This window comes from Diabrotica virgifera, chromosome 5 (genome assembly GCF_917563875.1).
Source record: "Diabrotica virgifera virgifera chromosome 5, PGI_DIABVI_V3a".
Classification (NCBI taxonomy): Eukaryota; Metazoa; Arthropoda; class Insecta; order Coleoptera; family Chrysomelidae; genus Diabrotica; species Diabrotica virgifera.
In genome coordinates this window covers 178,421,579-178,493,667 of record NC_065447.1, presented here as the reverse complement: position 1 = coordinate 178,493,667, position 72,089 = coordinate 178,421,579, and positions in this window count along the sequence as shown.

Here is a 72,089-nt window from a genome sequence, read left to right as displayed (position 1 = left end):
TACCGAGGATTTTAATATTAAATTTAAATCACCTAAATCTGACACGTGCCACATATGTGATTCAATCTATGTTAGTATGAAAGAGGCTACGATACAAAGAAATAAGGAACAAATCCAAGTGCTAAAATTGAAGCAAGAACTGCATCACAAGAAGGCTAAAGCTGGACAAGACGCTATAAAAAACGCAACAAAAACAGCACAAGAGAACAACGAAACATATGCAGTAACATTTGATCTTCAATAAGCACTTCCAACCCCCAAATTGTCTACTGGTCCTACATTTTATAAAAAGAAACTTTTTTCTTACAATCTCGGTATACACTCATTGTATCCCTCACAGGGATACTTTTATTTATGGGACGAGTCAACCGCTGCTAGAGGCGCAGACGAGATCGGAAGCTGTCTGCTTAAACATTTCCAAATGCACAATATTAAAGGACATACGTTAATAGCTATTTCTGATAACTGCATCGGCCAAAATAAAAACTGGTCTTTGGTTGAAGTGTGGCTTCGTTTACTAGCTTTGGGAAATTTTAAGGAAATAATACATATTTTTCCACAGGTTGGACACACAATGTTACCGTCAGACAGAGATTTTGCTGTTGTAGAAAAATACGTACAAGCTCATTGTCAACATGTATATTCTCCAGCTGAGTGGGAAAACATACTGAGAACATGCCAAAGGAAAAATCCATTCATCGTTTACAAGATGACTCAAGAAGATTTTTTAAAAGTGTCTGAAATGAGAAACTATTTTGTACAACTCAAATCTACACCGGCTAATCCATGTAGTATTAGAAATGCTGTGCGAATGCGCTTCTCTGCTGAAAACTTTGAACATATCGAAATCGCTGATACATACAATGGTGAGTTTAATTCATACTCAATTCAAAAAAGAGGAAGAACTGGGATCCTACAAGAACATTTTATTCAAGATCTTCAGAAAAAATATGCTACACGGCTTGGTATTGAACCTAGTAAACTTGAACATGTACTTTCGTGTTTGGAATGGATTCCCGGCGTTCATCACGAGTTTTACAGGTCGCTTTTTGCAAAGTCCCTGTAATGTATTTCTTATTTCTCTTATTGTTTCTTGTGCTTATTTCTAATAACATTGTTAAGTATATTTGTTTCATTTTTATAACCTATGTGCAATTCAATATACGTAAAAAATGGTATCTACAGTGTTTTTTATTCAAAGTATCGTTTTACTAATAAAACTAAACTTCATTTTCAGCCGTGAAGTTAAAATAAGCTAGTTAGATTATTAACAATTATACATGTGAAAATACTGCTCTGACAAATGTCATTACAACAGAGTAATTAATTGGTAAACTTTTAAGTTGAGTTTCTGGACATTTGCAGAAATGTGTGACTTACCATTATCTTCACCCGAGCCCTTCAAATACTGAGTAAATACTGCAAGATTACTAGTAGTGGATTTTGCGCTCATGAATCCATGCTGATCTGTAGATATAAGATTCCTAACATATCGAAAACTATTAGAGGTTTTTTATTGAAAAACATATGTTTGTACAGTCGGAAAAATGAAAGAATACCCGTGAATGATCACATCAATCGCATATTTTGTATTTGCTGTTTTTTTTTTCACAAATAACAAACGAGAGAGGTAGATTATTAATAATCTGAATAATATGTGATTGACGTGATCGTTCATGGGTATTCTTTCATTTTTTCGACTGTATGTAATATTATTATGTAATCATAATGGCAGGAACATCTCAAAAAAAAAATAAAAGTGAAAGTGAAAGTGCACCCCATAAAAATGTTATGTGGGTTTTAATATATTATATTTCTAACAGAAGAATTTTCATGAAAGTTTGCACATAAAATGGCGCCAAACCGATTATAGCGCAATTGCCAGCGCCAACTTTCTTGCGTCTTGAAATTATAATTGCAAGCAGCTGTAAAACGGTCTGTACTAATGGTACTGCAATAATAATTTCAACAATTTTGTTTAGAATTTTGTTTGGAACAAAACCCCCATAAAATTTTTATGGAGCGTACAAATTTCACTGTTAATATTTTTTTAAGATGTCCCTGCCATAAGAATGCCATTGATCTGTTTTCAATAAAAAATTTCTAATAGGTTTCGATATACATTTTGGAAAACATCAATTTTCATTTTGTAATTTCAAAGGACTGTAACTATTTTATCTGAACATTTGTAGGTACTAAGGTTAGCTAGGTTCAATCGAATAGTTCAATCAATTATTGGTCCCAGACTATATGACTTAATTTATGACCTGCCTTTTGCTTACACCCTTATTATTTATAATAGTATTTATACAATAAATGTCTTTATACAGAATGTTTCATTGGGAAACGGAAATATTTTAATAGTGAATAGAGGTCACCGAGCCGGTTCTATATATAGCACATTTTTTGCCCTACCGACTTTTATAACCGAGTTACAGGGTGTTTTATCGATTTTGCCCATTTTTTTCCTAAGCCATAACTTTAGAACCACCCTGTATATTTTTTTGATATGTGATACACATATGTCTCATTCAAAACCCAAACGACCGACATACTAACCATAAGAAAAATCCAGGTCCGGATTAACAAAAAATTATAAAGTAATTGTGACCTTAAAACAACACCCTGTATATTGAAATTTTGAAAATCTGTTTGCATATTTGAAAAGAGCACAAAAAAGTAAGTATAATGGTTCGCTTCAATTTTTCGGCCAGACAATTTTATGACTTTAATTTTGAAATTATATTAAATTTTTTAAGAACTTTGACATTAAAAAGCAGATATTATTGACTTTTAGTTATAAATTATTAAAGTTAATGAATAAATACTCATTTTAAAAATAATCAATACTTATTTACCACATTGGAACGAACCAATTACTATGACAAGAAAAATCCAGGTCCGGATTAAGAAAAAAATACAAAGCAATTGTGACCTTGAACCAACACCCTGTATATTGAAATTTTAAAAATTTGTCTGCACATTTTAAAAGCGCATGAAAAACTGTGATTAAAGGCTTATTTTAATTTTTTCGCCGTTGATTTAATTACATCAATTTGAAATTACATTGCAATTTTAAAGAACTCTGAGATTAAAAATCAGGTATTGTTAACTTTTAATAATAATTTAATGTTAATGAATCAATCCTTATTTTAAAAATACTTAATATTTATTTACTACGCTGGTTTCATATATTCTCTGGATTTGTAGCTATATGCACATCATTAAAAATTAGAATTGCGAGAATTGGGATATTTAATGATTTAGTAAAGAATTAAAAAAACTGCTATATCTAATAAAACAAAAATTCGTTACAATTCAACAATTTAACATAAATTAAAAATATTTGAACTATAACAGTTGCTCAAAATATCCGCCATTTTGTTCGATGCATTTCCTTGCTCGTTTTAAAATATTTCGAATCGATTTTCTAAGTACATTGAGATTGCTCATCATTTTTCTGGTAGCTTCTTGTGACCTTGACAGAATTAATCAATATGATTTCAAAATTGCCGTAATTAAATTATCTGCGCAAAAATTTGACGTGCACCTTATAACGCAGTTTTTATGCTCTTTTAAAATACAAAAACAAATTTTCAAAATTTCAATATACAGGGTGTTGTTTCAAGGTCACAATTACTTTATATTTTTTTCTTAATATGGACCTGGATTTTTCTTGTCATTAGTAATTGGGTTGTTTCAATGTGGTAAATAAGTATTGATTATTTTTAAAATGAGTATTTATTCATTAACTTTAATAATTTATAACTAAAAGTTAATAATATCTGCTTTTTAGTGTCAAAGTTCTTAAAAAATTCAATATAATTTCAAAATTAAAGTCATAAAATTGTCTGGCCGAAAAATTGAAGCGAACCGTTTAACTTACTTTTTTGTGCTCTTTTCAAATATGCAAACAGATTTTCAAAATTTCAATATACAGGGTGTTGTTTTAAGGTCACAATTACTTTATAATTTTTTGTTAATCCGGACCTGGATTTTCTTATGGCTCATATGTTGGTCGTTTGGGTTTTGAATGAGACATATGTGTACCAAATATCAAAAAAATATACAGGGTGGTCCTAAAGTTATGGCTTAGGAAAGAAATGGGCAAAATCAATAAAACACCCTGTAACTCGGGTATAAAAGTCAGTAAGGCAAAAAATGTACTATATCTATACCCGGCTCGGTGACCTCTATTCACCATTAAAGTATTTCCATTTCCCAATGAAACACCCTGTATAATAATCTTTTTTATCTTTATTTATACAATACTTATTCAATTTTAATGCATATTCATTTCATAGATTTATCTGGATACTTCTCTTTGTCCATGATTGTCTATTGACCTATCATCTCGTCTCATTTTATTCCTCTCTTGTCTGCTCCTTGTCTCACTTGATCATCCCATCTCTTGATATACCTATCTTCATTTCGAGCTTAAGCTGGGAGCAGCCGCGTCGTTAGAAAAATCTAATATTTTATTCTGTTGAAAAATTTTGCAACATAACTTTCCACTCGTAAGTGCCTCGAGGGGATTGCAGTAATACAAAAGCCTTTTTTTATTTTTTTTAATTGTTTTTATTTTTTATCATTTTTTTTGGAATTTATGGCTTTGATGAGAACCAATTAGCTTTAAAATTGTCAGAAATAAATATTTTTTAAATAACAAGTAAATAAAAATATTATAAAATAAAAATTTGTTTTAAATTCGTATTTAACATCGCATTGTTAGATTTAATCTAACGCGCGACTGCTTACGTGACAGAAGATAACGCGATTGTTCCTGGTAATGATGAGCATTCTCCGTTCCATAGCTTTCTTATAAACAAGTTTTTGGACTATGCTGTTGTTAAAAGCCTATATTTCAGTTACATAATATGTCAGAACCGGCAACAAATATTGATCGAATTTTTTGACTTTAAAGTTTTTGATAAGTTTGATTTACACACTGTGTGTAATCGATCAAATGTTGCCCATGCTAAAGATTTTTTCTCTTCTTCTTCTGAAAATAATACCTATGGGATTATTGTTTCCTAGATGTTTTGCTTCGAATAATTGGATAACTTTATTGAAAATCGTTATTGTGGTTGTTGCATTCATTTACTTCGGGCTGCTGTTGAGTTCTTCATCATAGTAGCAGCCATTTTACTGCAAGTTGTTCCCTGTGGTATCACATGGTTCGGTAAATACTACCTTAAAAGGTAGACAAAAATTTTAAATTAGGCCATAAAACGAAAACGGGAAATAGTATGATAAGATTGATCCAAAAGATGGCATAACCCAGACATCCAAAGTGAAAGTTCTCCTCCAACACCAAATTGTTCTATATGGTCCACATAATGTTCAAAAAAAAGTCACCCCATTTTGAGCGTTTTTTGTGTTTTTCGTCAATATTTCTAAAAGTATGCGGTTTAGCATGAACAACCTTCTTTACAAAAATGCTCTACATTAAATTTGAAATAAAAAAAGGTCCAATGCATAATCCTTCTAAAATGAACGGTTCCAAAGTTACAGAGGTAGTATAGTATAATTGGTCCAAAAAAAGGCCTAACCCAGACATCAAAAATAAAAGTTTTCCTCCAACACCAAATTGTTCTATATGGTCCACATATTGTTCAGTAAAAAGTTACACCATTTTGAGCGTCCGGTTTGGGGGGGAGATGGGGGAGAAATCGGTAAATTAGTAGTTTTTTTTACTTTTTTCCTCAATATTTCTAAAACTATGCTTTAGCGTAAACAATATTCTATACAAAAATGTTCTACATAAAATTTAAAACAAAAAAATTAGTATACATAATTGTTATAAAATCAACGGTTCCTGAGTTACGGAGGGTGAAAAATGGAGGTTTTCGATACTTTTTATATTTTTTGGGCAATTGATGATGATTTTGGGTGGTGAGGTTGACGTTTATTCAAGGGTTTATCACTAACATACCGTCGGCCACTGAAATAGCAAATTTAATTTATAAAACCCAATCCTGTTAAAGAAAATCAGTAGGAAATTGCCCAAAAAATATAAAAAGTATCGAAAACCTCCAATTTTCACCCTCCGTAACTCTGGAACCGTTGATTTGATAACAATTATATATAGGACCTTTTTGTTTTAAATTTTATGTAGAACATTTTTGTGTAGAAAATTGTTTACGCTAAAGCGTAGTTTTAGAAATATTGATGAAAAACGTAAAAAAATACTAATTTACCGACTTCTCCCCCATCTCCCCCCCCCCCCCAAACCGGACGCTCAAAATGGTGTAACTTTTTACTGAACAATATGTGGCCATATAGAACAATTTGGTGTTGGAGGATAACTTTCACTTTGGATGTTTCGGTTTGGGTCTAGTTATACCATACTAAAACCTGTGATTAATTTTAAACAGTTCCTTGTTGAACTGATAGCTGCCTAGTTCCCTGAGAGAAAAAAAATATTTTTTAAATTGAAAGAGGAACATTGGCAAGAATTCAACAAATAAAATTACTACTAAAAAAATTAGTTTATAAATTAATAAATGAAAAATAGTTTCTGTCCTTGTGGGATCGGTACTCACCGGAAGGACCGCAGACTTTCGGAAACAATTAGCGTCTCTTTGCAAAGACAATGACGTCGACTTTCCAAAGTAACAAGACACTTACTCAACACACACACTACACATTACTCCCCTGACTTAGTGATAAGTTATACAATTACGTGGCTAAAGGTTCTAGTTCTAAACCAAAGCCAGAATCAGAGAAAAAAAAATTAGTTTAATTACGTAAAGATTCTAGCTACTTACACCTAAATAAATTTGAAATGAAACGTGGCTTAAAGAGTTCGGTTATGTAAAAAAATATGTTATGTCAAACATTAAGTTATGTCAAAAAGACACTGAATATAAAAAACATTACATAAAACGAAATCAACTTAATTGTCAACGTATCCCAAGATTATATTAAACGATATAAATGAATTTATAGCAGACACTCCACTTTAGATAAATGAAAAGGTGTAGAAAAAACATTACCCATCTATTCTGAAGCAAAACTTGACATGACAAATGGGAATTGCCAACAGACATATACATTGTATCACTAGCTAAGCTCATAACAAATTTATTTATGTCTATGGTTAATCTAGTAATTGGGTTTGATTACGGAGGATAAGAGAATAATTTATGAGAACAGAACTAAAATAAATATTATAATTAAAATTGGAAAATAAAGGTGAAATTGAATATTTAGTTGACAGAAGAAGCACCAACTATTTTTAGACGAAAAACGGTAAAACACAACATAAAGTTAACGAATAAATAATTTCAAAACAAATTGGAATAAAATATTTATTTAAAATCATGTGACGTAACCGCTGAAACAAAACAGCTAATGGAAATTAAAAGAAAGATCAAAAGAAACTAACGAATTGACGAAGAAGAACTGCGAAAAATAAACAAATAAGTAACAAAAGCTGTAAGGAAAGATTTAAGAAAATTTAGGAATGAAAAAGTCCACCGAACTATAGAAGAGAATAAAAGTCTGAAAGTCCTGAGAAGACAGATATACAATGGAAGATGTAAAATACAGAAACTGAAGAATAAAAAAGGAGTCCCAACATCAAATAGAGAAGAACCATAACATCTAGTTAAAGACTTCTATGAAGAACTATACAGAAGTAAAAGAGAGATCCAAACGAACTTGGAAGTCGCCGCAAGCAAAATAATCAACCAGAGTTCACAGTTCATACCATACATCACACTAAGCGAAATCCAGGAAGCCATGAAGAAGACTAAAATCCACAAAGCACCAGGAGAAGATTGAGTCGTAATAGAAGCTATAAAGATGGGTTGACGTGCTCTCCCCAACCAAATAAAAATTTTTTTTAACCTTTGCCTAACAGATTGTTGCATACTGGAAACATGAAACAATAATTTTACTACACAAGAAAGGAGACAAAGCGCAATTAGAAAAAATAGACAGATTATTGAACCACATCTATAAACTTTGTACCCGAATAATGTACCAAGACTAGAAAAAAAAAGTTGGATTTCTACCCAGAACCGCGAACAAGCTGACTTTCACGCAAAATTCGGAACAAACGATCATTTACAATCAGTAAAAACGAAAAATCGATAGAACAATAGAATATAACAGATCATTGGTACTTATTTTCGTAGACTTTCACGAAGCCTGGCAACAGACAACGTTATAACTGTTCTGAACAGCAGTAGAATTGCCTAACGCTTTACAAAGTTAATACAAACATGATACCAGAATGCCACAATGCGTGTAAAACTACAGTTGAGTCCAGGAATCTTTACCCGAGCGTCATCATTTAAAGCATACGAAATAAGTCGATGATAAGTCGGAAATTGAAATTTACTAAACGCAACAGCAAGTGACAGTAAGAAGTAGCTACTGCTTCTATCACGGGTTAAAATTTGAGTTACCAACTATGTGTTTTAATTCGCCAGGTATTAATGACGCACTGGTAAAGATTCCTGAACTCACTGTACATGATACCAAGAGAAATGTATATCAAGCGAGGTGTAAGATAGGGTGACAATCTCTCACCTGAAATATTTATAACGGTGCTCGGATACTCCTTTAATATACTAAAGTGGGAAAATAAAGGAATAAAAATAGATGGGGAAATTCCCAATCATCTGTGTTTTGCTGACAATATAGTACTTATCACCGAAGATCTGGGTGCAGCACAACGAATACTACAAAAAATAATAATCAGACCTGTGAATTTCAACGAAGAACACTTGCTTGGGCGGCATATGGTTCACTTACATGAAGACATCTTTAGCAACAACCCGATCACTACGAAACAGAAGACATTTGACCAACGGGTTGTTATTAGGATATACTGCGCAGAAAATCTCACGCTAGCACAAAAACAGCATTAAAATACGAGTGTCACAAAGGGCATGTAAAGATCGATTTTAGGCGTGACAAAAAAGACAAAATAAGGAACCAAAGTCTGAGGAAGAGAAAAGCCCTCACTTATGTCGTCAAACGCATAGCCAAGCTGAAATCGAATTAGGCAAGCCACGTATCAATACTAAAAGACTCAAGATGGACCAGAAAACTTATTGACTGGTTCCCAAGAGAATTAAGAGGGAATAAGTACACTGGATGGACGACATTAAAGGAATGGTTAAGAAATGGCAACAAGATTCACAGAACTGCGTATAGTGGCGAAAAATGAGGTAAATCTATGTCCAGCGATGGACAGAAGAGGTTGCACGATGATACTGATGTGACGTTTATAACGTTATTAAATAAAACAAGCTGAACATGCGAGCATTATCATAACAATAACTTTGTTTATTTACGTATTTTAATTCATAATATGGAAAATTGCTATTATGAAAAGTAGTTTAGAATTAATAATTATGTTTTATTGTGCAATTATATCATTCTAATTTAAGAGGATGGGTACGTATTTTCGGCTGCAATGCTATTCAAATGGGGATTTATTTTTTCGAATCCTGACAAAACTAATAATTATTTTTAAAAAATTTAAAGGCAGAATGAAAGATTACGTTCTTACCGAGGGCAAAAAGTCCCTGAAAACTTCCATAATGTTTATTTTAATAAATTACAGGGGTGAAAAACTAAGAAAAAATGTAGTGTGATTTTTAATTTCAAATATCTCATTCAAAAGAAACTTTTTATTCATTCTAAGGGACTTTCGGCCCTCGGTAATAAAGTATTCTTTCATTCTGCGTTTAAATTTTTCAAAAATACTTATTAGTTTTCTCAAGAAAACTATACAGGATTCGAAAAAAAGATTATATTTAAAATACATTGAAAACTTTGACAGGCTTCAAAATGTTCCTTTCCTCTTAAATATTATGAACTATAAAGTTAGTTTACTCTTGATCTAAATTAAAATTTTTTATATACCTCGTATAAAATTAATAAAATTTTATATATGGTGGTTGCATCATATATCTTAGAACATTAGGAGCTTTTTATGAAGAATAACTTTTCTTCGTCAAATTAAAAATAAAAGAGTTATAAATGAAAATGTTGTTGGTATCCATAATTTGAGAAAGATCTTAAAAATATTTTTTTCCATTAGAAGGATGTAATTGCACATATCAGACCATAATTTTTTATACCAAACAATACTATTTCATATACTGTCGGTTCGCTAAACTCAGACACAACTGGCTAGTGATTTTAGTCAATAATTTTGCCAATTGGACAAAAGAAATGATTACTAATTAGTTAATAATTACTAAATAATTAATATTTTTGCCAATGTTGGCAAAATTCGCAAAAAAACAAAAAGATTACGTACTAAAATCACTAGCCAGTTGTGTCGAGTTTAGCGAACCGATTATATTTTAATTTCATAGCAAATGGAACAGTTCATTTATCATAAAGGAGAGGCCGTATACTCGTATAAACCTTTTTAAGGCTGTTAATAAATTATTGCTTTTAAAATATACTCAAATTGTAGTTTTCAACATCTTATTTATTTTATATAATAATTAAATTCACTATCAAATATCATAGATGTTTTATTAATACTTAATTTAAAATTTATTTTGACATTCACGAAGTGTCAAACTTAAATGTAAATAACCTATGATTTGCTTAACACATCGAGCATAGAGTTATATATTAGCATAGAGAGAGTGTCATTCGGAGCGAAGTGACGACACCATCTTTTTTATTTGGATTAGTGCTGTTTCACTCTTACGCATAGTAAAGCTGCTACAGTTGTCCTCCTCTTCCGTGCCTATATTCACACTGAATGTCATCATAGATTTTCGATACAATGTGTTAGAAAGAGATGCAGCAAAGTAGTCCATGAGATCTTGTCGTCAGGAAGCGCGGAAGGTAGTTATGTTAATATATACCTCTATGACAGTGTTTCCCAAAGTGTGGGTCGCGACCCCCTGGGGGGTCGCAATGAGGTACTAGAGGGGTCGCCGGAAATTTTCAATAAGACAAAAACACTACTTTGTTAAATCATGTATTTTTATTTTAATAAAGCCGTAAATAAAAATTAACAATTAATTATCAAACGAAACATAAAACTAAATATTAAAAGTCCTTAAAAGTAAAAGAAAAAAATAAAGTCAAATATTACAATGTTAATGAGACCCATGCGCCTGTTTTTTGAAACTAGTCTTTCAAATCTAGGCTGTGTATTTGAGACACACATAATTATATCGTTTTCAAGTACGAGACGATTTCTCACTTTTGTTGTAATGGCAGTCACAGACGAGAAACTTAACTCACATAAATATGATGTTACAAATGGAACCAAACATTTTACAGCTTCATTCGCCAACTGAGGTTATTCCTGCACCTTTTTGGTCCAAAATTCGTCCGGGTTCTGGGAAAAAAATTGGAGCTTCAACATTCCATCACTTGATATTTCAATAAGTTGTTCTTTCATGTTTATTGGTATTTCAGCATGTTGAAAGGAATCGGCTAAAAACGGATTCAGTATCCATCTGCAACTGTCGTAACTGTTTTGAATTTCTTCGGGGAAATAATCAGAGCTGCTGTTTTAAATTAAGCAAAGTAACTTGCATGCCTGCATAAACTTGTTCAAAATTTGTAGCACTGTAACATACATTTTCTATAATTTCCTGAACGCACTGGAATGAATCGAACTGCTTTTTGCCAAGTGAAGTTGACCATAAATCGATTTTTCTTATAAACCCCTTAATTTTATCTGTGGCTGTAATTATATTAATGTCGCGACCTTGCAAATTACTGTTCAAAATATTTAATTGTTCGAATATATCAGCAAGGAAACCTAGTTTCAAAAGCCAAATAGGATCGGAAAATTGATTTTCATATGGGCACTTCTCATCTTTCAAATACATTAAAAGCTCTGCTCTTAAGTCAAATACTCTTTTTAGGACGTTGCCCCTTGAAAGCCACCTTACTTCGGTGTGATAAAGAAGATTTTGAAATATTACACCCATGTCTTCGCAGATTTTTCGAAAAATACGGGTCTGTAAAGCTTTTCCTTTAATGGAATTTACAACTTTAATGATGGATTTCATAACACAGTCCATTTCAGGAGGTAAAGCTTTTGACGCCAGAGCTTCTCGATGTAAAAAACAATGTCTCCATGTGGCATTAGGCATTATTTCTTGTAATCTGACGACAAGACCAGATTGATGTCCCGTCATAGCTTTAGCGCCATCTGTGCATATAGCAATACATTTTCCCCAGTCAATAACATATTTACTTGTGCGTTTCACAAAACTGTCGAATAAACATTTTCCAGTGGTCTTGGTCTCCAATGGGGAACAAAATAAAATATCCTCTTGAATGCCATTATTTGTATCATATCTTACAAACGTAATAAATTGGGCACAGTTAGATATATCCGTGGATTCGTCCATTTGAAGAGAGAAGTACGTGCATTTATTAAGATTTTTCACAACTTGCGCTTGAATATCTTCTGCCATATCACTAATTCTTCTTTGGATATTATTATTTGACAGAGGTATTGTTTTTAACTTTGCAGACTCTTTTTCACCAATCATTATATGTACCATTTCAACAGCTGCTGGCAAAATCAGATTTTCAGCAATTGTGTGCGGATTACTAGTTTTGGCAACGCGATAAGCAACTTTATAACTTGCTAATAATGATTTTTCGTTAGTAGTGGTTGCCAATTGAAAAGTATCTTGCTGTTTGTGAAGGACGTTCAGCTTTCTTTCAAAGAATTCTACGGGTTTGTCTTTTTTATCTGGATGTTTGCTATTTAAATGTCGAAGTAACTTTGATGGCTTCATGCTTTCGTTTAACAATACTTCTCCACAAATAACACATTGTGGTTTATTGGAAATAATGGTAAAACCATATTTAAGATATTCATCGCTGTAAAGTCTGTTTTTCTTTTTATTACTGCCACTTTCAGACGTAGATGGTTCTGCACTTCTTTTTAAAAACTTATCCATAATTTGTAATTTATCGTAGACGTAAATACGTAAACGGGAATACGTAAGTCGCAAAATATTTACTCATTACTTAATACCGCTGCATTCGCCACAACGTGCTGTTTCGAACTGAGGTCTCATTGCACATCGCCGCTTATATAAAGCCAAAACGAGGCTACGAGAACGTTCCAGAGTGCAATCTAGTAGCGAAGTAAGGAGTAGAGCCTTCGCGAATATCATGGAAAAGTATTGCGATGTAGACACAAAGATGTCGCGGTGTACAATGTGCAGTCGACTTTTTATTATTTATTTTTATTGTAAATGCTAGTCTGGCAGAAGTACTACTAGGGTACTAGTGGGACAGATCGCAATTATTAAAATAATTGTTGAATTTTTTAAATGTATTTAGTTTGAATTTAAACAGTAAAGTAAAATAAAATTTGAGAAACCATCAGTTGTAAATTAGGCACGCTATTTTTGTCGCTATTTTGATTTGGGTGATGAGTAGGGGTCGTGAACAATTTTTTTAACAAAAAGGGGTCGCGCTTTAGATAAGTTTGGGAAACACTGCTCTATGAAATCAAGATTAAAAAACTAGCCTACTTAATATACTGAATTCGCTCTATCGAGATTCACTTTGACACTGACGTTAGTAATTTCTTTTTTGAAAATTTAAGCTGTCAGAAGTGACTGGAAATTACTACAAAACTAACGCACCTGCTCATATCCAATATTATTAATAGTAAACAGACATCAAAATAACATAAACCTTACGCCAATCAAAATTATTTATTTACAACATTATAATGTATTGATAACAAATAAGAAAATTATTTATTGTACAAAGTAAAAATATTTTGTAGAAATAGACTTCACAAAATTATATGAGATTAGTAGACATTCCCACTATTTCTAATAATTCTTCTTTCGAATGAAAAGAAGATTTTTTAATGAAAGATTGAGTTGATTTTAGCAGTTAGTTGTGTGAGGTAGGAAGTTTTGTGTTGTATGTTTCCTATTCCGAATATGTCAAAAAAATCTCGCGAGAGCGAATGTAGTATAGCAACGATTTCAGCTGGACGTGTAGTGTGTCGGAAGAAATTAAAACGATTGTGACGTCACATTTTAAACTTTAGGGTCGATTATCTCGAAGACGGTTAAAAATATCGAAATGCCGTTTTCAGATTTGGATTCAGAAGAAAAAACTACATAAGAATACATCGATAAATCTGATCTGAGTATTGCAGGAGCTGCAACGCAATAACGCACACACTTTTGCGAATTTATAAACAAAATGTTTTCATTGATAAGAATAAAACTTGGAAAAGGCAAAATTAGCATTAGAATACTTATTTTAGCACATTTTGGTTCAAAACATCAAAATCATGAGTTATTTACTATTTGATTTTAATATTTACTTAATATCCGTTTTATGTTAATTCCTACTTTTAATATTTAATTTTTCAATATTATAATTTTGCATCAAATTGATTAACAAATGCATGTCTCTCGATTTTATAAGAAATATTTGCCATTTAGTTTGTATTCAAACACTGCCGCCAATACAAACATCATAACATTCGAGTGACCAAAAAATATCATTAATAACACATACAGTCCCATGTTTTGTATTATATTAATCTAGCTCGCTGTTATACTGATGGTACACCATTAATTCATTCAAGAGTTTTTGTCCGACCATTCCACATAATCATTCATGTTGGTGACGTGAATTGTCTTAGGCCCTTTCAGGACTGTAAAGCAGGACAAGGACAAAACAAAACTTTCAACTCATTCTGTTCGTGACATAAAGTGACATAATTTAATAACTCAGTCCAAGTTTTCGTCAAAAGCATTTATATTGAAATGTGCCGAGAACTTTTTATTCTTTGGATATTACATTGTCGCCTATGCATACGAAAAACGGGATACCCGACAACCGAGAGAGCGGAACGAAGAGGGTTAACTCAATTATGACCTAAACGGGGCATTTTCTTTTTGAGTGTTTGATTTTGCTTCGTGTTGACGTATAATAAATAAATGTGTGTAAGTAATTCCTTTGCACAAGTTGGAATAGGAAGAAAAATATCAAACGCTTTCTGCGTAAATTCTGGACTGAGACAAGAAGATCCGTTTTCCCCATTGTTGTTTAACTTGGCCTTAGAATATGACACGCGAAAAACTTATCCAAAAATCAAACCAGACATAGCTGCTCGGAGTGCCAAAATTGTACTCGCCTTTGCTTTGACGTAGATGCAGTGGCACAATCAACAGTAGAAGTTAAGGATATTTTCTCGAGCTTTGAAGAAGCTGCATTAAAGATCGGGCTAAAAATTATTAAAGACAAAAAATCAAATACATGGTCATCTCAAAACAAAAATGACGCCGAATAAGGCGAAATATTACTGTAAACGATCATAACTTCGAAGTGGTTAAATAATTTAAATATCTAGGAGCAACAATTACCGATGACAACAAAATAGGTAGAGAAGTTGAAACACGAATAATGGCAGGAAACAAATCTTTATTTGCAATGCAACATCTAATGAAGTCAAAACTTCATTAGATGAAAAAGAGAAGTAAATAAATTGCTGGTGTGGGAACGTAAAATCTTTCGAATGACATATTATGGCCCTTGCAGAGACAGTGTGACAAACGTATGGAGGCGCAGATATTAGAGCGAGTTAGAGTATTTCTTTATAAAGAGCAGATCTAGAGCAGATATATAAAGGTACGAAATCACATATATTATTGGAGATTTTAACGCGAAAATTGGTTAAGGACGAAGATCTGACCTGATAGGTGAATATGGACTAGGGGAAAGCAATGAAAGAGGCGATAGATTATACCAGTTCTGTCAAGAACATGACCTAATAACCGCAAATACATGGTTCAAATTACACAAAAGAAGATTATATACATGGAAGGGACCAGGAGATAACTCACTTCGTATAATTAGAAATCAGATAGATTATATTCTAGTGAACAAGAGATTTAAGAATGGTGTCAAGAGGTCAACGACATATCCTGGTGCAGATATCGGTTCAGACCATAACCCTCTAATAGCTGATATTCAAGTGAAGCTCAAAAAAGTCGAAGAAAGCCCCAAAACACCAAAATTACATATATCAGCAGCCAACAGAACGCTAATAGAAAATGACCTGAATAATCAGCTAAAGAATTCAACATATGAAAACAATACAGAAATATGGAACACGTTTAAAGATCTTACCTGGAAAGTAATGGAAAAATATACAACAACGATGCAGAGGCACAAAAAACAACAATGGATGACTGATGAAATCCTGGAATTGATGGAGCAGAGAAAAAAACTGAAAGATAACAAAACAGAATACAAAGAAAAACGTAAACTAATTAACCAAAAAATAAAGGTAGCTAAAGAAAAATGGATGGAGGATAAATGCAAGGAATTAGAAAAGTTGAATGAAAAACATGATACTTTTAATATGTTTAAAAAGTTAAAGAAGTAGCTGGTCTTTATCATAAGGAGACTTCACATACTATAACCGATTCGTTGGGAAAAATGATAATAGACGAACACAAAATTCGAACTACTTGGTATAATTATATAAATGAACTGTATAATGATGATAGACCCGAAGGACTTTAGATGAAGGTGAAGGACCAGAAATACTAAAATCAGAAATACTACATGCTATAAAATTGGCAAAAAACAAGAAAGCCGTTGGTCCCGACAACATACCTACAGAAATGTTAAAGCTCATAAATGAGGCAAACATTGGAATACTAGTCAAACTTTTCAATGGTGTTTATTCGACTGGTGATATCCCTGAAGATTGGTTAAAGTCCGAATTCATAACCCAACCAAAAAAACAACGTCCGAAAAATTCTAGCGATTATAGAATGATAAGGCCTTAAGATAAGGATAAGGATAGGATAAGATAAGGCCTTATGAGCCACACTTTAAAAATCTTTCTACGTATCATCCACAGTAGAATCAGAGATAAATGTGAAGAAGACCAGGATGAAACACAATTTGGCTTCAGAAATGGACTGGGAACCCAGGACGCAAACTTTGCACTACATGTGTTATTGCAGAAATGCCGAGATCAAAGGAAAGACGACTTTGCTGTCTTTGCTGTATTTATTGACTATGAGAAGGCCTTTGATCGAGTACAACATCACAAATTAATTAAGATATTAAAAGATAAAGGAGTTGATAGTCAAGATGTACGAATCATAGAGAAATTATACTGGCGTCAAACAGCGACATCTTGCATAAATAGAAAATCAACAGAAATATGCAAAATAAAAAGAGATGTCAGACAGGGTTGTATACTGTCCCCACTGTTATTCAATTTATATTCAGATAGAATATTTAAGGAAGCGCTGCATAATTTGGAATGGGGTGTGAAAGTTAATGGAATTCTGATAAATACAATCAGATACGCAGACGATACAGTTATTTTAAGTGATGATATGAATGGATTACAACACCTTTTAAATGCCATTGACACAGTGGGAAGAGAGTTTGGCCTAAATATAAACTGTTCAAAAACAAAATACAGGGTATTTAGCCGTTTGGTCCATCAAGATTCACGGTTATATGTTGATGATCATATAATTCAAAGAGTACCCAGTTTTAAATATCTTGGTTGCCATATTACTGAACAACTAGATCCAGATAAAGAGATAAACTGTAGAATCGAGATAGCCCGCACGACATTTTTAAAAATGAGGTCAGCCTTCTGTAATGATACATTGCAACTTCAACTTCGAAAGCGCATGATTGAATGCTACATTTGGTCAGTCCTCTTGTATGGTATCGAAGCATGGACATTAAAAATATCTACCATTAACCTTTTGGAGGCCTTTGAAATGTGGCTGCACAGACGTATACTGAAAATACCATGGACGGCTATGCTGACAAATGTGTCAGTCCTTAACAGAAAAAATGCTACCCGCTAGCTGCTTGATAACATCAAATATAGAAAGATGGCCTATTTTGGACACGTAGTATGGGAAGACCGGTATATTATTCTTCAACTTATTATGATGGTTAAAATCGAAGGACGCAGAAAAATTGGTAGAAAGCAGGCCTCTTGGTTGAAGAATATCCGGGAGTGGATAGGAATAAAGAAAGCAGAACACCTATTTAGAATAGCTCGAGACAGAGACAGTTTCGACATGTTAATCGCCAACGTCAAGGGGACTTGATAGGGTACGTTAAGAAGAAGAAGACTCAGATGGGCAGGGCATGTGATACGCAGTAACGACAATCACCCTATAAACGATGTGTTTTGGAAAAGGCCAGATGGGAGAAAGTCTGTAGGACGGCCTAGAAAAAGGTGGAAAGATGCAGTCAGAGAAGATCGGGAAACAATGTGAGTGCGACAATCGGAAATAGTGGCACAAAACCGACAAACATGGAAGACAATAGTAAACGCGGCCCGAACTCACTAGTAGTTGTAACGCCAAACGGCGTTGATGATGATGACGTACAACAACGAAGGGATTCTATTTAAAATTATATGCCCTATTAAAATTTTGTATACAGTTAGGAAGTTTGAGTTGGAATAAATTCATTTTCTGGAGAATGGGCGACTATAGAGGTAAATCCCGAAAGGGGTCGATTTTTATTTTCAAATTATAATTTTTTCGCATATATATTGTTATGATGTGCTTTCTATTACTTTGATATTAATTATTATTTATTTGATTAATTATTTAATTGTCGCAAATCATACATAAAAATTAATAAAAATTCTCAGGGTGCCTTTTTGTCATAAAAAAAATAGTTAAATTATCTTAGATTGTACTTATCCTTTCTCGTGGCTTCAGTATCTCTTAGTTGATCCTTATCGGGATAAAAATAGGAAAAAGAAATAAATAGAAATACCATAAATAAACACATACAAATACCTTTATTATCAAAAGGAATGCTCTGTAAATTTATCAATTAAATTCTAATTCAAAAAAATATTTATCGCTTTGTTCTTGATACCATTAATAAAACAAGCTAAAGAAACAAATTTGGTATTCGCAAAATTACTTATACTTCCTATTAAATTTTTGAAATGTTGGAATCTTAAATGCATATGCTTTTACGTAAAAAAGTTAACTTCTGATTATAAAGAAAATCTATCACATAGGTTACTGACCTTTTTGATTCACACACAATGATGTCTCCTCTTGACCCAAACAGCTCCTCCTTGTTGATTATGTTAAGCTACCAATGAAAGCCCTCTCCATTCTCAGCAAACAATCCAGCAGGATACCAGCCACTATTGCCCCAAAACACAAGCGAGGCCTCTTTTTGCCAGTACTCGTTCAATAACTCCAAAACTCTCTCCTTTCTTTCTCTCAACAATAATCTCCTGAGACCCAAGTATCTTTTTTTTACTTGGTGTCACAAATAATTTTAATAACGATAATTCTTGTAACTTACTCTCTTGGACTTTACAGAATCAAAGAGGTATTTCTTATCGATTTGATTTGTCTCTCGTTCCACTTTTCAGCTACTCTCACTATCAAAACCACCACTAGTACTTGCTTCTGAACTACTCACGAAAACTTTTGACTTCTCCTTTCGGATGCCGGTAACACAATAATCTTTTCTTTTCCAAACTGTCTCAACATTCAAACAAAACTTTCCCCATTCCAAATTGCCAAGCCAATCAGAAACATTTCTCTCTATCCACCTTCCTCTGTTTCATTCGAAAAATCCAGTCATTCTATCAAACAATAATTCTACTCAAAACTTATGACTTTTCGGAAATTATCTAAATATTCCTATCATTAAAAAAACATATTTAAAATTCCAATTCTCTTTACCTCTATTTTTCTAAAAACTAATAATTACATCTACTTGTGGTTTTGCCTTTTCCCGTAAACCATCTTTTTAAAATTATAATCCTAAATAAATGTTCGTTTCACTTTTTATTTACAAAAATGTTTTTAATATTTCATGGAAAAACTCATTAAGGAGAAACCACCTTGCGTGAAAGCTAGCTTCTAATAAATATTTACAAATCAATATACAGGGTGTATCAAATTTATATGCCCGCGTTATATTAAAAAAATAAAAAATTTTATTCTATCTTTGATTGATAAATTGAAACACAATAATATATATCATACTGGTGACGTCATCCATCTGGGCGTGGTAACGTAATCGATGATTTTTTTAAATGAGAAGAATGGGGTCGTGTGATAGCTCGTTCGAGAGGCTATTCAATTATTTATTTACTAATATAAACATTAACATAGTTACTTATACAGGGTGCCCAAAAAATATTTTTTTATTTAAATTAATTGAGACAAAAGTAGAATATACGTAATTTATTTAATGCAAAATACATTTTACTGCTGTCAGAAAACAGAAAAAAATGTTAATTTGAAAAATAAACCTTGCTTTTCGCTTAAATTAAATGTTCAAACTGCTAAAAGGCAGGTGGGTGGCAGCTTTAATATTGAATTTAAGGAAAAAACAATATTTATTTATCAAATAAACTTTTTCCTGTTTTCGGACAACAGTAAAATGTATTTAGAATTAAGTAAATTATATACATTCTTCTTTTTGTCTAAATTAATTTAGTTTGAAAAAAAAAATTTTTTGGGCACCCTCTATAGATAATTATGTTGATGTTTATATTAATGAATAGAGCATTGAATAAACTTTATAATGAGCTATCACACAACCCCTACTCACATAAAAAAATTATCTATTACGTCATCACGCCCAAATGGATGACGTCACTAGTATGATATAATATATGCCAAAAAATTATACTGTAAAAATATAAATCGACCTGTTTCGGTATTTATCTCCAGAGTCGCCCATTCTCGAGAAAATCAATTTATTCCAACTCAATCGTCCTCACTGTATATACTTTTTATTACCTTTAGTTATAACAACTTTTATAAATATAGCACACTATAATATAATGTTTAGTCTTTTCAGTATATATAATATGTAGGCCAATCCTCTAGTAGAAAATCTTCTTTAGTTACTTAGAAAGAAATAAATTACTAATTTGTAATGAGTATTTAAGAGTGATTTTGAATATCTTGTCGAGTTATTTGGCACACATACCTACATATAATAATATAGTAACGAATAGCAATACAGAGCCCAATTTGAGAAATATATTAGTATGGGGAAATTGCTCTATAATTAAATAAAATACTACAAAAACGAGTCTGTAATGCCATTAAGAAAAAGCAAAAAGTACACTTTCTTCAAACAAACTTTTTTTCCCATACCTAGATTTTGTACCACATTGGAACTACTAAAATCTATTATATTTTAACAATGTATTATTATTTAAAATGTATAATATGTCTGAATTGTCAATATAAATGAGTCAGATTAAATTAAATTATTAGAAAAGTTTGTTTCACTAAGCAACAACATTTTTGTTTATTCCAGTTAAATTTTGGCTTATTTTCCAATTAGAATAGTTAATTTATCTATAACTAGAAATCGAACTTAACTGACTGATTTGGCAACATTTAGCGCGCTTCCTAAGACCAATAATGACAAACGATCCTGACCTGGAAGTTAACCAGTACAGTAGCTAAATATCGTCTCTTAAATTAAGTGCATTTTACGTTAGATATATACCCGTTGAAAAATTACAAGAGTGAGTTGGTGAAGTTCCTGAGTAGGAGTTGCATCAGGGGCTCTGTAAGTCATATTACATTACATCAATCATCAGTAATAACAAGAATAACCATTTAATAACACAAGAATAACCTTAAATTATTTCAATTACAAACAAGAATTTGTTATCTTTTTGTGTTTTACACCGGTTAATTGGCTTGTTATTGTCGTAATACAGGACCGTAATCAGATCAAATGACTTATTTCAACATTTATTTAAATGGATAACATCAATTCCGAATTAGCTCAAGAAATGAGCACTATTCCACTACCAACACCTATAAAAACGTATTCATCCATTACCAGTACTCCTTCTAATGCTAGTTTTCCATCCAGAAAGCAATCTGTTATATTCAGTTCATTGGAAAATGTAAAACTTGAAGAATTACCTTATATCACTTGGATCAGTTATATCTCCAAAAGATATACTATTCATCTCACGTATATCTAATAACAGAATTTGTATTTATTTATCTAAAGTAGAATTAGTGGACAAATTTATCAATATTCATTAAGGAAAAATCAGAGTTAACAATCAAATAATACAAGGAAGAAGATTAATTATTACTCCTAGTGAACGACTAATATTATCCAATATATCCCCATCAATTCCACATACTATTCTAGAAACAGAACTACAGAAACTAGGTGTTAAACTTATGTCTCCCATATCATTCCTTAGAATTGGCACATCTCGTCCTGAATTTCAACACATACTGTTTCCCCAGACAGGTATATATTTCACCTTTAGTCGACCTAATACTTCCTGAATCCTTATTAATTTTGTAATAACAATACAACCAATAGAATTTTTATGTCTTTAGACCAACATTCATGTTATATTTGTAAAAATATTGATCATGTAGCCTCAAACTGTCCTCAAAAAAACAATAACTCCAGTTCAGTAATAAATAACACGGTAACTACAGGAGACACTATATCTGACGTGATAATACATTCAGCACAAATCCATTCTGAATCGAATCATTTTGTAGAAGATAGTCAATCTAAACAACACAAAAATAAAGACTTTAATATAACAAACAAACACGACACACCAAAGCCAGAAACCGAGAACCCGCCCAAAAATAAAGATGTAAACGTTAATGAACCCGGACCAGAAATCAATGAATCATCGTTCACTTCACAAATTAACGAAGAGCCGACGCTACAAATACAGAGCAAAAGATCTTTTTCAGAAACAGTAACACCACCTGATACTCCTGAATGCTTTAAACGACCTACTACAGATACACGTTCAAAAAAGAAAAAAACTATTCAAACAAGAGAGACTCTTGATATAAAGAAACAGATGGAACCAATTAAGCATTTTTCGAAGACGAAAAAAATCACACTGTTCTTAATTATCAAGAAACGATACACTTCTTTGAAAACGCATATGGTTCAGCTAACACATTGAATGTTGCTCAAACTTTCACAAAAGATATTGAGGGATTACTAGAATTATTAGACAACATCTATCCTCAGTTCGATGAAAAAATCATGAAAACACGTTGTACAAAAATTAAACGTAAAATATCTAAACAGTTGGATGTATTATATTCCTCCTCCGAAATAGATAGCGATCAAGTACAAGAATAAGGATTGTCAGAAAACCCTTTTTAGACATGAGTTTAACAAAGACTAGTAATCAAATGAATACCATATTACTGGAAGTGTTAATCCAATGTGCGGTAAGTGCGGTAACAGCTTAAGTGTAAACTACCGATAACGCTACGTGAGTGTTTCGAAGAGGACTCTGACTTTTCGTCAGTTTTAAGTTTTTTGAAATCAATAGGGATCTACAACCAAATATCAACACTGTAAAAATCAATGTATATGAAAATGTATGTATATGTATTAATGTTAATTTATGTATCTATCTATATGTCAACAAATTGTAAACATAAACTTTGTAATACCGAGCGGCGCTAATAACCATATAGGTTGATGCGCCTTAAATTTAAATAAAAAAAAGTAATAATAATGACAAACGCGGCAGAAACACGACCTGATACAGACAGTACAAAAATAATGCTAGAAACAGCAGAGATGAAAACATTGCGAAAAATCGATAGTAAGTCACTGTGAGATATATCTAGACGTGCAGATATACGACGGAGATGCAAGGTGCACAAAATTAATTACAGGGTAAAAAACAGAAGAGGAGAATGGAGAAACAACACAAATAGAGTAGCAAGGACGGCGAGAGACGGTTCCCCAATAGAAAGACATCAGTGGGAAGAGCACGAAACCATGGAATGACAACTTACTGGATGGACATTGAAAAACAGACGGAGTCATGTCTACATGAAATGAAGAAGAAGAAGAACAAGGTTTTATTACATTTTTAATGAAAAATAAAAATTACCTTATTGGTTTATTTACTCCAATCTAAATCGTCATTGTTCATATTTTTTATTAAGACAATACGTAACTTGAGAGATAGAGCTGGGCTAGCATAAACGATGATTATCTTAGTTAATTGAAATACTACTTTTTACAACAGTATTTTAATTTTTAATGGTTCAAACTTCAACGTAACATAGTCCATGTGGTGAGACCGCTCCCGTCTGGAAAAATTCTGATTCGGTTTCTTTGTGGATTCCCATTCAAAAATGTCCCCTTTAAACAAATCTGAAGGGTGCCGGGCGGAATTTTTGGGCAGAATGGTTTAAATAATTTTTTTAAGCAAATACAAAACATCAGGTTTTTTGCTGCGTATGTTTTTAAGTTTTGTAGGTAATTCTAAACAAGAAAGGTATCTTTAAATTTTCTTAAAAATTGATAGTTTTCGAGTTATAAGCGATTAAAAATATGAAAAATGCGAAAATACGCTTTTTCGAGGTCTAAAAACTCATATTTATATTAGTATTTTTGAGGTTGCCGAATACTTGAATTGAAGTTTAAACATTCAGCTTCAAGATACTGAAGAGGTATTGCGTCTAACCTTAAATTGAACCGTTGTTTTTAATTATTAAATATGCGTCTTTATCCGATTTTTTTGCCGGTGCGGCGCGCTCTATTTCAAAAATCTCCTATTTTCCTCCGAAAAATATTTTTTCTAGATTCTTTAAGATATTCTAAATAAAATAAGTTTCTTGACATTTTTCTTAAAAGTTTTAAAGTTATAAGCGATTTAAAATCCAAAAATTCGTTTTTTTGGCATTTTTCGGACTTTAATCGCTTATAACTTTAAAACTGTTAACTTTTTAGAAAAATGTCAAGAAACTTATTTTATTTAGAATGTCCGAAAGAATCTAGAAAAAATATTTTTCGGAGGAAAATACGAGATTTTTTAAATAGAGTGCGCCGCACCTTAAAAAAATCGGATAAACACGCATATTTAACAATTAAAAAACAACGGTATAAATTAAGGTTAGACACGATCACTCTTCAGAATCTTGAAGCGGAATGTTTAATCTTCAATTTAAGTATCTGGCAACCTCAAAAGTACTAATTTAAATATGACTTTTTAAGCCTCGGAAATGCGTATTTTCGCATTTTTAAGATATTTAATCGCCTCTAACTCGAAAACTGTCAATTTTTAAGAAAAATTACAAGATACCATTTTTGTTTAGAATGACCCAATAAATCTAAAAATATATGTTCCACAGCCAAAAACGTGATCTTTTGTATTTGTTTAAAAAATTGTTTAAACAATTTCTGCCCAAAAATCCCGCCCGGTACCCTTCAGATTTGTTTAAAAGGGGCATTTTTGAATAGGAATCCACAAAGAAACCGAATCAGAAATTTTTCCAGACGTAAGCGGTCTCACCACATGGACTAACATGATTTTATAAATAATATACATATTTTGAAATTAGAATTTTATAGAGCTTTTGAAAAATCACGTTTATCGAATATTATAAGCGTGAAGTAAAAAGCAATATCTAACCGAAATCTATCTCTTTGTAAGAAAGTAGTAGGAAAATCGATGTATCTGCATTTTTTATTCTCAAAACCATTTTCTTTTAAAAAGACTACATCTGCGGTCTGTTTTCCGTCAAAGTATATCTGTGTTAAGCGCACTACAACGTCAGTTTGTAGATATACAAAGCAGAAAACTGCATAAAGCTGAATCTATTCCTTACATGTTTTATATTTTTCGTGAATTTTATTCTGGTTTCATTTTATATTCTTTTAACCTTTTATTGAAACCCCTACACAAGAAACATTATATCATATTCCATGAGCTTTCTTTAAGAAAGATTCAATCTTTCTTATTTTTTCAAGATATATATTTCGCATTTTTCCCAGAAGCTTATTTCTTTCCTCAGAAAATTATCGATGTAGAAAATTCACAAAAAGATATGCGTAACTGCGTATGCAAACCTGTTCTTTGGTGATTTTTGAATTCAGTAACGGACTGAAAAATATGTTTTTTTACATACTGACTCGGTGTACTTCAAATTGCAGAAACATTAAGGAAAATGTTTCTCATGAATATGGGAAAAAGTGTGCAAGTCTTACGTTTATAATATTTTTATTCCTTTTTTATGATAATACTGTGACATAATTATGTAACAGACTGTTTTCAGCTCCCAGCCTAACAGACCCTAGTTGTTTACCAAGTAGCCTTTTTATGATTTATGATGTTCTATTCCTTCTCGACTTTTGGAGTAAATTCTTTTTTATTTCTTGTAAATACTATTCGAGATGTTATTTATTTCTAGAACGCTGAATGTTGTATAAATAGTAGGTTTTTGTAATTAGCAGGGCAGTTGTGAATTTGAAAACGTCGGTGTACTTTGACATGTAACGGGCGCGGTTTATTTTTGAATTTGTAATTAGATAAATTATTAGATTTGGTGTAATAAATAAATTAGATATCGTAGTTGTAAAATAAAGGATATAAATCCAGTGTTTTTCATTTGCTTAGATGTAAGTTATTAAAATTAAATGAAGGAACTAAAACTAACATTAGTGCCTAAACGATCATAGAGAAGTCAATTTGGTAACAATACAATTTAGAGGACCTAAATACAAGGAAAAGTGGAGGGAATGAGGTGGACTGGTCGAAATAAACTTACATGGTTACATATTATTAGGCAATGGTGTGGTTCCACAGTAGAAAAATTATTTCGCGCAGCCGATAGAGAAATGTTTCAGGAAATTGCAAACGTGATGATAGTCAACGTCTGAATACGGACACGGCACCTAAAGAAGAAGAATGTCGACTGTGTCACCAACTTTGAAGTACTACTGTGCACGAGAAAATAATAAGAAGTGCTTAACTTAATAAAAAAAATGGTTCTGGACAGACTGAACCGAGCCATAACCCATCTTGAACTGATTGACGACGCACAAGCTAGCTTCAGGAAACACAGGAACACCATGGACCATGTAGTCGAGTTTGCTCAAAAAGTCAAGGATGCTTTCCACCGTAAGATGTCAACAGTTGCAGTGCTAGTAGACCTCAAAGCTGCATACGACACAGTATGGAGAGGTTTGCTGTTACACAAGATAGCGAAGTCTGGAATTGACGGTAAACTGTTCAATTGGATAAAATCTTTTCTCGGTGAAAGGTATCAGAGAGTCAAATTTCACAACCATTGTTCCAAATTCAGGCTACAAAGAAAAGGGCTGCCACAAGGAGCTGTCATCAGCTGTCAGTTGTTCAACCTAATGATAAACGATGTGCTCGCAATGATTAGAAAGACACCTGGTGTTGATGCCCTCCTGTATGCCGATGACCTCCTAATATGGGCATCAAGTAGCAGTCTGAAAGCGCTCGAGGGAGTAATGAACCAGGCTCTCAAAAATCTAGAAAAATTGGCGGATAAAAACTGCCTAACTGTCAGTACAACCAAAACCGTATATCAAGTACTTTCCCTTTCAACAAAGCAGACTGCTGTCAAGCTGACATACAAAGGAGTCGACCTGGAAAGAGAGGATGTAACAAAATACCTGGGGGTGTACATAGATAAGAAAATGACGTGGAAACCTCAAATCAACGACATTGCAGAGAAAGCCACAAAGAGATGTCGACTGCTCAAACGTCTCACAGCAACAAAATGAGGCGCCACGCAAGATGTCTTGGTAGCAACATACAAAACCTATGTCCGGCCGATACTAGAATATGGGAGTGAAGCTACAATAACTGCGAGTACAAACACCACCTCCAAGCTTAAAGTCGCCCAGAACACTGCCCTTCGCGTCATCACTGGTGCTCCAAAATCAACACCGATTACATCAATGGAAGCCCAGACCGGTATTGAACCAATACAATGCCGCAGAGAGCAACACGCGTTAACCTTCTGGGAAAGGCAAAGACGAATGCTTCCAAAAAAATCGGGACGAATATAAACAAGCAGCCTCACGTCTTAAAACACAAACCACTCCGCTTACAGAAGCAAATCAAATCATGGAAAAATACCACATTGACCTGTCGAAAGCCGCCCCCTTCCCAGCGCAAACTATACTCGCCCGCTGTCTACCAAACACAGAATTGCGTCTTGAAAACCATAACGACCCGAAGCACTTATCGTCAGCCATTGTCCTAAGGAAAGCCGCCCTAGAGACGATACACACCAATTACCCAGCGCATGAGTGGCTCCACGTCTACTGCAATGGCTCCTCGATGCCGGACTCGGGAAGAACAGGAGCAGGATATGTCTCAACGTTACCCAAAGGCTCCATAGCTGTGGGTGCCCCTCTCACCAACTATGATGGCGAAATTGCTGCTATACACGAAGCCGCTAAAAGTCTCGAGAATCTCCAACACCCCCAAAAAGTTGCCTTCTTCATCGACTGCCAAGCTGCAATCCTCGCCCTGTCGACAAATCGGTATACCGACTGTGCCCAAACAATATCTTGCCGCGTCCAACTATCGAACTTGCTGGAAAAAGGGTGGCTGATTACTTTACAATGGATCCCTAGTCATGTCGGTGTTGAAGGGAATGAAGGGGCGGATGAACTTGCAAAGAAGGCACTACTCTTCCACAACCCCCTAGCTTCCAATCGTACACATCAGCAAAGTCCACCATTAAAAGAGGAATCAAAGCGAAGATAAAAGACCAGCAAATACAAGCCGGTGCTGGAAAATCTTGGGCCCACCTAATAGAGTCACCAATCCCTCACAACTTGCCGAGACCCATCAGTGTACCCGAGTTCAGAACAACTACGGGGCATGACTACCTGGCCTTCCATCTACATCGCATCGGTGTCCGTGAAAATGACAACTGTCCACTATGTAATCAGTCCTAGATGGATGCTGCTCACCTCCCAGAGTGCCCAGCCCTGATAACAGACCCACCCGAGGAGGATGAAGATCGCCTACGAGAAACGGCTCGTCTATACTGGTCAGTGCGCCGCCAAATGGCTAACATGCCAAGGGTGGGCGTTGGCTAGTAAGTAAGTAAGTAAGCTTAAGTTAATAAAAAAACGTAAGCTTAAGTACTTCTGCCAAGTAAAAGACAACGAATACAGATGTCGAATTTTCTAATTTGTCATGTAGGGCAAAGTAGTTGTCAAAAATTGACCGGGCGCCATCGTATCTCTTGGCTGAAAAACATGACAATCGTTAGGAATGACCTCCTCTGTTTCGAAGAGCCGTGAAAAAAACCGTGATAGCTTTGTTTAACGCCAACATTTGAACATAATCAGAAGTGCAAGAATCGAAAAACCGAATACAGTATTTCATTGAGAAGGGCCAAACTTACTACTTTCATTTGCAGACGATATCGACCTAATAGGAAACACACGATTAAGGATGAAGGAGACTTTCGTGAGGTTCGAGAAGGAAGCAGATAAGATGGGGCTCCAAATCAACGAAAAAAAAGACGAAATATATGTATATGAGCCGCAATAACCCAAGCAGAGACAGAATCGGTCAGAACATCACCATCGATGACTTTAACTTTGAGCGCATTAGAGAATTCCAGCATCTTGGAATAACAATAACTGAAGACAATAACGTACCACAAGAAATAAACAACAGGATACAGGCCAATAACAGATGTCTTTTTGCCCTCCAAAACCTTATAAAATCGAAACAACTAACAAGACGTACGAAGATACAAGTCTATAAAACAATCATACGATCCGTTGTGATGTATGGAAGCGAAACGTGGACGATAAAAAAGGCAAACGAAGAGAGACTATGTGTTTGGGAAAGAAAAATGCTAAGGAAGATCTTTGGTCCTGTGCTGGATGAAGCATCAGGACAATATAGGATAAGAACTAACAAAGAGCTCGAAGAACTTTACCCAGAGGCCAACATCATAAAAGAAATAAAGTTCAGAAGACTCCAATGGGCAGGACACCTCAGAAGACATTATGACCAAAGAACATTAAAACTGGTATAAGAGGAGGTCCTAACTGAAAGGAAACCACGCGGACGCCCTCGACTGCGGTGGCGAGATAATATAGCAGGAGACCTAAGCACTATGGGCTTGGATAATTGGATGGAGGTTGCTCAAGACAGAAAACAGTGGAGGCATGTTGTCGAGTCGACTAAAACTCACGAAGGGTTGTAACGCCACGGAGTAAGTAAGTAACATTTGAACCGGATCTTCTTCTTCTTGTGCCCTCTTCTAACGAAGGCTGACGATCACTTCTTTAAACGCTTTCCTGTATTTTGCAACGTGAAATATCTGTTTAAAACTGTGGTTAGTCCAATCTCTGATATTCCACAGATAAGATTTCTTCTGTCTTTCCAAGCCTTTTTTTCTCTGGTACCTTGAACGGGATAAGTCACCGAATAAGAAGATTTTATATACTCACTATACAGACCATCATACTGGAGATCTTATTCTGAATCTCTTACCCACTACGTGTCCTTTAACTATCATTCTTCCATGCCTTCTCTTCTTCTAGTTATATATCCAAAATCTCTTAGTATATTTTGGTTCACGGCTGTGATAAATCTATTGTTTAGGTTCATAATTGTGGTAAATCTATTATTGAATTATTTGTGCTGTGTGCGGTTTATGGTATGCGCAACATACGGTAGACTAACATTTGAAATAACATTATACGCTTTAATGCTGATTTATGTTAGAACGGGCGTGCACGATACTTGCCGCAGAACAATAGAAAGCGCACGTCCCCACTCCGTTGTCGCTCCGACCCGTTGTAGCATAAACTAGCCAATGCTTTTCACATCAGACGTTTCTTCAACGTGCCCCGTTAGACAGTCGTCCCGTCCACGTCACGGTCTTAACATAAATCCGGGTTTAGTCATGCAAGGTTAGGTAATATTTACTTTATAATACTAAGGTAGTTTAGCAGTTATTACATCTAAGCACGGCATATTTAAAGCTGAAGCTATTAGCAGTAAGGGCAATCTGTTAGGGTATATTGACAGAGAGTGTAACGGACACAAAACAAAAAATTGAAGTTTTATTTAAAATAAAATGATTATACTACTGCCTTAGTAAATTGATTTGAAATACTCTGTTCTGTATAGAAATAAAAAAAATTCAGTTTCTATTCGCCGTGTGCAAGTACTTGGAGGGGATACGAGAAACGATCGTGCGCGAATAGCGGAGAAATATTGCAAGGTTCTTAAATAATTCATTGTCAATTGAAATTGTCAAATTGAGGTATATTTCATATCTACTGTCAATGAAGAAGAAAAATGATATGTTGCTCCACAATATTGATATGATATCCAATTATTGTACAGGGTGTCCCGAAAAGATTGGTCATAAATTATACCACAGATTCTGGGGTCAAGAATAGGTTGATTCAACCTCACTTACCTATATACAATAGTGCACACACAAAAAGTTACAGCCCTTTGAATTTACAAAATGAAAATCGATTTTTTTTCATATATCGAAAACTCTTCTAGATTTTTTAATGCAAATGAACATGTGGCATTCTTAAGGCACAAATATTTAAAAAAAAATTGAAGTAAAATTTGTGCATCCCATAAAAATTTTATGGGGGTTTTGTTCCTTTAAACCCCCCCCCCCAAACTTTTGTGTACGTTCCAATTAAATTATTATTGTGGCACCATTAGTTAAACACAATGTTTTTAAACTGTTTTGCCTCTTAGTACTTTTTCGATAAGCCAGTGTTTATCGACATATTTTGAATATTTATCGAATCCACCACATATTTGTATATGGTTAAGTACGATTATAGAGACCTGTTAATAATCTGAAAATTTATTTATAATTTAAATTTTTAGGTATATTTTGAAAAAGAAGCCACATCTCGACAAAAGGTGACTGGTCAAAAAAACACTGGGAGGCAAAAAAGTTTTAAAAAAACTGTGTTTAACTAATGGTACCACAATAATAGTTTAATTGGAACGTACACAAACATTTGGGGGGTTTAAAGGAACAAAACACCCATAAAATTTTTATGTAAATAATATATTAAAAAAGAAGCCGCATCCCGATAAAAACTGGCTTATCGAAAAAATACTAAGAAGCAAAAAAGTTTTAAAAACGTTGTGTTTAACTAATGGTACAACAATAATGAACTGATTGGAACGTACACAAAATTTTGGGGGGGGGTCTAAGGGAACAAAACCCCCATAAAATTTTTATGGGTTGGACAAACTTCACTATAATTTTGTTTTAAGATTTTCCTGCCATATGAATGATACATGTCCATTTTCAATAAAAAAATCTCTAATAGTTTTCGATATATTGAAAAAAATCAATTTTCATTTTGTAACTTTAAAGGGCTTTAACTTTTTTTCTGAACACATTTGTACTAGGTACGTTAAGTTCAATCGAACTATTTTTGACCCCAGAATGTGTGGTATAATTTATGACCAATCTTTTCGGGACACTCTGTATAAAAGTAAATTTAATTAATTGTATTTGACTTGTAGTAGTGCATTTTAATAATTAATTTTATTTACTACATACCATTGTTTACCTTTTAATAACATAACCTTAATATTACTTTTTCTTCTTATAATTTTTTTGGGCTATGGCCTTGACAATTGTCCAGTAACCAGGACCAATATGATTGGCCAATGTAATTAAAAGTGCGAAAAATATTGCCGAGCTATGAAACCAGGTGTCGCTTTTCCGAACTTGCACGGTCCCAATACATTAAGCAGTTATTTTCGGCTGACTACAGTACATATTCGGTGTCCTAAGTTGAAATAGAATGATATGATTATGCTTTTTTCTTTAATTTCTTTCCCATACAGATTTGCCGAGTAAAATTCTGCGTAGACTATGCTGATGGCTTAGGGCATCGGCATAAAGAAATTAAAAGACGAGAACTTACCACAAAAACTAAATCCGGCACTGGGTCAAATAGAATATTTTTCTAAGTCATCGAATTTTTCTCTACGCACGGCATGAAATTCCGAAATCGCGACCGAAAAGCGAAAACTAATATTGTTATTTATTTTTAAGGTTTTGTGGTATCTCCTCTCAAGTGTTTCGTGCACAAAGGGAATCCTTCGAATTTGGAAAGATTTCGAATTTTCTCGTTAAAACATGTTTGGTTTTCATATAACTTTTATTTATTGTATGTTTTGCTACGCGCACCGTTTTAAAAAGTAAATAGATCACGTTCACGCAGAAGAGAGATTTTTCCAGGAGGACAAGTACCTATAAACCTGAAAATTGGAAAGATATAAAATTATATAAATATATCCATTAAAAAACACAATTAGTAGCAAAATTAGGTACAGATGAAACAAATAACCGATTAATGAATGTTAAACATTAAAAAAACAGTAAAATCCTGTATAAAAGGTATATTTAAAATCCCTCAAAAGCGCCACATCAAAATCACAACATAATTAGTTTTCGACTGGTTTACCAGTCATCATCAGTGTTTACCTAAAATGAATATAACCAGATAAAATAATGCAAATATATTGAAATTTTGACTACGGTTAAGAAAATTATAGGTTATACTCACGTGAAATGTACATGCTAACCACCAAGGTATTGTTTGACAAAAATATGTGGGTCAAAGTCCAGTAAAAGTTGTCCGTCAAGGAAATATTGGTTTAAAATGTTACATCAAACTAGGATGTTTAAAATATTTGGCTAATCTGCCACAGGTAACATCTGAGCTTTGGATATGACTTGTTCACATGTTAAAAGTGTGACGGCAAGTGACAATGAAATGGATAGAGACCTCCGAACGATGACAAGACAGAAATGACAGTTCCACAGGAAGTTAAAAATTAAACTCTCATATTTAAAGACTAAGGTGTACAGCTTGTTAAAATTAGAAATGATGTAACAACACACTCCTTTGTGAAAATTATCATTTAAAATTCGTTGTTATAGTTAAAAATTTTATTCACGTATCCTTAAGTAGAGTTTGTTAGGCAAACCACATTACACAAAAGTTTATTATTCGCGAAATAAATTCAGTAATAAAATCTTATTTTCAAGAAATCTAAGATTTAAAAAAGTAATTTTGTGTTGATTTAAAGTTATCGAATTTATTTAACTTACTGGTAGCTGTTGTAGTTTGTGTAGGTAAGTGTGTAACAAATCACAATGGGGGTGACTGAGGTGTAAAAATATCTTAAATAATCTAGGGGAATGTATCATTAAGAAAGCACAAGATCAAACTTAGACGACCAATTCCTAAATACCTCGCAGGCTGCCCGGATCCCTAAGGGTCCAAAAACCAAAACCGTAATAGTATGATGACAGTAGGGGCTGGGGGGTATGAGATGTCTGTGAGGAAATTAGTCAGAAAAGAACATGAACGAGACCCAAAAAGAAAGAAAATCAGACTTTTGATTTGGTTTTACTAAAGATAGAATAGAATAGAATAGAAATATGCTTTATTGCCATGAAAAATTTTACAATTTTACCGACAAAGCTTATAAATAGTAAAAAAAAACAAAACAGTAACAATTGAGCTTGTGCTTTCTTAATGATACATCCCCCTAGATTATTTAAGACATTTTTACACCTCAGTCACCCCCATTGTGATTTGTTACACACTTACCTACACAAATTCCAACAGCTACCAATAAGTTAAATAAATTCGATATCTTTAAATCAACACAAAATTACTTTTTAAATCTTAGATTTCTTAAAAATAAGATTTTATTGCTGAATTTAGTTCGCGAATAATAAACTTTTGTGTAATGTGGTTTGCCTAACAAACTCCACCAAAGCATAGGTGAATAAAATTTTTAACTATAACAACGAATTTTAAATGACAATTTTCACAATGGAGTATGTTGCTACATCATTTCTAATTTTAACAAGCTGTACACCTTAGTTTTTAAATATGACAGGTTAATTTTTAACTTCCTGTGCAACTGTCATTTCTGTCTTGTCATCGTTCGGAGGTCTCTATAAATTTCATTGTCACTTGCCGTCATACTTTTAACATGTGAACAAGTCATATCCAAAGCTCAGATGTTACCTGGGGCAGATTAGCTAAATATTTTAAACACCCTAGTTTGATGTAACATTTTAAACCAATGTTTCCTTGACAGACAACTTTTACTGGGCTTTGACCCACATATTTTTGTCAAACAATATCTTGGTGGTTAGCGTGTACATTGCACGTGAGTATAACTTATAATTTTCTTAACCGTAGTCAAAATTTCAATATCTTTGCATTATTTTATCAGGTTATATTCATTTTAGGTAAACACTGATGATGACTGGTAAACCAGTCGAAAACTAGTTATGTTGTGATTTTGATGTGGCCCTTTTGAGGGATTTTAAATATACCTTTTATACAGGATTTTACTGTTTTTTGTATTATATGGTATACAGCCAACTACAGGAAAGCTTTTTCCTTGTGGATCTGTTAAACATTCAGTTATCCGAAATACTTAAACGGATATAAAATGGTTATTAATAAATATACGTCTGGATACCGCGTTAATTAATAACAAGCTGAGAATTTGTTAATAGCTTAAATAGGGTTGTGCAATTAGAACGAAAATATGCATTGTTTCGGAAAAATTCAAACAAGCTTATATTTTTCTAAAACTTTTTTTGTTTGCTTTTACACATGTTAAAGTAAAAAGTTCTACTCGCAGATTTGGCCGCTAATTGTTAATTAATTGTTTAAAAACTAACAATTGTTTTGTATAAATAATTTTAAAAATATCGTTAAGTTCATCATTTTACTTTGATCAAATACGTTTCTATTTTGTTTTTGATTATTCTGAATCCGAATATGGCATTGCAATTTAAAAATTCGTATACAGAAGATCTTATACAGTGTGTCTACGTAGCTAGGAACCACATAGAAAACTTTTTTATTATTAATTTTACGTAAAAAGTTATTCTTAATAAAATGCTCTGGATAGTCAAAAATCTAAAACTCAACCATCAGATATCAAATTTTATCAATTTTATACGAGTTATGTCAAAAATATGAATTTCGTTAAAGAGTAAAGTACCAAAAATAGAATATCAAAAAATTATATTATGAAAAGTTGTTTGAAATTAGAAACTATGTATAAATATACAATTACATCATTCTAATCGAAAAAAAAATTTAAATTTTTTCTCAAATTACGGATAGTCATCATCATTTTATTACAATTATGATAACTATTTTATTATCACTTTTACGAAAAAAAGTTATTCTTCATTAAATGCTCTCCCTGGTCTAAAATCTAAGATACAACCATCAGATATTAAACTTTTTAAATTTTATTCGAGGTATGTAAAAAATATGAATTTTTCTTAAGAGTTAAGTGCCTTTATTATTCACAATATTTTAATTAGAAGGATGTAATTGACCACTAAAACAATTTTTTTAATTCCAAACAACTTTTCTTAATAACAATTTTCGATATTGTGAAATGTAAAGGTGCTTTACTCTAGAGTGAAATTCATATTTTTTGACATACCTCGTATAACATTAATTAAATTTGATATTTTCTATAATCTTAGATAGTATATTGTTGTGATCTTGATTATTTATATGAGATGATAATTTTATATGTCATTTAATTTAATCAATGCATTACTAATAATCTAATTAATTTACCAGATCACATATCAATATGTTTTCAATCTCAGGGCTTTTTATAAAATTAATTACTTACATACGTGGCTTCTAAGTATTTCTTAATGGTACCTAATCGGGATAGGAAAGAAAAGAGTAAAATAATAACACATATGGGTTACAATTGTAATCAAAATATTGTTTATTTTATTTAAATGGCAATCACTGCTTAATATTTGCTATATCTTATTATTCTTAAACATAACATTTATACATGGGAATCTTATTTCCTTTTGATTTCCAATTGAAAGTTTTTATTAACATTTAACTATTATGATTTATCAGCAACAATTCTATTTAAGTTTGATGAAGCTTTTCTGATATTATTGATTATGTTTTTTCAATTTTAAATGTGGTATTTACTACGAAAAACCCATACATTCATGTCCAAACAAATGAGACTGACCTTTTTCTGGTGCACTGAGAATGTCTTCACACAAGACCCGTTTCCTGCTATCCTTGGCTGCAATCAAAACCTCGTCCTGGCTTCCAGTAATGTTCTCCTCCGAAACTAGCTCGTATAGCTCTCGTTTCCTGCTTCTGTCGTGATGCTGTGTTCTACCTTTTTCGAAACTGCAATCAGCTACCGGGAACTCTTGGCTCAAGGAGGTTCTTTTACTCTCAACTTGGCCTACCTCTCGTTCTACGATAGATACTCCACACTCACGGAACTACACCGGCTTTCTCACTCTCCGTACACTACCGTCTACGACTCGACTTCACTTCTCGACAGTTCAAAACATTCTGCCCTCTATTTATCATTCATTCCCCTACTTTCTAAATATCCCTTCCAGATTCACAAATCAAAATTCCACCACCAACTCTCATTCGCAGTATTCCTCAAAACCAATTTTTAAACTTTCTAAATATGCTTAATGGATTTCAAAGAAAATAGTTAATTCCCATTCTAAAATTACTTTCTACTATATACAAATTTTAATGACCTATTCTCTATTTCCACTTAGTCTTATTTAGCATCGGCTAATGATGATAACGAACGACCTTCCGCGAACAACGATAATGACCTATTAACGATTTCACTTGAGTCTTATTTAATCACTTCTTAAAATTAAATATAACAATTTGTTGTATACAGGTTGTTTTAAATTTATATGCCCGTGGTTGAGAAAATTGAAAATATTTTATATTAAATTGAATTTTGTCTATAATTATCAAATTTTAATTTTCATATCAAATAGAAATATAACAAATCCCCGCCTTGTATTCGATAAAATTTATCTGCATTTTTAAATAAATTTTCTCGAGGCAAAACCAACTCCCTGTATATTTCCTTACTTTAATCTACGTCTTATATCCTAACTTACTATCTACTTCATGTAATTCTGTCTTTTATTCGTGATATTTGTATACATCGTGAATATTATAAATTCCTCGGATCTTTTCCGAGTTCCTATGCCTCAACTCATAACTATTTATCCCATTTTCATTATTCACGATATACGGGCCTTCGAAAACAGGCATCAACTTTGCGCAAATGCCCCCAGGAAGATTTGATACTCGTAATGCCCTCACGAGTACTTTTTCACCCTTTTGGAAAGTCACTGGTCTTCTTTTTCTATTTTGTTCCTGTCTTTGGATATATTTTTCGTTGCTTCGCCGTAATCTTCTCTGTACGGTTTCAATCACCTGTTGATATTCTTTTGGCTCTTGGTCTTCCCATGGCCTTATCGGCAGTACACCCTTCATGATGTATTCTTGGGTCTCTTTTGTTACTGTGCTCGGAATTGTATTTAGATACCTTTCTATTTCCGCCATTTTCCTGTCCCAGTGGCGATGTTGACCATCTGTTGCAATGCGGAGAAATTTCGTCACTTCCTGTATGAATCGTTCCGAAGGATTACTCTGTGGATGCCTGATGCTGACAAAATTTGTCTCTATTCCTCGTTCTCGAAGTTGTCCCTTGAAACGATCATTTCGGAAATACGTTGCATTGTCCAGTAGAATCTTTTTTGGTGTTCCTACTATGGCTATAAAATTGTCGATTTTTCTTAATATTTCTTCCCCCTTTGTGGTGCGGCAACTATATAATTTTACGTATTTTGAAAACACATCCACCATTACCAGAATATGTTTGTTCCTTTTAGTGGTCATAATTAGATCGCTTAACATATCTATTGCTACAATGTCTAGTTTGTTTCGGGCTTCAATATTTTTGGTAACATTTTCGTTTTTGAAATTCCGACTCTTATATTTTTGACATACATCGCACTTCTGGGTAATTTCCTTTGCAATGCGGTAATCCTGTCGGCTTATGTAATTTTCCCTAAAAACGAGCCAAACTTTTCTGCTACCGATATGCCCATTGTCCTCATGTAATTTCTTTATTATCTTTTCGGCCAATGTCTGTGTCACTAAATATAGTTCCTCTCCGTCTATTCTCTTAAAATATATGTCATTTTCTACTTCCGCTCTTCTTTTCTCTCTTTCCTCTAGGTCTTCTTGGTTTGTCCTTATCTCATTTAACGAATATATCCCTTCTTCTTGTATTAATCTATTTAGTCCCACCTGTAGAGTAATTGTTTCCTTTTTTCCCGTGTCCTCATCCCGTGTTAGAGCGTCGGCTATTATGTTGTCTTTTCCTTTTATATATCGGAACTCAAAATCATACTCCTGTAATAATAGAATGCCTCTATGTATTCTATTATTTACTAATCTATTCTTCATGATATGTACTAAAGCTGCATGGTCTGTTTCGATTGTGAATTTTGCTCCCAATAAGTAAAACCTCAATTTGTTTACGCAATATAGTACACTGGCAAACTCCAATTCTGTAACACTATATTTTCTCTCATGTGTTTTAGTCACTCGCGATATAAAACATATCGGCACTTCTTGGTCGTTTTGTATTTGAGACAGAACTCCTGCAAATTTTTGTATGGACGCATCAGTTCGGAGTATAAAAGGTAAATTGTAAATGGGGTGGTATATTTTCGTTCCTTTTGCGAATGCTCGTTTTAATGTTACGAAAGCTTCCTCCTGTTCTTCTTTCCAATTCCATTTTATTCCTTTTTTAAGCAACTTTATCAGAGGGATTTCCTTTTGGCTCAAATCGGGAATCAGTTTTTTAAAATAATTAATCGTGCCAAGAAAACCTCTCAATGTTTTCAAATTCGTTGGTCTTGGGTATTCATCTATGAGCTTGACTCTGTCTTCGGATAATCTTACTGTTTTGGTGTCCAATTGAAAACCCAAATAAATGACTTCTTTTTGAAAAAATTGACATTTTTCAATGTTTAATTTCAATCCCGCTGTGTCCAATTCTTGCAGAATTATTTCTATGTGTTTCAGATGACTCTGAGTATCTTGTGAAAAAATTAATAAATCATCGATATAATGAACTATGAAATCTTCGTGGCGATTCAAAATGGTATGTAGAGCTCGGACGAGTGCAGCACAAGCACTCTGCAATCCAAACGGCACTACCTTAAACCGGTAGACAATACCATCAATAGAAAAAGCGGTGTAGTTTCTACACTTTTCAGCCAACGGTATCAACCAAAAACTGTGTTTTAAGTTGATGCATTTAAAATGTCTGCTCATATGGGAACAAGGAAAGACTATCTATAGAGATACTGGGGGGTAGGAATGGGGCTAAAGAAGAAGAAGCAGACACATAAAGCCTCGTTGCGGGACGGCAGCTCATTTGTTGTGCGGGAGCTAGGTCGTAGATTCGTTAGGGAGGGTGAAGGGGTGTTAAGATGACTACACTACCATAACTAAATACATAAGGGTACTTACTCTGACTAGAGGATCTTTCTACTATTTAACAAAAAGGGACGCCGTTTGAAATAAATCCTCTATTTCACCTATGGGTACTTACTGGATACTTTCTTACTTACGGGTACCAATCGGGGGGACAATCATCATTGATTCCTCTTTGGGGTTACATTGGGACAACATCTTTCCTTATTATTGGCTTCTATGCCATATTCTTTCTTTTCTTCTGAACTAAAACTTTCATACAGTTGCATTAGTTTTCTGTTAAAACTTTTCCAAAGGCTACAGAAATGAGATGATAGATACACTTTCACAAACATTTTTTTAAAACTTTACGGTGGTTTTTTTTTTAAACAAACAAAAAAACTTTTAACAGGAAATGATTTTACAGGACAAAATATCTACAAATCTTTTACATTACAAAAAAAATCTTCAATTTAACATAACAAAAGAATGACAAAAGAACTTGTTGGACAGTGTATGTCAAAACAAAATTTTGACGCAGCTGTCAAAGGTCAAAGTCACTGTCATTTTAATTTACAAGTTGCATCATGAAAGCACAAACAACTATTATTTTTCAAAACTCTTTACCAACAAAAATATTTATCCATTTGGGATCCTTGCAAAATTTAAAAAAATATATCATACCATATTTAAACAAAATCCTTTATCACACGTCACAAACTACACGGAAAGGGGGTTCATCTACAAACAAGCAGGGTCATCGACCTGAGGTGGGCTTCATGGCTTCCTTTTTATTTCGGGGCAATCAACTGGATAAACATCACGGGACTGGAACTCAAAATGTCTACATCAGGACATCAATCGGGACTCGGAAGACTTCATTTAAACAGGAACTTGGACAAGATACAGGGACTTCATACCACGCCGGCGTATAGTACTGCGTCACAACTCAAACACAGTGTAAGAGCACCCAACTTCACTACGGGGTAAAAAAAAAACATCGTGCCCTCACACTAGATCTTCCAGAACGACATACTATACCCTTTACCGGCGGGTAACAAAAGGCACCACGCCCTTTTGGGGTGAGTCGGCAAGCGATCTTCACGCTTGAAGAAATCAAACCGGACTGATCTGCGCTTCGGTCTGAAGCCACAGATCGGGGAAAATACGACGGAAGTACCGAGCGATTTTGATCCTTAGGGATGCTTAGTTGACAAGAACTCAACTTTCAGTTCAAGATTTGTTCTAGAAAGTTCATCTACGCATTAGAACTGTACTTTTGTCAACACTTCTTACAAATTCTGTTTTTGCGTCTCAAATAAACAGGAATCTTGTAACACATTGAAATGTGGCTGCAATACTTCATGGCTGTATACAGGGTCGGCTTGGGATCTTATAATGATATTGAACTTCACAAAATAAATTAAAAAAATAGACATTCTTTTTGGGAATTGGGATATTAAATTAATGTTGGAGTTTTTTCAAACGTTACAAAGCCTCCGCGCAAAAGAGAAACCTGGATAAAATTATCCAGTTTTCGATAACAAACAGAAAAAAATCCAACATGGACATCTTAGGTGTGACAGGACAACAATATCAAAATATTTAGATAATGGCTAGTGGGGATTAAACAAAACAAAAAAGTCGTTAGGGATTGGGCTAGCGTGCCATCAATCGCCAGACTCTTTAAAGTCGAGTAGACTTAAATGTTTTCTGACAGATATACATCTGCCCAAACTCTGCTAACACCTAGCGAGTTTCACGGGACAATTTGGCAACGGTTCTGCAAAATGAGGATTTAGACAATCCAGTCTAAATACCTCAGTGAGACAAAATCTCACGAACAACTTACCTCAACAACTCATTCAAACAAGACAGGGCTAGACAAAGGGGTATATGACAACAACAAGGGCTAAAATCAAAACAAGACTAACAAGGGGGAGGGGGTATGTGTGACAACAACAAAAGACCAAAAAGACTAGTATACTGGGTTCAAACAGGATATCAAACTTTTTAAACAAGACTAAGGGAAATGAACGCAACATATGATATAGAGAACACTACATCATTACGTTTTCAATCAACAGTCCAATCCAGGACATAAGAACCTTTCATGAACGTTCACTAGACAACTCTCTCATTTTCAAATCACAAGCTGGGGAAAGACTTCATTTTCAAAACAGGGCTACACTTCACTTTTCGAAACAGGGGATAGACTTCATTTTTCAAGACAGGGGGGTTGGGCTTTACTTTTCAAAACTGGGGATAGACTTACTTTTCAAAACTGGGGGCATTTCATTTCTCAAGACTGGGGGTGGACTTTATTTTTAAAACGGGGGGCTACTTTTTCAAAACAGGGGATGAAAGCAACACGCAAGGGGAAGACCAAAGGGACATTGGAAAGTATGACAGTTCTGACGAACAACCGCTTCCATTTATCGACCGAAAGCAAGCTTCACCTGTACTCAACGCGGCCAGATCCTAACCTCACCAGCCTTGTCACAGCTTCTGCTCTTGGCCTACTTTCAATCAACAAAGAGAAGAGAGGTCAACTAACTATTCGCCAAAAAAAATCAAACTCCAGCACGGACACGGGCTAACAGACAACACAGGCTAATAGACAACACGGGCTAATAGACAACACGGGCTAATAGACAACACGGGCTAATAGACAACACGGGACAACAGACAATGGGCTCTAAAACTTCCAGACAAAACAGGGATAGACAAACAAACAGACAACAACATACTTTTTGACTTCTAGATATACTCAGGGGCTTACAAACACAAACAATATTGAAATTTGGTTCCTATATGAGCTCACACGGGATAAAACATTTCTTGCTCCGACTACTAATGAAAGTGTTCACAGATAGCTGAACAACACTTCCTTCATCACGAGTATTACACTTGTGACATGTCAGATACAAAAAGACATACTTCATTCACGGGGGGACTTCAACTACTTCACTGGGGGGAAACTTCAACTACTACTTCACGGGCTCTTTTTAACTAACCTCTGGCATCCTTTTGACACCTACAAAGATAGATTAGTCAAAAAAAAAAAAAAAACAAGGGGCAACACAGACAAGGGGGGGGCTTTTTCAGGGGCTAACTTCTACACTTCAAGACAGTTATTCTCAAACAGTGTCGACAGAGAACGCTATCTTCAAATCTAAAAGTGACAGCTTTTCTCCTGGCTGCTTGAAAAAAACACAGAAGTGGGGGGCCTCTCCACGGTTTCCCTCTTCACTTCTTCATGGGGTGACTTCTACAAGGGGTAACTTCTCTCACACAGACTATACGGGACTAAACTCATACACGGACCATACCAACAACATCACACATCTAATCAAATGACCAAATCAATAAATCACAAAAAACGATTATTCTGTAAAAAAACTGTTGATCTATAGGAATACATGCAAAAAATACAACATACTGTTATACTTCATAATTGGATTCAATATTCAAAATATTTAACGTTACTTTTAATCAAAATTTTCAAAAAAATTTTACGTTACTTTTTTATTCAACTGTTTGTCTATATATTTCATCAATATTTTCAAAAAAATTCAAATCAATGCTTTCATCATGGGTACAATATCAATACAATACAGTTAGTACGCTACAATAACATACAATTCTGTTCTACGATACTTACAATACAATACAATACCAGTATACATATGGGGTTACAAGTTAAATACACTATGATGTATGAAATGGTACATGCCTATACAATCAACAGCACGACCAAATCAACATCACAACAAAATGTGTACATACTTACACCTCTTTGGAAAAATTATTAACTTTTGCAACAAAAACTACAAAAATGGGCTCTTTCATGGGGACTAACAGACTGAAACAGTTTCGGGGGCACTAAAAGACATGAAACAGTTTCGGGGGGGCAAGACAAGAGGAATCTGGGCTAAACTACATGGGAAGACTTGGGCGATATTTACTCGGGTCAAACTTCAGGGTGTACGTTACAAATGTAACACTAAGTGGGGGGTGGCTAAAGACATTGGGGACTAGTAGATAGGCTAACTACTAGTTGAACATGTCTACAAGCTAAACTTGTAACAGTGGGCATACAAAACATGACACGAGTCGAGCTTCCATGTTATCGGAAACACCTGCACCACAAACTGAGATCGGCTACCCAAGACGGGCACTGCCTAACAGTTGTAGTACAAATGAGACCGAAAGGAGGCTAAAGGGATATGGTAGTGGGAACATGCAAATGGGGTCTGAGGGAGGCCAAAAAAAGTACAGGCCCCACGTTGCCGGGGCCATTTGAAGCATTCAACTGGACAAGACAACTACTGGATACTGAAGGAGGCAGAAAAATGAATCGGCCTCACACGTTGGGCGACATTTGATGCGTTTTGAGCCCCACACGTTGGGCGCAATTTGATGCATTTAAAATGTCTGCTCATATGGGAACAAGGAAAGACTATCTATAGAGATACTGGGGGGTAGGAATGGGGCTAAAGAAGAAGAAGCAGACACATAAAGCCTCGTTGCGGGACGGCAGCTCATTTGTTGTGCGGGAGCTAGGTCGTAGATTCGTTAGGGAGGGTGAAGGGGTGTTAAGATGACTACACTACCATAACTAAATACATAAGGGTACTTACTCTGACTAGAGGATCTTTCTACTATTTAACAAAAAGGGACGCCGTTTGAAATAAATCCTCTATTTCACCTATGGGTACTTACTGGATACTTTCTTACTTACGGGTACCAATCGGGGGGACAATCATCATTGATTCCTCTTTGGGGTTACATTGGGACAACATCTTTCCTTATTATTGGCTTCTATGCCATATTCTTTCTTTTCTTCTGAACTAAAACTTTCATACAGTTGCATTAGTTTTCTGTTAAAACTTTTCCAAAGGCTACAGAAATGAGATGATAGATACACTTTCACAAACATTTTTTTAAAACTTTACGGTGGTTTTTTTTTTAAACAAACAAAAAAACTTTTAACAGGAAATGATTTTACAGGACAAAATATCTACAAATCTTTTACATTACAAAAAAAATCTTCAATTTAACATAACAAAAGAATGACAAAAGAACTTGTTGGACAGTGTATGTCAAAACAAAATTTTGACGCAGCTGTCAAAGGTCAAAGTCACTGTCATTTTAATTTACAAGTTGCATCATGAAAGCACAAACAACTATTATTTTTCAAAACTCTTTACCAACAAAAATATTTATCCATTTGGGATCCTTGCAAAATTTAAAAAAATATATCATACCATATTTAAACAAAATCCTTTATCACACGTCACAAACTACACGGAAAGGGGGTTCATCTACAAACAAGCAGGGTCATCGACCTGAGGTGGGCTTCATGGCTTCCTTTTTATTTCGGGGCAATCAACTGGATAAACATCACGGGACTGGAACTCAAAATGTCTACATCAGGACATCAATCGGGACTCGGAAGACTTCATTTAAACAGGAACTTGGACAAGATACAGGGACTTCATACCACGCCGGCGTATAGTACTGCGTCACAACTCAAACACAGTGTAAGAGCACCCAACTTCACTACGGGGTAAAAAAAAAACATCGTGCCCTCACACTAGATCTTCCAGAACGACATACTATACCCTTTACCGGCGGGTAACAAAAGGCACCACGCCCTTTTGGGGTGAGTCGGCAAGCGATCTTCACGCTTGAAGAAATCAAACCGGACTGATCTGCGCTTCGGTCTGAAGCCACAGATCGGGGAAAATACGACGGAAGTACCGAGCGATTTTGATCCTTAGGGATGCTTAGTTGACAAGAACTCAACTTTCAGTTCAAGATTTGTTCTAGAAAGTTCATCTACGCATTAGAACTGTACTTTTGTCAACACTTCTTACAAATTCTGTTTTTGCGTCTCAAATAAACAGGAATCTTGTAACACATTGAAATGTGGCTGCAATACTTCATGGCTGTATACAGGGTCGGCTTGGGATCTTATAATGATATTGAACTTCACAAAATAAATTAAAAAAATAGACATTCTTTTTGGGAATTGGGATATTAAATTAATGTTGGAGTTTTTTCAAACGTTACAAAGTCAATTTTCGAAAATATGTGTGACCCGGTGATTCTTCCAAAAATGGCCTCGATGTTTAGAGGTGATTCATATTGTGATACAGTGTGCTGGTTGATATTCCTGGCATCTAAACATAATCTCAATTCTCCACTGCTTTTCTTTACTATCACAATCGGGTTAATATACGGTGAATCACATCTTTCGATGATTTGATCTTCCAACATTTTATTTATTTCTTCTTTCACCTCTTGTCGATACTTGTATGGAATCGGGTAAGTCTTTGATCGAAAATTTCCCAAGTTTTTCACCTCAAATGAATGTTCGTACTTTTTAGCCACTCTGTTTTCCTCATTGATCAAATTTTCGTAGTTTCTTAACATCAACCGCAATTCTTTTTCTTTCCCTTCTCCACATATCAATTTTCTGTCTTTTTTCTCAGATTCTTCACACATGTTTACCGTGCATTCTGCATCCTCGTTTGCATATACCTCCTCTTCAAATACCACTGTTTCAATCATATTCTTTTCACTTTCATTTTTTAGCTTTATTTCTTCTTCTCCTGAGCCCGTCTCTTCTTTTGAGGAATCCCAGGTTTCCTTTGTTTCTGATACTCTCAAATTTTCTTCTTCTGGGCTCAACTCTTCTTTTGAGGAGCCACAGGTTTCATTTTCTTTTATCTTTTTCTGACCTTTTCTCCTTTTTCTTCTTTGTCCTTGCTTCGCTGCCAAATTCATTTCCACTGTTTGTTCTTTACCTGATTCGTCCGTATTTTGTTTCTCATGTTCCTTGTCCTGTTCTTTTTCTTTTTCTTCTGTTAGTTTCATCGTATTATTTTTAAAATCTATCACTACATGTTTTTCTGCCAATTCGTCCACTCCTACTATCATGTCATGTGACATGTTTGGCATTATTACACATTGTAGTGCATACATATTCTTGCCCAGTCGTACCATTACTCGTATGCCTTCATTTATAGTTGCCAATGTCCGTTTGTTTGCGCCCACTAAATTTACCCTAGGTATTTTATAAATTAAATTTGTTAAGTTAACTTCTTCTATTAGTTTTCTGTTGACCAATGTTATTTCAGATCCAGTGTCTATCATAATTTTAATTGGTTTCTCGTTGATAAATCCATCCACAAATTTTAAATTAATTCCATTTTTCTTTTCGTTGTTTCCTGCCAATTTAATAAACTCCTTGGGGTGACAAAAGATTCCTGTTTGATTTTTGGTTTTTAGTGAGCGCCGTCGTGAAAAGACGCCGGTTGCTCATCGTTGTTTATATTTTCGTCATAATGTCTCTCTCCGTCATATTCATCTGTCTGGGTATTATTTACTTCTCTTCTATTTTCTCTTGGTCTGTCGGATCTGTTTCGGTTTTCTCGATATCCCTGTTCATTTTGTCTACCATTATTTCTGTTTTCTTGATTTGAGCGTGTGGTGTTTCTATTCTGGTATTCTCGATTTCTGTCCTCATTCCATTGCCTATTTCTTTGTTCATAATTTCCTCTTCCGTTGTCTCTATTTTCGTTTTCCCTTCTGGGATTAAAATCTCGTCTTGTATAGTCCCTCCTATTTTGATTTCTATCTCTGTAATCTTGTGTTTCTCGGGGCCTGTAATCTTCTCGCGACCTTCTTGATTTTCTTTCTCTTAGACGTGATTCTCTTATTTGTAGGAATTGGCATAAACTATCTATGTCTTTGTAATTTTGCAATGTGATATGGTCTTCCAGCGTTTCCTCGAAATGTCTTGCAATCAGTTCGACTAATTGTTCCGATGAGTAATTATATTGTAAATGTTTTGCATTATTGTAAATTTGCAAAGCATATGTCCTTTCTGATACACCCATCCTATCATTGTATTTCCCATTTTGCAATTCCTTGTTAATTTCCAATTGTTGGACCTTTCCCCAGAAATAATTCAAAAATTTTTGTTCAAATTGTTGCCAATTGCCGAATTCTTCTTCTTTGCTATCAAACCATAGGCTTGCTTCATATTTGAGATGGTTTCTGATAGTTTCTTTTGCTGTTTCGAAATTTCCGATGTGCTGTATTTTCTTTTTCAGGCTATTTATGAACGGCACTGGGTGCAATCTTCTTACATCCCCGCCAAACCTTATCTTCACGTCATCTGTGCTATGTATAACCATTTCTCTTCTTTCTCCGACATTCTGTTGCGTCCTGTTTTCGGTGACTTGTTTTTCTATTTCTGTGATTCTTTTTTCCACTTCTTCTCTGTCTACTTGAATAGCATTTTCCAACTTATTTTCCAAATTTTCTATTTCCTTTTTCTGGCAATTCGTTACCTCCTTTATTTTGATTTTGATTTCTTTAATCTCTAACTCCTGTTTCTCGCTCTTTTCTGCAATCTCTTCTATTTTTTTAACCATTTCCTTCTTAATACTCTCTATATTTCTGTTGTTTTCTTCTATGGCTTGTTTTGTTTCCTGTTGATTGTCATCCATTTTTTTCTGTGTTTCATCCATTTTTTGATCCACTTTATCCATTTTTTTTTGTGATTCATCCATTTTCTTTGATGTTTCTTCCTGATTTTTATCCATTGTCCTTTTTGCTTCATCCATTTTTTGTGACTGGAGTTGCATCAGTTGTAATAGTTTATCTATTCCTGATAATTCTTGCTGTTCTGATGCCATGATTGTCGTGTCTAAGATATCTTCTTGGTCTGAATGTTCTTTTTGTTTTTTGTTGTCTTTGCTTTGGCTTCTTGTCACAGACATTTGTTTTCAAGAAGTACTGTCCCCGCCAAATATGAAATTTTACTAGTATGTTACCAAGACGACTTTTTCTCACCCAATTATAAATTGTCAATAAATATATCAAATGTAAATATCGTAAAAATAAAATATTAAATCAGTTATGTAAAATTTGTACCTAAAGAGATCTAAAATTTTATGTTATCAAATGTAAGTATCTCACTTTTTACCACAGGCATATAAATTTTCAAATACCGGCTTTACTCTTTCTATCCTTCAAATTTGCCACTGGAAATACTTTACAATGCCCTCCACGTTGGACGACAGTTGTTGTGATCTTGATTATTTATATGAGATGATAATTTTATATGTCATTTAATTTAATCAATGCATTACTAATAATCTAATTAATTTACCAGATCACATATCAATATGTTTTCAATCTCAGGGCTTTTTATAAAATTAATTACTTACATACGTGGCTTCTAAGTATTTCTTAATGGTACCTAATCGGGATAGGAAAGAAAAGAGTAAAATAATAACACATATGGGTTACAATTGTAATCAAAATATTGTTTATTTTATTTAAATGGCAATCACTGCTTAATATTTGCTATATCTTATTATTCTTAAACATAACATTTATACATGGGAATCTTATTTCCTTTTGATTTCCAATTGAAAGTTTTTATTAACATTTAACTATTATGATTTATCAGCAACAATTCTATTTAAGTTTGATGAAGCTTTTCTGATATTATTGATTATGTTTTTTCAATTTTAAATGTGGTATTTACTACGAAAAACCCATACATTCATGTCCAAACAAATGAGACTGACCTTTTTCTGGTGCACTGAGAATGTCTTCACACAAGACCCGTTTCCTGCTATCCTTGGCTGCAATCAAAACCTCGTCCTGGCTTCCAGTAATGTTCTCCTCCGAAACTAGCTCGTATAGCTCTCGTTTCCTGCTTCTGTCGTGATGCTGTGTTCTACCTTTTTCGAAACTGCAATCAGCTACCGGGAACTCTTGGCTCAAGGAGGTTCTTTTACTCTCAACTTGGCCTACCTCTCGTTCTACGATAGATACTCCACACTCACGGAACTACACCGGCTTTCTCACTCTCCGTACACTACCGTCTACGACTCGACTTCACTTCTCGACAGTTCAAAACATTCTGCCCTCTATTTGTCATTCATTCCCCTACTTTCTAAATATCCCTTCCAGATTCACAAATCAAAATTCCACCACCAACTCTCATTCGCAGTATTCCTCAAAACCAATTTTTAAACTTTCTAAATATGCTTAATGGATTTCAAAGAAAATAGTTAATTCCCATTCTAAAATTACTTTCTACTATATACAAATTTTAATGACCTATTCTCTATTTCCACTTAGTCTTATTTAGCATCGGCTAATGATGATAACGAACGACCTTCCGCGAACAACGATAATGACCTATTAACGATTTCACTTGAGTCTTATTTAATCACTTCTTAAAATTAAATATAACAATTTGTTGTATACAGGTTGTTTTAAATTTATATGCCCGTGGTTGAGAAAATTGAAAATATTTTATATTAAATTGAATTTTGTCTATAATTATCAAATTTTAATTTTCATATCAAATAGAAATATAACAATATAATAATATATAATCTTAGATTATATACGATGCAAAGTATTTTATAAAGAATAACTTTTTTTCGTAAAACTGATAATAAAAAAGTTATCAATAGGTTCCAAGTTACGCAAACATACTGTATAAAAGGTAAAAAAAATTTTTAGCTGAACATTTAATATTGTTGAAGCTAATTATATTAAATGTATTTTAGGTAAGTTTTACAGAAAAAAGTTTTGATGACTTTGTATAAACATTTTTTTTTTGCTGGTAATTTTTGGTTTTTGTATTACATTTTTGTTATCTTGCTTAATTTTCTTAAAAAGAAATAGTTTATTTCATTTCTAAAGTAAATTAATTTAGTGCATTTTAAAGACTACATCGTATGCTTCAAAACAGCACTTATAAAACTTTTATAGATCTGTTCAAACTTGAGTAATAACGTCTTAAAATGGTGGTAATTCTATAAAACAACGAACATTTCAAAAATTACCATTTTTTGAGACGTCACATCATTTGAATTAAATTGTTGACATTTTTTTTTAATGAAACTTCATTTAGTAAGATGCTTGAAAGGTAAGTTGTGCAAAATTGAGAGTTTTATAAGAAAAATTGTATTAGTTACACATTTTTAAATCATTTTTAAACAAAATTCATGTATGGCTCACTTCCTGCCCACACCGTACTTATCCATTATATTTCTTTCTATTATAACCATAAGATAGCTTAATTATTCTTCTTTCATGCTCAATTTGTAAAATTTCATTTGATCCATTAGTTAAAGTATTACATTAAAATAACTCAACCGTGCACTTCGCCGTACGTTAGTTTACAGTGCGTCAATGTTTGTGAGAAGGGTGACTTTGGCGTTATAAATAAAAAATTATAGAAAATACAGATTTAATTTTAGAAAATTCTTTACATAAGGGTTTTTTTGTAAAATTTTCTGAATTTTTCAATGGTCCAGTCAGTTTTTTTCTAAAATTCCTCTTTTCGAAGTTATTTAAAAAAACATCTAATTTCGTCGTTCATTTGTTTAATAAAGAATAAAGCACCCAGTGCTCGAGTAGAAATTTTTGATATGTTGTTTATTAAACGTTTCTTAATGAAATTACAAAAAGTTCTATCTTGTTTGATTTTTTCCGAAGTGAAAATCTATATGCACTCCCCTAAAAGGTGTCCAGTCGGACAAACTTTGATGTATAAGAACACTGGAATAGGGGAAGTTTTAATTGTGGAACGATCCATCCTGATAAGTTTATGATTGAGAAAACTAGCAGGTTGTTTTTAAGGGTTTTCGATAGCAAACTTTATATTAATATATGAAAAAATGTTTGTCCGACAGATATTTTGGTCATTTTAATCAGTTCGACTCCTAGAACGTGTTAAATGACAGGAATTATGTTGGTGGTAAATAGCAGTCGGATTCTTGCATGAGAGTTTAATGCAAGGGTAACAAATCGATTCAGGTCATGAGAGCCAGAGTGACCTAACTGCTTTTAGCATTACTTTACATAATCAAAGAAAATGATCAGAAGTTAACACTGTCAGATTGTTTTGGTAGTTTTATGTTGACCAATAATCATTATTGATCAACATACAATTACTAAAACAATCGGACATTGATAGCTTCTAATCATTTTCTTTGATTATGTAAAGTAATGTTAAAATCAGTTAAATCTCTGGCTCTCATGGCCTCAATTGAAAGTTCGGTCCGACAAATACATGGGACGTTTTCGTAGTCTGACATTTGAAACCTTAAAACTTAAACCTTACAATTAAAACTTCCCCTGTTTCAGTGTTCCCATACATCAAAGTTTGTCCGTCTAGATACTGTTAAGCTATTAACAAATTTTTAACTTGATATTAATAAACTTTTTTGGTACGCTGGATCCAGTCCTAATATAGAAATAAATAAACGTCAGAACAAATTCTGACACCAACCAGATATAAAAATAAATAATGGATGACAGAGTAAATGTCAGATGTAGTGAAAGAGATACATCAACTCAAAATCAAAGATAATTTGATATATACGGAAACGTGTATGAACAAATCAAATACAAAATTTGAAAAGTGAAAGGGAGTAGTTAAAATAACAATAAACAGAAAGAGAGCAATAACAGAAAAGACATTATAGTTTTAACATACACAAAAAATTAAATAATTAACTCACAACAATAAAAAAAGAAAACCGGGAATAAAATAAGATACCATGGGAGACTAGTGTTAAATACTAAGTAAAACTAAAAAATATAACGCACAAGACATCAATGAGTTATTTAAAGACAATAGAACAGAACATAATATATGAAAGTAGAAGTAGAAATTAAAAAACGGCAAAAATAGCGAAGCTGCTAGTCCAGGTCAAATCCCAGTAATAGATTTAAAATGCATAAATGATGAAAACTTAGACATAGATACCTACTAGTACCTAGACTTGTTTAACACAGTATTATGAAAGGCTGGTTGGATAGGGACTCTGTAACTTGTGCTCTATCCCTAAAAATGCACATGCTGAAAAGTGCAGTGAATACTGAACAATAATATAAGACCTAATAACTAAAAAACTGGTAAAAGAAAAAGATGATAGTCAGTTTAGTGTGTTTAGAAACGGACTAGGATGCAAAGAAGCAGTATTTGCCTTTAATGTGATAGCTCAATGATGCATGGATATGAATGTGGATGTGCACATTTGTTGAGTTGATTTTAACCTTTAACTACCCGCTCATCAAGTTATAACATAATTACACGCATGGCGTACTTTATACGCCACACGAAAATACACTTAAAAAGAGCGAATTTATTTATTTTCTTTTTTTTTTTAAAGATACATTAGTTGTTTGTTATAAACCTTATTCGGCATCAGCGCATACTTAGAGTTCCTTCTCAGTAAGCCAATTGGGATTTATAACTGGAATCAGATTTCATGATAAATAAAATTACCAATAAAAAATTTTTTGAAATCTGATTTTTTACATGAGAAAAATTATTGTTTATAAAGAAAAATATATTTTGTGCCATAATGACCAAAAAACAATTGAAAGATATATACTTATATTAGTACATATATATTACTATAATCGTGGCGTAAATTGTCCACCACCGGAAACAGCAAATAATAAACTGTAAATTACGATCTTCCCAGAACGCCGATAATAACGAAACTAAAACCAATTATAAAGCAGATTCCAGATTCCAGTGATAGGTTAGATATATAAACAAGGTCAAAGATTAAATTTTGAAATATATTTGCATTAGAATTCTTACATCGGGCATACAAAATACTCCACAGAGTAATTTACTACATACCAACTTTCAATATATATCATAGATTTCAATTTAAACTATAGGTTTTTTTTTATTTGCTGTTAACCTATTCAGATTTTCCCTTTGTTTTTCATGTTGTTCTGTTTTTATTGTTTTCCTCTTTGCTTATATTTATATTATTCATTAATCAGCCAATCGCGTCCACTGCTTTACATAGGCATCCCTCAGTTCTTTTCGTTGTTCTCTACACTGGGCCACTTGTAGCCACTTTCCCGCTACTCTTTTTACGTCTTCGACCCATCTAGTTGGTGGCCGTCCTCGATTCCTTTTATAGTTTCTGGACCTATATTTCATGATTCATCTCGTCTACCATCCATCTTATGTTTTAGCTAAATGCCCTGGCCAGTTCCACTTAAGCGGGATAATTTTTTCGATGACTGCTTGTGCAACCGATCTTTGTCTGATTTGTTGGTTTGTAATGTGGACTCGAAGACCCACGTCCAGCATTGTACGTTCCGTGGCTGCGTTTGCAACTCTTGGTGTATTTGCGTTAGTGTTAAAGTCTTTGCTCCATCAGTTTGTATCGGTAAAATATTTTGGTTATAAACCTCTCGCATGAGACACAAAGGATTTGCACTTATAATTTAGATAATTTTTACAATGTAATAATAATGATTGTAATTTAACGAGCAAAGCCAAAATACTTTTTATATCGTCACTATGATTATCAATAACGTAGCATTTAATTTAATCCAAAAGAAACCCGCTTCTTTGTAACAGTTTTCAACATTTTTCATATTCTACGGAGATTAAAGTAAAGCAGACGATAAAGATGCTCTATTACTAGGATCAGGAAAACTAACCCCAGCTTAATCCATTTTTGCGCTAGATAATTATCCTACGTTTTAAAGTATACAAGTGATTTATAAGCACGTACTAAATCCATCAAGAATATCTACCACCTGACAGTTTCTCATTTACTATACCGCATGTTTATTTGTAGACCGCAATCCAAGGCATACATAAGCCAAAAATAAAGAGCTTAAGGATATGCTTTGCGCTTTAAATTGTGAAAACCATATTATTTGGAACACACACAAACTCCTGGTAGTGGAGTTTCCACTTTTCCTGCAAAGCACAGGAGAAATTCCAGTGGCGCAACTACATTCTATTTAATATATGTTTGTTGTCTAGAAATTATGGCTTTTCCATTAGAGAATACTGGATGCATTTCACATAGGAGCGAAGTGCAATAATTTTGGCCCGTTTGGGATAGCTATAAAGCGGAGCATTGCTCAAGTATTGTAAATAAATAGTTGGCCATTTTTGCCAGGCTCCTTTAATATTTAAACATAAAGAGTTATATTAGAGACTAACAAAAAATTTATATATTTCTGGTAAACATAAATAAAATTTCAAAGGTCCAAAGACATACTCCGATAAGAAAATATGTTAATTTTTATAAAAAGGAATTGGACGAGGTATCACATAAATAGTGTATACATTGCCTTGTCTGTTTTCTTCTTCTTCATGTGCCATGTCCTTTCAGAACGTTGGTTACCATCATAGCTATCCTAATTTTATTCACTGCCACCCTAAATAGCATGCTTGTATCAACACCATATAATCTCGCAAGTTCTTCAACCATAAGGTTTTTCTTCGTCCTGGACCGCGTTTGCCTGCTATTTTTCCTTGCATAATATTTTGTAGCAATCCATATTTGGGACCTCTCATTACATGTCCGAAGTACTCCAGCTTTCTCTGCTTGATGCTATTTATGATTTCAATAGTCTTGCTGAGACGTTCTAGTATTGTGGAGTTTCGAATCTTCTCCACCCAGGAAACTTTTAAAATTATTCTATAGCACCACATTTCGAAAGACCTAAGGCGATTTATATCGATTTTATTCACAGTCCAGGACTCGACACCATAAAGTAAGACCGAGATCACATAGCAGCGAAGTAGATCCTCAATGCCAATTTTAGGTCTCTGTTACATAACACCTTGGACATCCTTCTAAAAGCGGCTCTAGCCTGCTCTATCCTAGATCTAATTTCGCCGTGACTTTCTGCGTTAAGCTTGTGTCAGGATACCACTCCATTTCGGAGTGTGACCCGTTTGATCTTCGGACGGGTAGAATAATACCAAGAGGTGGAAAATAAACAGTATATCAGATTAAAACTCCAAGATAAATATTTTAGAAGAAAAAACTGGGATATGGCATATATACTCACTACATATTTATAGACTACAAGAGAGTCTACGACTCAAAATAGAAGAGAAATGTTCAGAGCAATGAAGCAGCTAAAAGTTCCAAATCAGATTGTAAATTTAACAAAACTTATCCTTGAAAAAGTTGTATCAAATCAGTACAAATCCTTGTCTATGCTGATAATATCAATGTTGTTGGGAGACTGAAAAACACTGCATGATAGGCGTTTGTAGTACTAAAACAAGAGGTTACAATAATGTGTTTAATAATAAACACCAATAGAATGAAGTATATGAAACTAGTTACGCAACTACAAATCCTACGACCACTTTGTATAGATGACGTCATCGAAACAGTTAACGAATTTGTATAGGGGAGACAGCTCATCAACACTGAAAAGAACTCTAGCGCAGAGATCAACCGCAGAATTTTCACAGCCAACGGGTGCTATTAAATCGTCAATTATGTCGAGAGACACAAAGGTAAAACTCCGTAAAAAAATAATAGGCCCAGGCCTGGTTCACAACCTGGACTCTAACAAAAAGTAATAAAACGATGTTAGGATGTTTATAAAGGAAAGTACTGAGGCGATTCTACGAAGCGGTGATTGAGAATAGAGTGTGGAGAATACCATACAACTTAGAACTTTATAGAATATACCAGGATCCATATTAGTTCATTAAAATGTTACATTTAGGTTGCATTTCTTAGAGGAGTTAATTTTATTTTTTTTAATGTGTAGGGGGGTTCAGTAGAAGCTTAAGTTCAAGTTTTTGGGGTCGTCACCCTGGTCCCCCAGCCGCCATATTGAAAAAAGGGGTTCAAATAGTTTTCGCGCTGTATCTTCTAAACTAGCAATCCTACAGAAAATGTAATTATACATAAAATGTAGCAAATTAAATTTTCTACAATTTTATATCGAATACCTTTTATCGTCAAGTGACCAACAAAAAAGTTATAAATAAAAATATGAGAAAATTATGTAAGAAGTTTCCTTTTGGAGGTTATAACTTTTTTTCCGTTCATTTCACAATAAAATAACATCATAGCGATTTTGTAAAGGATTTTTCCACCTACCTCTACCGAAAGTATACTTTTCCGGACCTGATTGTAGGGAGCAAAGTTGTACTTTTCCTCCCTAGGGAGGAAAATATTTTTCCTCCCTAGGGAGGAAAAGTAAAAGTGACGTCATAGTATTTCATTCATGAAATATAACTTATTGACGCCCTGTATAATATCTATTTTCTATTACGAAGTATCTATACATTTTAACGTTTATTTATAAAACACCCTCTATTTTGCAGAATGGTAAAAAACAGTAAATTGTTATTTTGATTTAACAATGTTTACATTAATAATTTGACTTATATTTGACAGTTGACAGTTACATTGTACCTACTTGTTGTTTTAGTTCTAATAAATTTTGTTGGTTAGTTACATAAATAAATTAAGTAAAAATGAAAAAATTACTTGTTATTTGAGGAAGGTGGAAAAACCATATGTATAACATGGGAGTAAAGTGCCTTTTCCTCCCTTGAATGATTACTGCCCTCCGCTACGCGTCGGGCAGTAAACTTCATTCTCGGGAGGAAAAGTTACACTTTCCTCCCTTGTTATACAAATAGCTATTTCAGTGAACAATATCCGCTATAAAGTTTTTTAATTTTATTTATTATCTAGGTTTTACAGCGCTCCAATCTTGACCAGATTCTAGAATTCTCATAGGAATACAATAAAAAAAAAATACTTTTCTATCTATATATTAGTCGAGCGGCAGCAATCTTTATGCCGACCACGAAAATCAAATTTAAGGTGAATGACCAATTTTGGTCTATTTTTATGTTTTCGAGGTCGCTGAATCCGAATATGAAGTTTATTTTTATCTAGATTTGGGGAAACATGTTCAAAAATCAAATTTTATACGAAAATGCCGAAAATCATTTTGATGATTTTTCAAAATTACCTCGCTGTATCTTTGGTCGCTGCAAATATTTCCTTTTGAAAATTTTACTGTTTAATCTCTGAAGTATGTAGATAACAATGGGATTTGTCCTAAATATTTAAACATATTAAAAAATAAATTGTTAGTTTTTAAACATTTTGTCATCATATTTCGTTAGTTTCATGTTTACTTAAAAAATTTGAGTGGCAAACTTTTTAGTTTATAATTTTAACCAACACAACAATAAAATATAATTCATGAAGAAGTTTTTTTGAAAATTTTAAGTCAATATATACAATAGGAAAAAAGTTATGTTTCTTCATAAACAAGCGGCACACCCCAAAAAACGCTTATATCTCGAGATCCTGACCACGGTGTGGTGAATGGCTAATTTTGATCATACTTTATGATTTTGATAACAAAAATTCGTTTTTTGCTCTTCTTAAGAATTCTGCAATATGCGGTTGCGTCATTTTTCTTCTGAACCGGCGAATTTGTCCTCAAACAACTTCTTGGGCCGTTTCATATATGGTTCGGGTTATAGTTTTATAGTGGGGAAAAAGGTCAAAAACAGATTAATAATAGCATAGGAATGTTAAAATCATAATAGATTGTATGAATAAAAAATATATATAGATAGAAAAGTAAGCCTAACTTTTGTTTTTATTATATCCCTATGAGCATTCGAGAATCTGGTCAAGTTTGGAGCTCTGTAACACCTATATAAATCAACAAAATTAAACAAATTTATAGTGGAAATTGTTCGCTGAAAAATCCTTTACAAAATTGCTAAAATGTTATTTTATTTTAAAATGAACTGAAAAAAAGTTATATCCTCCAAAAGGAATCTTGTTAAAAAATTTTTACATATTTTTGCTTATATCTTTTTTGTTGGTCACTTGACGATAAAAAGTAATATAAATAAAATTGTAGAAAATTTAATTTTCTACATTTTATGTTTAATTAGGTTTTCCATAGGGTTGGTAGTTTACGAGATATAGCGCGAAACCCCTTTGCACACATTTTCCAAGATGGCGGCCGGGGGACAAGGGTGGCGACCCCAAAAACTTGAACTTAAGCTTCTACTGATCCCTCCTATACATTAAAGAAATAAAATTGACTCCTCTAACAAATGCAAGGTACGGCTTAAAAAATGTAACATTTTAATGGAGTATACAGGGTGAGTCACCACTAACGGGACGGAATATTACAGCTAAACGGTAAGAGATTTGAAAAAAAAATAAATTGAATAGTTTGTTGATAAAGGCTACATTTTAAAATTATTTTGAAATATACAGGGTGTCCCAATAAATGGCGGCGTATCAAAGTTATATTTTTTCTTATGGAACACCCTATATTTTATTGCATTTTTTAATTGTCCGTAAAAGATAAGGTATAGTTTCATAAGGCTTCCCTATACCTATGTACAGAGTGTTCTGAGTTATGTTGACTTTTCTTAAAATGTAAAGTTTTAAAAGAAGGCTTATTCTCAAGTTATTTAAGAAATTATAAAAACATTACTTTTACATCTAAATAGTTGGATATTGGTTGAATGTATTCCATGATTAATTATTACACATTTGTCTACAGGGTGTTCAAAATTTATAGTTTCATTAGTGGGGTATTCATTGTGTCATATGATGCGTATTTTAAATGGAACAACATGTATATTAATAAATAGTTATACTTAATAAATTTACCTCTTTCGAATGGTATATGGATGTCCTATACCTAGGTCTCATAGTTTTTGCGTAATTTACAATTATTTAAATTCTTACTCTGTAAATCGATTTTAAAACAAAAGATGAAGTTAATTAATGTCATTGTATGACATTGTCATTTTATGACAATACGGTCTGGTATTTATCTTATAATTAATGCATTCCATGATTGATTATTACACATTTATTTACAGGGTGTTCAAAATTTACAGTTTCATTATTAGATTATTCAATGTAGCATAATATGATGGGTATTTTATTAGAACACCATGTATATTAATCAAATATTATACTAAACACAGGTTTCTGGGTTAGGAAGTGCAGCATTTACAATATTTTTAATATAAACTTATTTAAAAAAATTCATCTTGGTCAATCCTGGTGACCTAGGTGGCCAAATATATGGACCGAATCAATCTATCCATTTATTTCTAAATTTTATGTTGAGGTTGTTCTTAACATCACGTCAAAAATAAGCAGGAGCTCCGTCCACTTGGAGCCACATGTTTGTTCGCACGCTAAGTGGAAGGTTTTAAGAAGGATTCAAAAAACTTGTTTTAAGAAATTTAAAAAGTTGCTCCATTCAGATTTTCGTCAAAAAAATATGGGTCGATAACGTACTGGCTCAGAATACTGCCCCAAACATTAACACTTCATCGGTGTTGGCGATCAACATTAAAATGTTTGTTTACTGTATCATAATAAAATGAAAGCTATGTCTATTAACTAGACGATTATTATTAAAAGTAGGTAGATTCGTCTGTACATAATACATCCTTAAAAAAAATCAGGATCTTCTCCAAATTCTAAAGTCTATAAACGAAAAGTTAAACGTTCCTGTTCTGTCTAATGCTGGTGTAGTTGAGTTTTATACGGATGATAGTGGTTTTTCTTATGTATTCTACATACACTTGTTAGACTGATCTCCAATTGACTCGACATTTTTCACGTAGGTACTAGTATTTGGGTTTTCCGTAACAGAAAGCAGGACATCAAGTTCGTTGACATCATCAAAAATAAATGGTTTATTTTTATTTAACTTTTCCTACCTATGCAAAATTACCAGCAGCACGGAATCTATCGAGAAATTTCTCAAAAATGTCCTTTTTTGGGTGTCCTCTATCAGGATACTTTTAAGCGTAAACTTTAGAAGCTAAGAGAAAATTTTAAAAATATTCCCCAATGCAAAGTAGGATGTCTACTCTTTCATAGATAATGTGATTATTCATTTTTAGGAACAATTAAATTTGAATGTAATTGGCTCTTCCAAAGCCATTTTTAAGTAAAAAAAAAATTGAATATCATACACGGATGTTTATAGTTTTGATAATTACCAGACCGTACTGTCATAAACTGACAATGACATACAATGATATTAATCTTTTGTTTTAAAATCGATTTACAGATTAAGAATTTAAATAATTGTAAATTACGCAAAAACTATGACACCTAGGTATAGGACATTCATATACCATTCGAAAGAGGTAAATTTGGTTAGTATAATTATTTATTAATATACATAGTGTTCCATTTAAAACAAGCATCATATGACACATTGAATACTCTTATAATGAAACTGTAAATTTTGAACACCCTGTAGGCAAATGTATAATAATTAATCATGGAATACATTCAACCAATATCCAACTACTTAGATGTAAAAGTAATGTTTTTATTTCTTAAATAACTTGAGAATAAGCCTTCTTTTAAAACTTTACATTTTAAGAAAAGTCAACATAACTCAGAACACTCTGTACATATGTAGGTATAGGGAAGCCTTATGAAACTATACCTTATTTTTTGCTGACAATTACAAAATGCAATAAAATATAGGGTTTTACATAAGAAAAAATATAACTTTGATACGCCGCCATTTATTGGGACACCCTGTATATTTCAAAATAATTTTAAAATGTAGCTTTTATCAACTTACAAACTACTCAATTTATTTTTTTTTCAAATCTTTTACCGTTTAGCTGTAATCTTCCGTCCCGTTAGTGGTGACTCACCCTGTATATTGTAAAATACATTAAGATAATACATCTATGGTAAATTATGTAATGTGGAAGGAAGAAAGTGGGCCACCTAGAAAAATGCTCCTTGATATATTGGTTAGGGAAGATGAGGAAGACTCAGAACAATGTTCCTTGATAACTTTGATGAAGACATGAGAAATATGGGAAGACTTGCTTAGCGGGGAAGTCGATGGATAGGGACAACTGGAGAGAAAAAGATGATGATGAGGATGATGATGATGAGGATGATGATGAGGATGATAAAAGACTTGAAGAACAAATATTATGTGAGGGTTCTCCACAATAAAATAATGTAATTCACTAAGAAATACAGGTAGTGACGTATTGACAAGGTGTAAACAAAAAAAAACGACGAATGGAAAATATGTACACAAAATTTATTTTCAGTGTCCAAGATTAGGAATAAAAAAAAATGTGTGTGTACTTTGTACGCACGTAAGAAGTTATACTTCTATTATATGATTTAAACGAAATTAATATACTTTTTATTTATATTTTGTTTAAATATTAAACTAATTTATACTTACTACTTCTCAAACATTTTTATTAGAACAGTGCCAAAAATTAAAATAATAAAAGAATAAAACACACACAAACACATTAAACAAGCCACAAATGATGTCTGAACATTAATTGTCGAAAATTTTTTTAACTGAATACGTATTTTTTGAAAATACAATTACATAATAAATATACTTATAATCATAAAATGTATTAAAAAAAAAACAAAAAAGAAAGTTTCTATTGGGACTCGAACCAGCGCTGATAAGAGCGGTTGGTATTGGAATACATTCGCCTTCTCCGCTTAGCCACGGACACTATGTGTCATTATTTACGAAGATCGACTAACTAAACGGATTAAACTTGTGATATTTTGATATTTTGATATAAAAAATACAACAAAACATAGAGTAAAAAACAATATATTAGGTGAATATTGATAGAAATTTTGACGGTAATCAAATTATATAAATAAAAGTATTACATACTATGTATTTTGGCAGATCAAATAGGTAGGTTTATACCCATGATACATTAACAATTATTACGTACCTGTTGCTATTACCTGGTGTTAAAAACTATTTAAAAGTCACTACAATATTATAAACTTTTTGTTTCTGTCCTCACAACAATAAAACTAATATATTATACATTTGTTTACCTTTACCTTTACCTCCAAACCACAGCTGCCATATCGGATAATTTTTGACATGTCATTTGAACATCCAATCAGAACAAAGTTATAATGCGCATGCGCCGGGCTGATAGGTTTTATCATATAAAAAAATCACCCTCTATCGCCGGTAAAGAAGTATAACTTCAAAAATGAAAAGATACTTTGATGGACTGGTCATGTAAAGAGAATGGAGACTGAAATTGTGTTGAAAATAGTGCTCTATTAGAAACTGCAAAGATGCTAAAGGTGACAAGATGAAGTGGCCGTGAACTTGGAGAAGATCAGCGAGAAAGTGACAAGTTTGCTAAGACCCGATTTGAAAAATACAAAACATGATTCATAAAATGAACACTGAACATAATTTACCAATTTTAACATTTATAAACAGTCTTGTTCTTCTTGTGTCACTCCTATGGGAGATTATAAATCATCAAGGCTATCCTGACCTGGTTTACAGCTGACCTAAATAGTTTTTTACTGTTGCAGTCAAACCACTCTCTCAAATTTTGCAACCATGACATTCTTCTGTGGCCTGGATCCCGTTTTCCTTCTATTTTTTCTTGAATTATATTTTAAAGTAAAGCGTATTTATGTCCTCTTATCAGGTGACCCAGATATTCGAGTTTTCTTCGTTTTATCGTTAACAAAATTTCTGGGTCTTTTCCTATCCTTCGTATTACTTTAAGGTTTGTGACTTTTTCAACCCAACGTATCTTCAGCATTCGACGGTAACACCACATCTCGAAACTTTCAATATTTTTTATGTTGTTCTGTTTGAGGGTTCAGGCCTTTACACCGTATAATAGCGTGTTAAATACGAAGCTTCTTAGCATTCTTAATCGTAGAGGGATGCTTAATTCTTATATCTCTGTTGCAGAAGAATTTTCTCATCTTTATGAAGGTGGCCCTGGCAGTTTCGATACGTCGTTTTATTTCATTGTTTTGGTCTCCAGTTTCGTTTATTAAAGTTCCCAAGTATTTGTAACTTGATACTTTTTCAATTTAAATGACGTTTATACTAAATATGCTGGTTGTCTCATGTTTTTACTGAAGACCAATACTTGGTTTTTGTTGATTTTGATATTTATGTTATAATTGTGAAAAGCAATATTTATGTTTGTAAGTAATCGTTGTAATTCTTCTACTAGTCCTGTCGCCAGGGGGGGTACAACGGCCTCCTTTATTCAGATGGACTTACCCAAGTTTTTTCATGTATTTTGACCCGTAGAATACGAATTTTTTGGGTAACAGTTGATCCGGATGTCGATAAGATTGTTATTGACCAAGAACTTGAGGAATTACATAACCGCGATCTCTCGCAAAACAAAACATTTTTTGGTATTTTTTGGGTCATTCTAAGCAAAACATGTTTCTACAATTTTTTTGGTAGGATGGCTAGTTTTTGAGATAACCGCGGTTGAACTTTCAAAAAATCGAAAAATTGCAATTTTTGAACCCGAATAACTTTTGATTAAAAAATAAAATAGCCAGTCTGCTTACCGCATTTGAAAGTTAAAGTCAAATTATATCGGTTTTAATTATTTGCATTGCTAAAAATTTATTTTTTTATTGTTTAACAAAGCTATAAACACATAGTGTTTCCCGTGCCTTTACATGCATTTTAACGCATGCTACGTAGAGATAGCCTCGATTGCACTAGTACCTATTCTACCTACTCGTTAGATTTTAAATGAGAAATCATAGAAAACATCACTCACGCACTAGGTGTTTGTAGCTTTGTTTAACAATAACACAATAAATTTTTAGCAATGCAAATAATCAAAACCGATATAATTAGACTTGAACTTTGAAAGGCGCTAAGCAGAATTGCTATTTTATTTTTTAATCAAAAGTTATTCGGGTTTAAAAATTGCAGTTTTTCGATTTTTTGAAAGTTCAACCGCGTTTATCTCGAAAACTGAGCATCCTACGGGAAAACTTGTTAGAACATTTTTTACTTAGAATGACCCAAAAAATATAAAAAAAATGTTTTGTTTTGTGAGAAACCTCTGTTATGTAATTCCTCAAGCTCTTGGTCAATAACAATCTTATCGACATCCTGATCAACTGTTACCCAAAAAATTCGTATTCTACGGGTCAAAATACATGAAAAAAAACTTGGGTAAGTCCATCTGAATAAAGGAGGCCGTTGTACCCCCCCTGGCGACAGGACTATACTGTTCTTGCTACTAGTACAGTGTTGTCCGCGTATCGAATAATATTAACAACCTCTCCATTGATTACAATTCCTTTGTTTGCTTGCAAAAGGGCTTCCTGGTGGATGTTTTCACTATATACATTAAATATAGCAGTGGTAACAAAATTCATATCTGTCGTAATACTCTACGTAGTTCTATTGCTTGTGATGTCTCATTTTCTGTTTTGATGTTAGCTTTTAACTCTTATCCGGCCAAGGTGGGTCCAACGGGCCCAAGACGCCAATTCTTTTACCATAAACTGATAAAAAAAAATTTATTGAATTTTATGCATCACCGAATTTGTTTAGAAGTAAGTTTCCTTAAACATAGTCATGAGCAATTCAAAATATTCATTATCATTTTCAAAATTATTGCGTCTAAAGGATTTTGTCACGCAAGGGGGCACCACGGGCCCGTCGGACCCTATTTGTATTTATACCTAAAGTCTAAACCTTTGTTACGGAAGTTAATCTGGCAGTCAGGTAATGTTTTTGTGGATTATCTAAACGACTTTTATGATCCCGGAAATCCAAGAATAAAGTCTAAACGTGTGACAAACAATGTAAACATCTCGTGGATGTGAACATCAAAGATATGCTTACAATAGGTGTTATATCTATTATAAATGAATTTTAAAAACTGATAATCATTGGTGAAATGCAATAATATTTTCATGTGGGTACCTATACATATTTTGAAGTAAATAATGCATCTGCTATCAGTCGTTTAATATCGATGTTAGTGTCGACAACTAAGCTTCTAAAATTATATTGAATTACAGTGAAAGTAGATAGTGCGAATAAAATATCTTGAAAAATAATCTATGATTTTTTTTATTTTTATTGTTTTTTTTTAACCTAATATTTATTAATAATGTAATTTGTATCAATTTTCTATTCTAGTTGGGAATAAGCTAATCTTGTGGCTTAGTCCTAACTAAAATAGAAAATTGATATGACAAAGTATTAATTTGTAAAAGTAAAATAATAATATTCTTCTGACTTATGCGTTTTATTCATTTTGTAAAGATTTTTTTTGTCTGTATTTTATACATGAGCTGCTAATTACCACAATATTTTCTCAGAAGGGTTTTCACACAATAATGAAAGGCAACAACACCGTAATCTTTTTCCAGGGTATGCGTAAACATCAACCCTTCTTTTCAAATAAAATGGCATGGTAGATTTACAAAAGTTTTACTTTTTTCTTAACTAAGTCTTTATTTTGCTGCAAATGTTTATTACTTGTGAATAAATATTTTTTCTACAAAAGTTTTCTTGCATTTCATAATTTTGTGCAAATCCTTCAGGTAGATCGCACCCTCGAGGTAGACCGCATACTATAGCAGCACCTTTTTTTTAATCTAGATAATTTAAATTTAACTTTAATAAAAAATCAAAAAAGAAAATTAGAAATATATGGGTAAATATGAATAGTACATTCAAAAACAGTGGTGGGCCCAACGGACCCGAGTTGTCTGGTTACGTAAGTACAATGTGTTGCCCGGATAAGGGTTAATCCAATATAGATTTAGAAGTATTTGCAGAGCTTTATTACCTATATCCTTTCTTTCAAGAATGTCTCTTTGCTTATCATGGCCTACTGCGTCAAACGCTTTTTAAAAAACGATAAAACATGCATGTACTTCTTAATTACCTTCTAGGCATCTTTGTGTAAGAACATTCAAACAGAAGAGAGCTTCTCGAGTATCTAGTCCTTTTCTGACTCCATCTGTGTATTACTAATATCTGTCTCCAACTTTTGATAAATTCGATTGTGGATGATCGTAAATATTATTTAACCCTGTTTAATGAAAACCAACGTAAAGCGTATGTATGTAGTTTATTGAAATCATTACCAGAGAACAGCAGTTCTCGCCAGTAGCCACAACCCCCTTACATGCGACACTATAATATACTTACACGAAATTTTCGATTTTCTAAATCTGACTGAATTGAAAATTGGGCCAAATCCCATCTTAGTTTAGGAAAAGACTCGCCCATCCATATGTCAACCATCCGTTTTGGTCCAAGGGTGTAGATTTTAAGGCCATTCCCATTTAGGTTCTGCTTTTAGTTCTCGTCCCCAAAACTCACAAAAAATTTGAAAAGTTAAGTCCGACCTTTACGGCTTCTGATAGTAGTGGTGATTGCCTTTCCAATGCATGTCTAATTTTGAAAATCGGTTATACCATTCAAAAGTTACCTCAGCTCAGAAATATGACTCAATTTCTATTAAAAAAATGGGAAAAATGTTTGTGGATAGGTTTGTATGTATGTATGTATGTGTGTGGAAAAGTTAAACCGACCTAATTTTTTCTGTGTTTCAAGAGGGTATCAGGATCGATTCAGAACCGGTTTAATTTGTGACATTTGACCACCAATAAGCCAGCTATAGAACTGGTTAGGTACAAAACGGCAGATTTTTTGGGAGTATATATCTTAAGTTCAAAAAGGGACAGGAGAACCGTAAATACAACAAATTAATAGCGTTGAGTTAAGCTTTCAAATGGTGCCTATGCGGTCAGGATACACACTGCTCAGTATAGCCGAAAAACTAAAAAATTAAACAACAAAATATCTAAACCCAAAAGACTCCATTTTCAAACAAATATATGTTTAAAAATAATAAAATCTTTGGATCTCTTAATTCGGAAACCGATTCTCTCTTACACCTATTCCCATCCTTCTAAAAATTGCAAGGAATAAAGGGTGATGAATTTATAGACATGGGTAGTCTACATAGTTGCACTCCACAACATATCAATTCACCGAGGTAAAGATCAACAAATCTGCTTCCTAGTACTCGATACGTTAGTAAAAACGGTAGGTAGATAAACGGCATTATACTTAATTTCGATTCAGAGATCATTACCATCTTTCTATGGACCATTTCGAACTCTTTTGTTCTCATCAGGAAAGCAACTGTAATGATGCTCTGAATCGAAAAATAAAACACCTTTGCCATTCACTAAAAAACTAAAATTTCTAAAAAACTAAACTTTGAAAATTTCGCAATATTGGCGCAATTTACGAATTGCGCCAATAACTAAGCGTTTGTAGTACGATACTAGACGCCTCTAACGGTGTATACCTCATGTCTGGGAAGATTTAAATTTTTAAGTTATAGGCTCTATAAATATGATCAAATCTATTTCCTATGAGAAAAATGGTTTTTCAAGCTTAATAATTCCTGTAATACGTTCAGTTATCATAATATACTTGACCTTGTATGTATCAGATACTACTTGTCAATACGTTTCAAACTTATGTTTAGTAATCAAAATCGGTTAAGCCGTTTAGAAATTATCGAGCTCCAAATCGGTAATCCCTTTAACTATTATCGCCGAAATGGTTTATGTAGTTGTAGTTGTTATGACGCTAAATTTGATTAACCAATCCAAGTTCATTTGCCAGCCATCCCAATATATTTTTTAATCTATTTCGAATAGAAAAAAATCTAGTGTACATTCAATCGATTTGAACTCGGATTGCCCTATCCAAAGTTTAGTGTCATAACCAGTAGATCACTTGGGCGATAATGCGTCAAAGCTGACCATTTATAACGCTTAACGTTTTATCGTGAAACATTACATTTAACTTCATACATTTAATTTATAAAAAAAACTTTGAAAAACTCCTAATACAAGGATAAAAAACCGCTAAACGCCGTAAAAATGAGTGACGCATACAATATTTCAGCTACAAAAGAGCTGATACGAATATTATGTGGCGCGAAAATGTATTTTCAGTTTGAGAGAAAATAATTTTATAGTTTTATTTTGAATATGTTTCTATAATATTTGCTAAATTTGAAGTAGAACGCTCCACAAAAGAGCTTCAAATGCAAACTGCATCAAACTACTCTTTTGTGGCGCGTTTTACTTCAAATTTAGCAAATCTAAAAAAAATATTTCTGGGAAAAAATCTGGATCTTTCAAAATAAACCTAGAATTTTATTTTTCATCAAAATGAAAATGGTACATTCCATGTCAAATCACTCAGGCAAAAAATTTTGGATTTCCGATTTGTCTGAAAATTGGTATATAGCTTCTGCGGAACGTAAAAATAAGATATTTATGGTGAAAAAACCTTCTTCTTTTTTTCTTAAAATGTTATTTTATGCGATTTTACAGTGATTTGGTGTTTATTTAAACAAATTTGCATTTTCTATTGTAACGTATCAATGAAAAACATAATATTTTAATAGAAGGGAATAGAAATTTTATAGTGTAGAAAACTTTAAAATACATTTTTACATTTTCCTCCATTGCCAAAATACATCATCATCGATTTTGCTGAAAATTTGCCCACAGATAGCCAAAATATAGGACTTAAAGTGGTTAGAAGGATTTGAATTATATTACAATACCAAAAAAGTTACATGCAGTATCAGACTCAAAAGTATATTAGTCCAATCGGGATAGCATTTGACATTTCATGCCGAGCTTCAAAATTTTATTTTTATAATTTTTTGGGGGAATCAATAGTAGTCTAAATTTAAAATCACGAATAGATTCCTCCGATACGTTAGCCGCCATCTTGATTTTAAAGGAGAACCTGTTCTGCTCAATATATCCGCCATTTTTAACTTTTCGACAAAAATGCTAGGAACTGAAAATTGTTCCAAATAAATCGTATTTACAATTATTACAATTTATTTTTAACAGTTTTTGTCGTGAGGTCGATATTTTCGAGCTAATTTTACTTATAGTAGACGCCTATATTTTTGACTATGATATTGCATGTAACTTTTTTGATATCGTAGTGTAATTCAAATCCTTCTCACTACTTAAAGTCCTATGTTTTGGCTATCTGTGGACCAATTTTAAGCCAAATCGTGTATAATGTATTTTGGGAATGGAGAAAAATGTAAAAATGTATTTTAACGTTTTCTACACTATAAAATTTGATCAAAAACTTGTTCTGAATCAAAGTAAATTTTATTAAAATTTTTATTAAAATATTATGTTTTCCATCGATACTTTACGATAGAAAATGCAAATTATAACATAATATAACATTTTGAGAAAAAAAATAAGAAGAAGATTTTTTGACCTTAAATATCTTATTTTTACGTTCCGCAGAAGCTATATACCAATTTTCAGACAAATCGGAGATCCAATTTTTTTTTTCTCCAAAATTGAGTGATTTGAAATGGAATCACCCAAATACATTTTCGCGCCACGTAATATTCATATCAGGTTTGTTGAAGCTAGAATATTGTATGCGCCACTCATTAAAAAAACCAGCGGTTTTTTATTTTTGTATAATATACGTAACTGTTGTAATTGCCAGTAAGAGCTCTTACATTTTGAATCTAATTGCTTTAAGAAATTGTTGTATAAATAACTCTCCAGTTAGTAAACCGTTAAGAACCTTTGATCACTTAATAACAGACTGCGCCTCTGGAAGAGAAAGAGAAAAGCCGAGAAGTGAGTTTGGTTAGAAAATTTATAGCCACGACGCCCAGACTGTTTCTTTCGATTTATAATCTAATAAAACGTTTTCTTCTGATTACAGGTGTTTTAATGCAATATATGAAGTCAGGTGAAAAATTTATGGGGCTTCGCAGAACAGAATTTGAACTAGGTGAGGCGATAGAGAATCCAAACGTTTTGTTGAACTTATCATCATCATCGAGTTACAATGGGATTAAAAAGGCGACTTCGCAAGGTACATAATATAAATTATGTATAAATTAGCTTCTAAAGATAAACATATAGATATAAAAAAGCAATCATATTTCGTAAGTACTAGGTTTTCACTGGACGTGGCCCGAAATATAACTGGAAGTCGATATTTGCAGTCGTCGTGTAACTTTGCGTCGAATGATATAGGTCTGGATCCCGCGTATGAAAAAAAAGTTGATTAATAGCAAGCTGAAAATTTGTTAATAGCTTAAGGGTGTCTAGTCGGATAAACTTTGATATATGGGAACACTGGAACAGGGGCAGTTTTAATTGTGGAACAGGTTAAAAATTTGGGATGGTCACACCACGAAAACGGCACATATATTTTGTCCGACAGAACAGACTTAAACTCTCCGAACAGAGATTTAACTCTCATGCAAAAATCAGACTGCTATTTATCACCTGTCATAATTCCTGTCACTTGACATATTCTACATGTTCCACTCATTAAAACGCCCATTAGGTGATAAATAGCAGTCTGATTTTTGCATGAGAGTTAAATCTCTGTTCGGAGAGTTGAAGTCTGTCCTGTCGGACAAAATAAATGTGCCGTTTTCGTGGTGTGACCGTTCCAAATTTTTAACCTGTTCCACAATTAAAACTGCCCCTGTTTCAGTGTTCCCATATATCAAAGTTTATCCGACTAGACACCCTTAAGCTATTAACAAATTTTCAGCTTGCTATTAATCAACTTTTTTTTCATACGCGGGATCCAGACCTAATATACCATTTCACTAATTTTGAGTGAGTTTTCGCAGCTTCCGGTTATAAATTTTTAACCGGAAGTGACATAAAAGCCGAAATTTAATATTCGAGCTTGACTTTTAAATACGAGTTAATTGATATATCGCATGTACTATTTCACTTCCCATTATATCTTTTTAACCGGAAGTGATACAAAAACCGGAAGTATATATTTATTCTCGTCTTGCGTCGCAAGTTATATATTGCTTGTACTAATTCGGCGACTTTAAAACAGCTGTCGAATAATATATCGCTTGTACTTTTTCGACAACATAAACACACTTGCCGCCACTTGACGCCCAAATGTATTGTGGGTGCGTGCGTGAGGTGCCTCCTTTTGGCGTTCATAACCTGTGGAATTAAATAGGGTTCTTTACGTATTGGATCCATACGAAATTGACTGAATAAAAATAGCAAAGAATGTACTAAAATATTAGTTCTGATTGGAACTTTAGAACAGGAAGTCCTAGGTCAACTTTCTCACATTTAATACCCTAGTTGGATCTCTCTTCTGTCGGT